This window comes from Pan paniscus, chromosome 14 (assembly GCF_029289425.2).
Source record: "Pan paniscus chromosome 14, NHGRI_mPanPan1-v2.0_pri, whole genome shotgun sequence".
NCBI classification, from domain to species: domain Eukaryota; kingdom Metazoa; phylum Chordata; class Mammalia; order Primates; family Hominidae; genus Pan; species Pan paniscus.
In genome coordinates this window covers 46,590,980-46,663,068 of record NC_073263.2, presented here as the reverse complement: position 1 = coordinate 46,663,068, position 72,089 = coordinate 46,590,980, and the positions used below count along the sequence as shown (strand labels likewise).

Sequence of the window (72,089 nt, the reverse complement as noted above, 5' to 3'; positions counted from 1 at the left end):
ATGTTTATACAGATGACAATGTAGATATTTCCATGTTTATAGAGATTACCGTGTAGATATTTCCATGTTTATCCATTTAGCTGTGTAGACATTTACATGTTTATAGAGGTACCGGTGTAGATATTTACATATTTATACAGAAAGCGGTGTAGATATTTCCATGTTTATACAGATAGCCGTGTAGATGTTTCCATGTTTACACAGATGACAGTGTAGATATTTCCATGTTTATACTGATGGAGGTGCAGATATTTCCATGTTTATACATATGAATGTGTAGATATTTCCATGTTTTTACCGATGGCGGTGTAGATATTTCCATGTTTATAGAGATGGCGGTGTAGATATTTCCAAGTTTATACAGATAGCGGTGTAGATTCCTTCATGTTAATACAGATAGCGGTGTAGATATTACCATGTTTACACATGTAGCGGTGTAGATATTTGCAGCTTTGCACAGATTGCGGTGTAGAAATTTCCATCTTTACACAGATAGAGGTTTTAGATATTTCCATCTTTACACAGATAGTTGTGTAGATATTTCCATGTTTACACAGATGGCAGTGTAGTTGTTTCCATGTTTATACAGATAGCGGTGGAGATATTTCCATGTTTATGGAGATAGCCGCGTAGATATTTCCATGTTTATACTGTTAACTGTGTAGACATTTCCATGTTTATAGAGATAGCTTTGTTGATATTTCCATATTTATACACATAGCGTTGTAGATATTTCCATGTTTATACAGATAGCCGTGTTGATGTTTCCATGTTTATACAGATAGCAGTGTAGATATTTCCATGTGTATACAGACCGTGGAGTAGATATTTCCATGTTTATACAGATAGCAGTTTAGATATTTCCATGTTTATAGAGATAGCGGTGTAGATATTTCCATATTTATACAGATACCAGTGTAGTTATTTCCTTGTTTATTCAGAGGGAGGTGTAGATATTTCCATGTTTATACAGATGGCCTTGTAGATATTTCCATGTTTATACAGATAGCGGTGTAGATATTTCCATGTTTATACAGATAGCGGTGTAGATATTACCATGATTACACAGATAGCGGTGTAGATATTTCCATCTTTGCACAGATTACGGTGTAGATATTACCATCTTTACACAGATAGAGGTGTAGATATTTCCATCTTTCCACAGATTGCGGGATAGATATTTCCATCTTTACACAGATAGCGGTGTAGATATTTCCATGTTTAAACAGAGAGTGGTGTAGATATTTCCAAATTTACACAGATAGCGTTGTAGATATTTGCGGGTTTATATGGATAGCGGTGTAGATATTTCCATGTTTATACAGATAGCGGTGTAGATGTTTCCCTGTTTATGCAGATAGCGGTGGAGATATTTCCATATTTATAGAGATAGCCATGTAGATATTTCCATGTTTATAATTATAGCTGTGTAGATATTTCCATGTTTATACAGGTAGCGGTGTAGATATTTCCATGTTTATAAAGATCTCGGTGTAGGCATTTCCATCTTTCTACAGATGGCATTGTAGATATTTATATGTTTATACAGATGGCGGTGTAGATATTTCCATGTTTAAACAGATGTGGGTGTAGGAATTTCTATGTCTATGCAGATGGCGGTGTAAATATTTCCAAGTTTATAGAGTTGGCGGTATAGATATTTCTATGTTTATAGAGATAGCAATGTAGGTAATTCCAAGTTTATAGAGATGGCCGTGTAGGTATTTCCATGTTTATATAGATACTGGTGTAGATATTTCCATGTTTATAGAGATGGCGGTGTAGATATTTCCATGTTTACACAGATGGTGGTGTAGATGTTTCCATGTTAATGGAGATGACGCTGTAGATACCTTCATGTTTACAGAGATGGCGGTGTGGATACTTCCATGTTTACAGAGATGGCGGTGTAGATATTTCCATGTTTATAGACATAGCGGTGTAGGTATTTCTATGTGTTTAGAGATACCGGTGTAGATATTTCCATGTTTATACAGATGGCTGTGTAGATACTTCCAGGTGAATACAGATGGCAGTGTAGACATTTCCATGTTCACAGAGATGGTGTTGTAGATATTTGCATGTTTATACAGATGACTGTGTGGATATTTCCATGTTTATACAGATGGCAGTGTAGATATTTCCATGTTTATAGAGATAGCGGTGTAGATATTTCCATGTTTATACAGATAGCGTTGTAGATATTTCCATCTTTACACAGGTAGCCGTGTAGATATTTCCATGTTTACACAGATAGCTGTGTAGATATTTCCATGTTTACACAGATAGCATTGTAGATATTTCCATATTTATACAGATAGCGGTGTAGATATTTCCATGTTTGTACAGATAGCAGTGTAAATATTTCCATGTTTATACAGATAGCGGTGGATATATTTCCATGTTTGTACAGTTAGCGATGTAGATATTTCCATGTTTACACACATAGCTGTGTAGATATTTCCAAGTTTATGCAGATAGCGGTGTAGATATTTCCATGCTTATACAGATAGCGGTGTAGATATTTCCATGCTTATACAGATAGTGCCGTAGTTATTTCCATCTTTATACAGATAGCTTTGTAGATATTTCCATGTTTATACACATAGCGGTGTTGCAATTTCTATGTTTACAGATAGCGGTGTAGACATTTCCATGTTTATACAGATGGTGGTGTAGATATTTCCATGTTTATACAGATGTTGGTGTAGTAGTTTCCATGTTTACACAGATAGCGGTGAAGATATTTCCATTTTTATAGAGATAGCCATGTAGATATTTCCATGTTTATACAGATAGCTGTGTAGACATTTCCATGTATATAGAGATAGCGGTGTAGATATTTCCATATTTATACAGATAGCGGTGTGGATATTTCTATGTTTATACAGATAGCCGTGTAGATGTTTCCATGTTTATATAGATAGCGGAGTAGATATTTCCATGTTTATACAGATCGTGGAGTAGTTATTTCCATGTTTATACCAATATCAGTGTAGATATTTCCATGTTTGTGCAGGTAGTGTTGTAGATAATTCCATGTTAATACAGATCGCGGTGTAGACCTTTCCATCTTTCTACAAATGGCAGTGTAGATATTTCTAAGTTTATACAGATGGCGGTGTGGATATTTCCAAGTTTATACAGATTGTGGTGTAGATATATCCAAGTTTATGCAGATGGCGGTGTAGATATTTCCTTGATTATAGAGATGGTGGTATAGATATTTCTATGTTTATAGAGATAGTAGTGTAGATAATTTCATGTTTGTAGAGATGGCAGTGTAGGAATTTCCATGTTTATAGAGATGGTTTTGTAGGTATTTCAATGTTTATAGAGGTACTGGTGTAGATATTTCCATGTTTATACAGATGGCGGTGTAGATATTTCCATGTTTATACAGATAGCGGTGTAGATATTTCCATCTTTATACAGATGGTGGTGTAGATATTTCCATGCTTATAGAGATAGCGGTGTAGATATTTCCATGTTTCCACAGATGGTGGTGTGGATAGTTCCATGTTAATGGAGAAGGCGCTCTAGATACTTTCATGTTTACAGAGATGGCGGTGAAGATATTTCCATGTTTATAGAGATAGAGGTTTAGGTATTTCCATGTGTATGGAGATAGTGGTGTAGATATTTCCATTTTTATACAGATGGCTGTGTAGATATTTCCATGTGTATACAGATGGCAGTGTAGACATTTCCAAGTTTAGAGAGATGGTGTTGTATATATTTCCAAGTTTATAGAGGTGACTGTGTAGATATTTCCATGTTTCTACAGATGGCGGTGTAGATATTTCCCTGTTTATACAGATATCGGTGTAGATATTTCCATCTTTATACAGATAGCGGTGTAGATATTTCCATGTTTCTACAGATGGCGGTGTAGATATTTCCCTGTTTATACAGATATCGGTGTAGATATTTCCATCTTTACACAGATAGCGGTGTAGATGTTTCCATGTTTATACAGATAGCGGTGTAGATATTTCCATGTTTATACAGACAGCGATGTAGATATTTCCATGTTTATACTGATAGCGGTGTAGATATTTCCATGTTTATACAGATAGCGGTGTAGATATTTCCATGCTTATACAGATAGTGGTGTGGATATTTCCATGTTTATACAGATAGCGCTGGAGATATTTCCATGTTTATACAGATGGCGGTGTAGATATTTTCAGGTATATACAGATTGCGGTGTAGATATTTCCAAGTTTATACAGATAGCAGTGTAGATATTTCCATGCTTATACAGATAGTGGTGTAGATATTTCCATGTTTATACAGATAGCGGTGGAGATATTTCCATGTATAAGCAGATAGCGGTGGAGATATTTCGTTGTTTATACAGATGGCGGTGTGGATATTTTCATGTTTATACAGATAACGGTGTAGATATTTCCAAGTTAATACAGATAGCCGTGTAGATATTTCCATCTTCATACAGATAGCGGTGAAGATATTTCCATGTTTATACAGATGGCTGTGTAGATATTTCCATGTGTATAGAGATGGCATTGTAGATACTTCCATGTTTATACTGATGGAAGTGTAGATATTTCCATGTTTACACAGATGACTGTTTACATATTTCCATGTTTTTACAGATGGCGGTGAAGATATTTCCATGTTTATACAGATATCGGTGTGGATATTTCCATGATTATACTTATGGTGCTGTTGATAATTCCATGTTCATACAGATAGCGTTGTAGATATTTCCATGTTTATACAGATAGTGGTGTTGTTATTTCCATGTTTATACAGATAGCGGTGTAGATACTTCCTTGTTTATAAAGATAGCGGTGTAGATATTTCCATGTTTATAGAGATAGCAGTGTAGATATTTCCATGTTTATACAGATAGCGGTGTAGATATTTCCATGTTTATACAGGTATCTTTGTAGATATTCCCAACTTTATACAGATAGCGGTGTAGATATTTCCATGTTTATAGAGACAGCAGTGAAGATATTTCCATCTTTATGCAGATAGTGGTGTAGATGTTTCCATGTTTATACAGATAGCAGTGTAGATACTTTCATGTTTATAGAGATAGCGGTGTAGATATTTCCCTGCTTTACAGACAGCAGTGTAGATATTTCCATGTTTATACAGATACAGGTGAAGGTATTTCAATGTTTATAGAGATAGATGGGTAGATATTTCCATGTGCATACAGAGAGCGGTGTACATATTTCCATGCTTATACAGATAGCGGTGTAGATATTTCCATGTTTATACAAATAGTGGTGTAGGTATTTCCATGTTTATAGAAATAGCATTGTAGATATTTACATGTTCCTGCACATGGTGGTGTAGATATTTCCATGTTTATAGAGATAGCGGTGTAAATATTTCCATGTTTATAGAGAGAGCGGTGTAAATCTTTCCATGTTTATATACATATCGGTGTAGACATTTCCTTGTTTATAAAGATACCGGTTTAGATATTTCCATGTTTAAACAGATAGCGGTGTAGATATTTCCATGTTTGTAGAGAGAGCGGTATAGATATTTCCATGTTTATATGGATAGCGGTGTAGATATTTCCATGTTTATAGAGATAGCGTTGTAGATATCTCCTTGTTTATACAGATAGCATCGTAGATATTTCCATGTTTATTCAGATAGCGTTGTAGACATTTCCAGGTTTATACAGATAGCGGTGTAAATATTTCCATGTTTATACAGATCACGGTGTAGATATTTCCGTCTTTCTGCTGATGGCAGTGTAGATATTTCCATGTTCATACAGATGGCGGTGTAGATATTTCCACATTCATATAGATGGCGGTGTATATATTTCCTTCTTTATGTAGATGGCGGTGTAGATATTTCCATGTTTTTAGAGATGGCGGTGTATATATTTCCATGTTTATACAGATAGAGTTGTAGATATTTCCATGTTTATAGAGGTAGCGGTGTAGACATTTCCATGTTTATACAGATGACGGTGTAGATATTTCCATGTTTATAGGGATGACGGTGTAAATATTTCCATGTTTATAGACATAGCGGTGTAGATAATTCCATGATTAAAGAGAAGGCGGTGAAGATATTTCCATGTTTATACAGATAGCAGTGTAGATATTTCCATGTTTATACAGTTGGCGGAGTAGATAATTTCATATTTTATAGATGGCAGGGTATATATTTCCATGTTTATACAGATAGCGGTGCAGATATTTTCATGTTTATACAGATAGCGGTGTAGACATTTCCATGTTTATACAGATAGCAGTGTAGATATCTTGTTTATAGAGATAGCGGTGTAGATATTTCCATGTTTAATCATATAGCGGTGTAGATATTTCCATGTTTATACAGATAGCAGTGTTGTTATTTCCATGTTTAAACAGATAGCGGTGTAGATATTTCCATGTTTATACAGCGCACGGTGTAGATATTTACATCTTCATACAGATGGCAGTGTATATATTTCCATGTTTATACAGATGGCGGTGTAGATATATCCATGTTTATACAGATGGTGGAGTAGATATTTCCATGTTTATGGAGTTGGCAGTGTAGATATTTCCATGTTTATAGAGATAGCGGTGTAGTTATTTCCATGTTTATAGAGCTACCGGTGTAGTTATTTCCATGTTTATACAGATGGCTGTGTAGATATTTCCATGTTTGTACAGATAGCGGTGTAGATATATACAAGTTTATAGAGGTAGCGGTGTAGATATTTCCATGTTTGTACAGATAGCGGTGTAGATATTTCCATGATTATAGTGATGGCGGTGTATATATTTCCTTGTTTATAGAGGGAGTGTTGTAGGTATTTTCATGTTTATAGAGATGGCAGTGTAGATATTTCCATGTTTATAGAGATACCGGTGTAGATATTTCCATGTTTATGCCGATCGCGGTGTAAATATTTCCATGTCTATAGAAATAGCAGTGTAGATGCTTCCAAGTTTACACAGATAACAGTGAATATATTTCCAAGTTTACAGACATAGCAGTGTAGATATTTCCATGTTTATACAGATAGCGGTGTAGTTATTTCCATGTTTATAGAGATGGCGCTGTAGATATTTCCATGTTTATATAGTTAGCGGTTTAGATATTTCCATGTTTATAGAGATGGTGGTGTAGATATTTCCATGTTTATAGAGATAGCGCTGTAGATATTTCCATGTTTATACAGATATCGGTGTAGATATTTCCATGTTTATAGAGATAGTGGTGTAGGTATTTCCATATTTATACAGATAGCTGTGCAGATATTTCCATGTTTATACAGATCCCAGTGTAGATATTTCCATGTTTATACAGATGGCGTTGAAGATATTTCCATCTATATACAGATAGCGGTGTAGATATTTCCAAGTTTACACAGATAGCTGTGTAGATATTTCCATGTTTACTCAGACTGTGTTTTAGATATTTCAAAGTTTACACAGATATCTGTGTAGATATTTCCATGTTTACACAGAGATCTGTGTAGTTATTTCCATGTGTACACAGATTGTGTTCTATATATTTCCATGTTTATGCAGATAGCGGTGCGGATATTTCCATGTTTATACAGATAGCAGTGTAGATATTTCCAGGTTTATACAGATAGCGGTGTAGATATTGCCACGTTTTACAGATAGCGGTGTAGATATTTCCATCGTTATACAGATAGCGGTGTGCATATTTCCATGTTTACACAGATAGCGGTGTAGGTATTTCCATGTTTACACAGATAGCGCTGCAGATATTTCCATGTTTATCTAGATAGCGGTGTAGAAATTTCCAAGTTTATACAGATGGCGGTGTAGATATTTCCATGTTTATGCAGATGGCGGTGTAGATATTTCCAAGTTTATAGAATGGCGGTGTAGATATTTCCATGTTTATAGAGATAGCGGTGTAGATATTTCCATGTTGATAGAGATCGCGGTGTACTTATTTCCATGTTTAGAGTGATAGCGGTGTAGATATTTCCATGTTTGTACAGATAGCGGCGTAGATAATTCCATGTTCATATGTATAGCGGTGTTGATATTTCCATGTTTATAGGGATGGCTGTGTAGATATTTCCATGTTTATACAGATGGCTGTGTAGATATTCCCATGTTTATTCAGATGGTGGTGTAGATATTTCCAGGTTTCTACAGATGACTGTGTAGGTATTTCCATGTTTATACAGATGTCAGTGTAGATATTTTCATGTTTATTGAGATAGCGATGTAGATATTTCCATGTTTATAGAGATAGTGGTGAAGGTATTTCCATGTTTATAGTGATAGCAGTGTAGATATATCCATTTTTATAAAAATAGCGGTGTAGATATTTACATGTTTATACATACAGCGGTGTTGATATTTCCATGTTTATAGGGATAGCGGTGAAGAAACTTCCATGTTTATAGAGATAGCAGTGTAGATATTTCCATGTTTATACAGATAGCGGTGTGGATATGTCCATGTTTATACAGATTGCTGTGTAGTTATTTCCATGTGTATACAGATGGCGGTGTAGATATTTCCATGTTTATACAGATAGTGTAGATATTTCCATGTTTATACAGATAGCGGTGTAGATATTTCCATGTTTACAGAGATAGCGGTGTAGATATTTCCAACTTTGCACAGATAGCGGTGTAGACATTTAAATGTTTACACAGATAGCAGTGTAGATGTTTCCAAGTTTACGCAGGTAGCACTGTAGGTGTTTCCATGTTTACACAGATATCGTTGTAGATATTTCCATGTTTATACGGATAGCGGTGTAGACATTTCCGTGTTTATAGACCTGGCGGTGTAGCTATTTCCATGTTTATACACATAGCGGTGTACATATTTCCATGTTTATACAGATAGCAGTGTTGGTATTTCCATGTTTATACAGATAGCGGTGTAGATATTTCCATGTTTATACAGCTCACCGTGTGGATATTTAGATCTTTATACAGATGCCAGTGTACATATTTCCATGTTTATACAGATAGTGGTGTAGATATTACCATGTTTATATAGATGGCGATGTAGATATTTCCATGTTTATAGAGATTACGGTGTAGATATTTCCATGTTTATAGAGATAGCGGTGTAGGTATTTCCATGTTTATAGAGATAGCGGTGTAGATATTTCCATGTTTAAACAGATGGATGTGTAGATATTTCCATGTGTATACAGATGGCATTGTTGATATTTCCATGTTTATAGAAATGCTGGTGTAGATATTTCCATGTTTACACAGATGACTGTGTAGATATTTGCATGTATATACAGCTGGCGGTGTAGATATTTCCATGTTTATAGAGATAACGATGTAGATATTTCCATGTTTATAGAGATATCGGTGTAGATATTTCGATGTTTATAGAGATCGTGGTGTAGATATTTCCATATTTATACAGATAGCGGAGTAGATATTTCCATGATTATACAGATCACGATGTAGATATTTCCATTTTTTACAGAGGGCGGTGTAGATATTTCCTTCTTTATACAGATAGCGGTGTAGATATTTCCACATATTTACAGGTTGCGGTGTAGATATTTCCACGTTTTACAGAGAGCAGTGTAGATATTTCCACCGTTATACAGATAAAAGTGTAAATATTTCCATGTTTACACAGATAGCGGTGTAGATATTTCCATGTTTATACAGATCGCGGTGTAGATGTTTCCAGGTTAATACTGATAGCGGTGTAGATATTTCCATGTTCATACATATAGCGGTGTAGATATTTCCATGTTTATACAGATCGCGGTGTAGATATTTCCATCTTTATACTGATGGCGGTGTAGATATTTCCATGTTTATGCAGATGGCGATGTAGATATTTCGATGAGTATGCAGATGGCGGTGTAGATATTTCCCAGTTTATGGAATGGCAGTGTAGATATTTCCATGTTTATACAGATAGCGGTGTAGATATTTCCATGTTTATAAAGATAGCGGAGTAGATATTTCCAAGTTTATACGGATAGCGGTGTTGCTATTTCCATGCTTATAGGGATTGCAATGTAGATATTTCCATGTTTATACAGATAGCGCTGTAGGTATTTCCGTGTTTATACAGATAGCGGTGTAGATATTTCCATGTTTATAGAGATGGCTGTGTAGCTATTTCCAATTTTATACAGATGGCAGTGTAGATATTTCCATGTTTATACAGATGGCGGTGTAGGTATTTCCATGTTTATACAGATGACTGTGTAGCTACTTCCAAGTTTATGCAGGTGACGGTGTATATATTTTCATGTTTATAGAGATAGCGGTGTAGTTACTTCCATGTTTATACAGATAGCGGTGTAGATACTTCCATGTTTATACAGATAGCGGTGGAGATATTTCCAGGTTTATAAAGATAGTGGTGTAGATATTTTCATGATACTACAGATGAGCGTGTAGATATTTCCATGTTGATAGAGATAGCGATGTAGATATTTCCATGTATATAGAGAGAGCGCTGTAGTTATTTCCATGTTTATAGAGATAGCGGTGTAGATACTTCCTTGTTTATAGAGATAGTGGTGTAGATATTTCCATGTTTATACATATAGCGTTGTAGATATTTCCATGTTTATACAGATAGCGGTGTAGATATTTCCGTGTTTATAGAGATAGCGGTGTTGATATTTCCATGTTTATACAAATAACGCTGTAGATATTCCCATGTTTATACAGATAGCGATGTAGATGTTTCCATGTTTATAGAGATAGCGGTGTAAATATTTCCATGTTTATACAGATTTTGGTGTAGATATTTCCATGTTTACAAAGTTAGCGGTGTAGTTATGTCCATGCTTATACAGATAGCGCTGTAGGTATTCCCATGTTTATACAAATGACGGTGTAGATATTTCCAAGTTTATAGAGATAGCGGTGAAGATATTTCCATGTTTACACATATATCGATGTATATATTTCCATGTTTATACAGATAGCGGTGTAGACATTTCCATGTTTATACATATAGCGGTGTAGGTATTTCCATATTTATACAGATATCCGTGTAAATATTTCCATGTTTATACAAATGACTGTGTAGGTATTTCCACGTTTATATAGATGGCGTTGTAGATATTTCCATGTTTTTACGGATAGCGATGATGATATTTCCATGTTTATACAGATAGCGATGTTGGTATTTCCATGTTTATACCGATAGCGGTGTAGATATTTCCGTGTTTATAGAGCTCACGATGTAGATATTTCCATCCTTATACAGATGGCAGTGTAGATATTTCCATGTTTATACAGACTGCTGTGTAATGTTTCCTTGTGTTTACAGATGGTAGTGTAGATATTTCCATGTTTAAAGAGATGGTGGTGTAAATATTTCCATGTTTATACAGATGACTGTGTAGATATTTGTATGTTTATACAGATGGTGGTGTAGATATTTCCATGTTTCCAGAGATAGCGGTGTAGATATTTCCATATTTATACAGATAGCGGTATAGATATTTCCATGTTTATACAGATCCCGGTGTAGATATTTCCATGATTATACAGATGGCGGTGTAGATATTTCCATCTTTCTACCGATAGCAGTGTAGATATTTCCAAGTTTACAGAGATAGCTGTGTAGATTTTTCGATGTTTACACAGATAGCGTTGTAGATATTTCCATGTTTATACAGATAGCGGTGTAGGTATTTCCATGTTTACACAGATAGCAATGCAGATATTTCCATGTTTATACAGATAGCGGTGGAGATATTTCCATGTTTATACAGATAGCGATGTAGATATTTCCATGTTTATACAGATGGCGGTGTAGATATTTCCATGTTTATAAAGATCACGGTGTAGTTATTTCCATCTTTCTGCAGATGGCAGTGTAGATGTTTCCTTGTTTATAGAGATAGTGGTTGAGATATTTCCATGTTTATACAGATAGCTGTGTGGACATTTCCATGTTTATAGAGATAGCGGTGTAGATATTGCCATGTTTATACAGATAGCGGTGTAGTTATTCCCATGTTTATACAGATAGGGTGTAGATATTTCCATGTTTATACAGATCTGGGTGTATATATTTCCATGTTTATACTGATAGCGTTGTACGTATTACCACGTTTATACTGGTTACGGTGTAGATATTTCCAAGTTTATACAGATCGCGGTGTAGATATTTCCATCTTTCTACAGATGTCAGTGTAGATATTTCCATGTTTATACAGATGGCGGTGTACATATTTCCATGTTTATACAGATGGCGGTGTAGATAGTTCCATGATTATGGAGATGGCAGTGTAGATATTTTCATGTTTATAGAGATGGCGGTGTAGGTATTTGCATGTTCATAGAGATAGCCGTGTAGATATTTCCATGCGTATATAGATAGTGTGGTAGGTATTTCCATGTTTATAGAGATAGCGGTGTAATTATTTCCATGTTTATACATATGGCTGTGTAGATATTTCCATGTTTATACAGATAGCACTGTAGATATTTCCATGTTTATACAGATGGTGGTGTAGATATTTAAATGTTTATACAGATCACTCTGTAGATATTTCCATGTTTTTACAGATGGCAGTGTGGATATTTCCATGTTTATACACATAGCATTGTAGATATTTCCATATTTATATATATGGCGGTGTAGATATTTCCTTGTTTATGTAGATGGCGTTGTAGATATTTCCATGTTTGTAGAGATGGCAGTGTATATATTTCCATGTTAATAGAGATAGCAGTGTAGATGTTTCCATGTTTGTAGCGATAGCGGTGAAGTTATTTCCATGTTTATAGAGATAGCTTTGTAGATATTTCCATGTTTATAGAGACAGCGGTGAAGATATTCCCATGTGTATACAGATGGCTGTGTAGATATTTCCGTGGGTATGCAGATGGAGGTGTAGATATTTCCATATTTATAGAGATGGTAGTGTAGGTATTCCCACGTTTATGCAGATGACTGTGTAGATATTTGCATGTTTATACAGATGGCGGTGTAGATATTTCCATGTTTATAGAGATAACGGTGTAGATATTTCCATGTTTATAAACATAGCGATGTAGATATTTCCAGGTTTACAGAGACAGCGGTGTAGATATTTCCATATTTATACAGATAGCGGTGTAGATATTTCCATATTTATACAGATAGCGGTGTAGGTATTTCCATGATTATATTGATAGCGGTGTAGATAATTCCATATTTATACAGATAGCGGTTTGGGTATTTCCATGTTTATACGGATAGCGGTGTGGGTATTTCCATGTTTTACAGTTAGCGGTGTAGATATATCCATGTTTATAGAGATGACTGTGTAGATATTTCCATGTTTATACAGATTTCAGTGTAGATACTTCCATGTTTCTAAAGATGGTGGTGTATATATTTCCATGTTTATACAGATGTCTGTGTAGGTATTTCCATATTCATACAGATGTCGGTGTAGATATTTCCATGTTTATACAGATAGCGGCGTAGATATTTCCATGTTTATACAGCTCGCGGTTCAGTTATTTTCAACTTTATACAGATGGCAGTGTAGATATTTCCATGTTTATACAGATAGCGGTTGAGATATTTCCATGTGTATACAGCCCACGGTGTAGATATTTCCATATTTATACTGATGGCAGTGTAGATATTTCCATTTTTACACAGACGCTGTTGTAGATATTTCCATCTTTATGGAGATGGAGGTTTAGATATTTTCATGTTTATAGAGATGGCGGTGTAGATATTTTCATGTTTATAGAGATGGCGGTGTAGATATTTCCATTTTATAGAGATTGCGGTCAAGTATTTCCATCTTTATACAGATAACAGTGTAGATATTTCCATTTTCACACAGATGCAGGTGTAGATAGTTCCATCTTTATGGATATGGCGGTGTAGATATTTTCATGTTTATAGAGATGGCGGTGTAGATAATTCCATGTTTATAGAGATGGCGGTGTAGATATTTCCATGTTTATAGAGATAGCGCTGTAGTTATTTCCATGTGTAGAGAGATAGCGGTGTAGATATTTCCATGTTTATACAGATGGCTTTGTAGATATTTCCATCTTTATACAGATGGCAGTGTAGATATTTCCATGTTTATAGAGATGGTGGTGTAGATATTTCCATGTTTATACAGATGACTGTGTATTTAATTCCATGTTTATACAGATCTCGGTGTAGATATTTCCATGTTTATAGAGATAGCTGTGTACATATTTCCATATTTATAGAGATAGCGGTGTAGATATTTCCATGTTTATACAGGTAGAGTTGTAGATATTTCCATGTGTATAGAGATAGCGGTGCAGATGTTTCCATATTTATACTGATGGCTGTGTAGATATTTCCAGGTGTATATTGATGACAGTGTACATATTTCCATGTTTATAGAGATGGTGGTGTAGATATTTCCATGTTTATTCAGACGGTGGTGAAGATATTTCCATGTTTATACAGATAGCGTTGCGGCTATTTCCATGTTTATACATATGGCAGTGTAGATATTTCCATGTTTACACAGACAGTGGTTTAGATATTTCCATGTTTATGAAGATAGCGGTGAAGATATTTACATGTTTATACAGATGGAATTTTAGATATTTCCATGTTTATGCAGGTGACTGTGTAGACATTTCCATGTTTTTACAGATGGCTGTGTAGATATTCCCAGGTTTAAACAGATAGAAGTGGGGCTATTTCCATTTTTATGCCGAAAGCGGTGTAGATATTTCCATGTTTTAATAGATGACTGTGTAGTTATTTCCATGTTTATACAGATGGCAGTGTAGATATTTCCACATTTATACAGATAGTGGTGTAGATATTTAGGGGTTTATACAGATGACTGTGTAGATATTTCAATGTTCAAACAGATGGCAGTGTAGATATTTCTATGTTTATAGAGATAGCCATCTAGATATTTCCATGTTTATACAGATAGCAGTGTAGGCTTTTCCATGTTTGTAGAGATAGCGGTGCAGATATTTCCATATTAATAAGAGAACTGTGCAGATATTTATATGTTTATACAGGTAGAGGTGTATGTATTTCCATGTGTATAGAGATAGCGATGCAGATATTCCATGTTTATAGAAATATCGATGAAGATATTTCCATCTTTGCACAGATTGCAGTGTTGATATTTCCATCTTTACACAGGTAGCGGTGTAGATATTTCCATGTTTCTACAGATGGCTGTGTAGATATTTCCATGTGTATACAGTTGGCCGTGTAGATACTTCCATGTTTATAGTGATGGTGGTGTAGATATTTCCATGTTTATAAAGATGACTGTGTAGATATTTCCATGTTTATACAGATGGCAGTGTAGATATTTACATGTTTATAGAGATGGCCATGTAGATATTTCTATGTTTATAGAGATAGCGGTGTAGATATTTCTATGTGTATAGAGATGGCGGTGTAGGTATTTACATGTTTATAGAGATAGTGTTGTAGATATTTCCATGTTTATACAGATAGCGGTGTAGATATTCCCATGTTTATACAGATAGCGGTGTTGGTATTTCCAAGTTTATTCAACTAGCGTTGTAGATATTTCCATGTTTATACAGATAGCGGTATAGATATTTCCATGGTTATAAAGATGGCGGTTTAGGTATTTCCATGTTTATAGAGATAGTGGTGTAGATGTTTTCATGTTTATACAGATAGCGGTGTAGATATTTCCATGTTTATAGAGATAGCGCTGTAGATATTTCCATGTTTATACAGATAGCGGTGTAGATGTTTCCAAGTTTATACAGATAGCGGTGGAGATATTTCCAAGTTCATACAGATAGCGGTGGACATATTTTCATGTTTATAGAGATGGCGGTGGAGATATTTCCAAGTTTATACAGATAGCGGTGTAGTCATTTCCCTGTTTATACAGATAGCGGTGTAGATATTTCCGTGTTTATACAGATAGCGGTGTTGTTTATTCCATGTTTACACAGATATTGGTGTAGATATTTCCATCTTTGCACAGATTGTGGTGTAGATATTTGCATTTTTACACAGATAGCGGTGTAGATATTTCCATGTTTACACACATAGCTGTGTAGATATTTCCATGTTTACACAGATAGCATTGTAGATATTTCCATATTTATACAGATAGCGGTGTAGATATTTCCATGTTTATACAGATATCACTTTAGATATTTCCATGTTTATACAGATAGCGGTGTAGTTATTTCCGTATTTATACAGATAGCGGTGTATATATTTCCATGTTTATACAGATAGCGGTGGAGATATTTCCATGTTTATACAGATAGTGGTGGAGATATTTCCATGTTTATAGAGATGGTGGTGTAGATATTTTCATGTTTATACAGATAGCGTTTTCCATATTTCCAAGTTTGTACGGATAGCCGTGTAGATATTTCCATGTTTAAACAGATAGCTGTGTAGATATTTCCATGTTTATAGACATAGCGGTGTATATATTTCCACGTTTACAGAGATTGCAGTGTAGATATTTCCATGTTTATACTGATGGCTGTGTAGATATTTCCATGTGTATACAGATGCCAGTGTAGTTATTTTCATGTTTATACTGATGGAGGTGTAGGTATTTCCTTTTTTATACAGATGACTGTGTACATATTTCCATGTTTTTACAGATGGCGGTGTAGATATTTCCATGTTTATACAGAGAGCGGTGTTTGTAATTCCATGTTTATACAGATTGCAGTGTAGATATTTCCATATTTATACAGCTCGCTATGTAGACATTTCCATCTTTATACAGATGGCAGTGTAGATATTTCCATGTTTATAGAGTTAGCGGTGTACATATTTCCATGTTTATACAGATAGCGTGGTAAATATTTCCATGTTTATAGAGATAGCGGTGTAAATATTTCCATGTTTTTACAGATAGCGGTTTAAATGTTTACACATTTACACAGATAGCGGTGTAGATATTTCCACGTTTATACAGAAAGTGGTGTAGATATTTCCACGTTTAAAGAGATAGCGGTGTAGATATTTCCACGTTTATACAAATAGCGGTGTAGATATTTCCACGTTTATACTAATAGCGGTGTAGATATTTCCACATTTATAGAGATAGTGGTGTAGATATTTCCACGTTTATTCAGATAGCGGTGTAGATATTTCCACGTTTGTACTGATATCGGTGTAGATATTTCCACATTTATAGAGATAGCGGTGTAGATATTTCCAAATTTATAGAGATAGCGGTGTAGATATTTCCATGTTTACAGAGACACCGTTGTAGATATTTCCACGTTTATAGAGATAGCGGTGTAGATACTTCCATGTTTATACAGACAGCGGTGTAGATATTTCCACGTTTATAGAGACAGCCGTGTAGATATTTCCAAGTTTATGGAGACAGCGGTGTAGATATTTGCATGTTTATAGAGACTGTTGTGTAGATATTTGCATGTTTTTAGAGACAGTGGTGTAGATATTTCCATGTTTATACAGATAGCGGTGTAGATATTTCCATGTTTATACAGACATCAATGTAGATATTTCTATGTTTATAGAGATAGCGGTGTAGATATTTTCATGTTCATACCCACAACAGTGTAGATATTTCCATGTTTATAGAGATAGCGTTGTAGATATTTCCATGTTTATAGAGATTGCGGTGTAAATATTTCCATGTTTATACACATAGCGGTGTAAATATTTCCATGTTTATACAGATAGCCGTGTAAATGTTTACACGTTTATAGAGATAGCGGTGTAGATATTCCCACGTTTATACAGATAGCGGTGTAGATATTTCCACGTTTACAGAGATAGCAGTGTAGGTATTTCGACGTTTATACAGTTAGCGGTGTAGATATTTCCAAGTTTATATACATAGCGGTGTAAATATTTCCATGTTTTTACACATACCGGTGTAGATATTTCCATGTTTATACAGATAGCGGTATAGATATTTCCAGGTTTGTAGACATAGCAATGTAGATATTTCCACGTCTATACAGATAGTGGTGTAGATATTTCCACGTTAATACAGGTAACGGTGTAGATATTTCCAGGTTTATAGAGACAGTGGTGTAGATATTTCCATGTTTATACAGATAGCGGTGTAGATATTTCCATGTTTATAGAGACAGCGGTGTAGTTATTTCCATGTTTATACAGATAGCGGTGTAGATATTTCCATGTTTATACAGTCAGTGGTGTAGATATTTCCATGTTGAAACGGATAGCCGTGTATATGTTTCCATGTTTATACAGACAGCGGTGTAGATATTTCCATGTTTTACACATAGTGGTGTAGATATTTCCATGTTTATAGAGATAGCGGTGTAGATATTTCCATGTTTATAGAGATAGCTTTGTAAATATTTCCATGTTTATACAGATTGCAGTTTAAGTATTTCCATGTTTATAGAGATAGCGGCGTAGATATTTCCATGTTTATACAGATAGCATTGTAGATATTTCCACATTTATACTTATAGCGGTGTAGATATTTCCAGGTTTGTAGAGATAGCGGTGTAGATGTTCCCACGTTTATAGAGATCGCGGTGTAGATATTTCCAGGTTTATATAGGTAGCGGTGTAGATATTTCCACGTTTATAGAGACAGTGATGTAGATATTTGCATATTTATAGAGATAGAGTTGTAGTTATTTCCATGTTTATAGAGACAGTGGTGTAGATATTTCCATGTTTATACAGATAGAGTGTAGATATTTCCATGTTTATAGAGACAGCGGTGTAGATATTTCCATGTTTATAGAGATAGATGTTTACATATTTCCATGTTTATATAGATAGTGTTGTAAATGTTTACACATTTACAGAGATAGCGGTGTAGATATTTCCACGTTTATACAGAAAGCGGTGTAGATGTTTCCACATTTACAGAGATTTTATGAAAAGTTATTTTATGAAGACGAAACAATTCATTGCGGTACCCACCTTATGGCATTTTTTACATTGAGAGTGTTAAAAATACCCCTCCCCTAACCAGAACCCTGACATATAGAGCCGTGGAAGGCCATGCAAAAAAGGTTTCTTGGGCTTGTATGCCTGATAACAAAAACTTATCACAGAAGACTGCAAAAAACACAATCTTGCACAAAGCCCATTGCAACTTTGCACACAACAATGCTTCTGAAGAATTTTGCCCAACAACTACCTGTCCAACCTGGGCCTGGCATCACCTTTGTTATTGATCTTTGTAGCCAAGGATAATCATTTCCAAATGATCATATAATCTTCCTCATTTTTTCTTTTGTCTTCCTTTACCTCCGTGAATATGCATATAGTTTACTCTGGCTTGCCTGTTTCTATTGCAAGGCTCTGTTTCCAAACGAATATCTTTTTCTTGTGGAGAGCCTCTCTCTGTTTGTTATTTAGGTTGATAAGGGAAATGTGAACATTTGAGAGCTCAGGTAAAAGGCCTTAGTCTACAGTGAAACTTTTTTGCTCCCTTAGATGCTTACTTCCACTACAACTTGCAGGTGGGCCTTGAAAAGTTCTTGGAATAAGTTTGAGCTTTGGTCTTCTCCGATTCATTTAGCATAGATTCTCAAAATGTGGTCCTTGGACCCACAGCATCAGCATCACCTGGAGATTGTTAGAAATGCAAATCATCGGGCTTCATTCCAGACCCTCAACTGGAAACTCTAGGGGCATGGCCAGACACTCTGTAGCTGAACAAGCCATCCAGGTGGTTTTGATGCAGCTAAAGTTCTGGAACAACTAATGTAGCCCCATTTGGAAAACTTGGCTCTACAGGCCTCCCTAGCTGGTAAGCTGCTAGCATTTTTTGTTTGTTTGTTTGTTTGTTTTGATACAGGGTCTTGCTCTGTTGACCAGACCGTGACCTCCTGGGTTCAAGCGAGGACACAGCCTCCTGAGTAGCCGGGACTACAGGTATGTGCCACCACCATGCCCAACTACTTTTTGTAGTTTTTTTTTTGTAGGGATGGGGTTTTAGCCCAGGCTAGTCTCAAACTCCTGGACTCAAGCAATCTGCCCACTTTGGCCTCACGAAGTTCTGGGATTATAGGCATGGGCCACCACTCCTGGCCCAAAGTTCATATTTTAACTACTAACCTAAATTATTTTAAAAACAAAAGTCTCCTTGGACTCAAACTAGGTCAGAGTGACATGATCATGTGCCTGTTTTGTGCAGTGTGAAGTGAGACTATTATCTAGGAAATAGCTGAAATGTCCTGAGGGTGACAAAGAGGAGCTGTGTTTTCAGCCAAATATCAGAACCAGGGCCACTGCCTGCCGCCGAACCCCAGCGGGGACCCCTACTTTGGGTTTATCTGTGGTGGCTACGCTTGCCCACCTGGGTGTGAACCCCGAGAATGACTCCGGACTTTTCCAGGGACTGCAAGCCAGGGTATTTTTACAATTTATGTGTAGAATTTGTTCGGGTGGAAAAGTTATTTTATGAAGACGAAACAAGCAATTGGGGTACCTACCTTATGGCATTTTTTACATTGAGAGTGTTAAAAATACCCCTCCCCTAACCAAAACCCTGACAAATAGAGCCAGGGAAGCCCATGCAAAAAAGGATTCTTGGGCTTGTATGCCTGATAACAAAAACTTATCACAGAAGACTGCAAAAAACACAATCTTGCACAAAGACCATAGCAACTTTGCACACATCAATGCTTCTGAAGGATATTTGCCCAACAACTGCCTGTCCAACCTGGGCCTGGCATCACCTTTGTTATTGATCTTTGTAGCCAAGGATAATCATTTCCAAATGATCATATAATCTTCCTCATTTTTTCTTTTGTCTTCCTTTACCGACGTGAATATGCATATAGTTTACTCTGGCTTGCCTATTTCTATTGCAAGGCTCTGTTTCCAAACGAATATCTTTTTCTTGTGGAGAGCCTCTCTCTGTTTGTTATTTAGGTTGATAAGAGAAATGTGAACATTTGAGAGCTCAGGGAAAAAGCCTTAGTCTACAGTGAAACGTTTTTGCTCCCTTAGATGCTTACTTCCACTACAACTTGCAGGTGGGCCTTGAAAAGTTCTTGGAATAAGTTTGAGCTTTGGTCTTCTCCGATTCATTTAGCATAGATTCTCAAAATGTGGTCCCTGAACCCACAGCATCAGCATCACCTGGAGATTGTTAGAAATGCAAATCATTGGGCCTCATTCCAGACCCTCAACTGGAAACTCTAGGGTCATGGCCAGACCCTCTGTAGCTGAACAAGCCATCCAGGTGGTTTTGATGCAGCTAAAGTTCTGGAACAACTAATGTAGCCCCATTTGGAAAACTTGGCTCTACAGGCCTCCCTAGCTGGTAAGCTGCTAGCATTTTTTGCTTGTTTGTTTGTTTGTTTGTTTTGATACAGGGTCTTGCTCTGTTGACCAGACCGTGACCTCCTGGGTTCAAGCGAGGACTCAGCCTCCTGAGTAGCTGGGACTACAGGTATGTGCCACCACCATGCCCAACTACTTTTTGTATTTTATTTTTTGTAGGGATGGGGTTTTAGCCCAGGCTAGTCTCAAACTCCTGGACTCAAGCAATCTGCCCACTTTGGCCTCACGAAGTGCTGGGATTATAGGAATGAGCAACTGTGACCGGCCCTGCCAGCTTTGTATAAGCTGAGGAGATTTTAAAAATACCTAGACTCAGGGCAAACCCCAGACACTTAAGTCAGATTCTCTGGGAGGTGAAGCCCAGGCACTGGTATTTTTAAAGTCTCTACAGATGGTTCTAATGTGCTGCTAAGTTAGAGAACCGCTGATCTAGACCAGGCCTTTTCAAACTTAATGTTCATGTGAATTACCTGGACCTTGTTAAAATGCAGATTCAGTCTGCATAGGCCTGGGGTGGAGCCTGAGCTTCTGCATTTTTAACAAGTCTCTAGAGGATGCTGCTGCATCTGGGCTGCTAACTACACTTTGAGATAGGAGGTTCTGGAGAGCAGAGGAAAGAGCATGTACCATAACCTAGGGGCTGTAGTCCTGACTTCCGAGCCAAGGTTTGCCTTTATGTGGCTGGCAACTTGCTTGGACTCCTACCTCAATTCTTTGGGCCCAAGGTTTGTCCTGCCTCAGAAGGATGTCAAGAAAATTGAGTGAGTAATGCAGAATTGTTTCTTAAAGTGTGTGCAGATGCTCCATGAATTTAGAGAGTATGTGGATGCACATTAGTAAATTTTAATAGTTGTGACCATGTTGTTATGAGTACTTAGAACAAGTAATAATGGCTTTTGATGTATAGTAGTAAGAAAGCTTCCTTTTAAAAGGCATGTATTTAAGTTTCAAAAGCGGGGCTATTTAAAAATATATGAAATAAATAATAGTAGAGGTAATTGACAGAGCAAAATTAGGAAGGCAGGATGAGAATGACTCAAGTTTGGGAAATGCTGAGAAAGCAGATGCCCAAGGGCTATGAAAACTTAAAAAAAATAGGTAGCACTTGATTTTGATTGGCTGAATGAGATGATGTATTTGATCATTTATGGGGTTGGCATTTGGCAACATGCACTGGGTGGCTGGGATCAATGTTTATTAAAAAATATTTGAGTCTCTACTTTGCACTAGATACTCTTTTAGTCTCTTGGAAAAGGGATTGGGGGGCAGGCAGGATAAAAACAAATCATTTATGCCCACAAGAAAATTGCAGGAAGATAAAAGTCATGAAATAAACTCTATGCTTCTAATTTAATATTTTTTTATAGATTATGAGAAAATAGTTTGGCTCACTATCAGCTAGGAAAGCTGTCTTAGCACAACCATTCATTCTTGCACAAATCAAAATCAAGATGAGCCAGATTTAATTTAATATTTTTTCACAGATTATGAGAAAAAAGTTCTAATTTAATTTTTTTATAGATTATGAGAAAAAAGTTTTGCTCTCTATCAGCTAGGAAAGCTGTCTTAGCACAACCATTCATTCTTGCACAAATCAAAATCAAGATGAGCCAGAAGGCTCCATTCTGACAGCTTCTAATGGAGAAGCTACATTTACTGGACATGGGGAAAGTTGCTGGGCTCTAAGGACTGTGCTCATTTCTTGAACTAGATAAATGGTCTTGGTGTAGCATAATACTAAAACTTCTTGTCGCAGCCCGTAAGGACAGAACTCAATCAGCCTGAAAAGGAAGTCAGTGACTCCAACTCAACACAGGAATGTTCTGTGATTCCTAAAGAAGGATGTAGGAGTGTGGCACAATTCAACCACAGTCTGTGGCCCTGTGCCTCTGCCTTGACATGAGTGGGATTTCCCAGCTGGTCATTTTCTTCTTATCTAAGACATTGGGAACAAATTACTTGACCTCCTCTGGGCTTCAGTACTCCCACTCATCAAATTAGAGGACTGGGCAGTCGCTAGGCTCTCTTTAGGCATCATACTTTAGTTTCTGTGATTTTAAATTTGAGAAGGTGTGTCTAAGGGAGAATACATAGGGGAGGGGGAAAGGCTTATTAAAAGTGTAGTTAGACACTGAATGTTTAAGAATTGCATTTTGTTATAATACCTTTACCTAATCAGGACTGACAATCTTACCTGATGACAGCACCTGGAGGAATGGCTGCATTCAGAAATAAAAATGAAATAAAACAAGACCTTATTTGAACTTAGCAATAATGCTGATTCCTCTTTTTGATTTGAGGAGGTTATAGCTGTTGTAAATGCTTGAATTGGGTCTGCCCAGGCAAAACGGAGTCAAGAGTCCATGTCGGATGAATTTTAACAATGTAGACAATAGAAAGGGTTGCTTAAACTGCCCCTCTTTTACCAAAACACATTTACAAATGAAAGAACAACACTTCCATTTTTTGAAAACATTTTTTGAGGTGAAGTCTTCCTTTGTCACCCAGAGTGGAGTGCAGTGGTGCGATCTTGGCTCACTGCAAACTTTGCCTCCCGGGTTCAAGTGATTCTCCTGCCTCATCCTCCCGAGTAGCTGGGACTACAGGCGCCCACCACCATTCCTAGCTAATTTTTGTATTTTTAGTAGAGACAGGGTTTCACCATGTTGGCCAGGCTGGTCTCGAACTCCTGACCCCAGGTGATCCGCCAACCTCGGTCTCTGAAAGTGCTGGGATTACAGGCGTGAGCCAACAGGCGTGGCCAAAAAATTTCCATTTTTAATTGCAGGGTCTGGGGAATTAAAATGCATCCGTAATTTCTTGCATCTCTCCGCTCGGGCTTGCATGAATGCAGAGGGATGGGGAGGACTTCTTGAGGCAAGCATCCCCCTCTTGTCGCCTGCCATCTGGAGAGAGAGGGCTGTGATTTATCTCACTTTAATCAGGAAGGACCCGATGGGTGGATGGAGAGGTCTGACGGCTTTGTTGCTCCATGTGGGAAAGAAACGGACAGAGTGAATTTGTGTATGATCCCTAAGGAGAAAGCGTCTTTGTGCTCTATTTCTTTTTGACCTGGAGCCCCTGAAAGCAAGCTAGTTACAAGTTGAAATAGGCTGTTTCTAAAGTGTGATTTTGTTTGTGTATGAGCCTTGATTACAAAGGGGAAAAAAACCCGCTTAATTTACATACACTACATGTAGTGCAGGATCCCCTGGGCTGTCTTTTCAGGTATCAGGAAACTTTGATGAAAGTCGCTTGTCTCATCTAGGAGTCATTTCATATTGTTTAGCAGAGCCTGGTATTAACATTTCCTTCTAACTGTTTACTGGAATCTGTGTGTTCCCTTCAAGTGATGCATACTAGGTGCACAGGTTTCCTGCCACTGTCATCCTAATCTTTCCGTGCAGACAGGAGCAGAGGGGAGAGCGCTGAGCCAGGCCCCAGCTTGCTTTTCCTTCCTGACACAGCCCGGCTCCGCTGCACTTCTCAGCTCTTGCTCTAGGTGGTGCTGTTTGACCATTTTCTTCATGTGACCCTCCACTCGGTAATATAAATTCATTCGGAGGATGACCTGATATCAAAAAAAATTCCTTTTGATTAGTAGAATCAACTTGTTTCTTCACACGATACTCTTCCCACTGAGACACATGGAGACAATTCTGACTCCAGGTTTGCAACCTTGAGATTTCTCTCAGATGCAATAAAAAAAACAAAAAAGCATTTTGAGTGGCACAGTGATGCCTAGTGCATGATCATGTTTGTCTGCTCAAACATTAAAGGGAAACTTGTGGGTTTGAGGATGCCCAGCAGCACGACAGCTGCCAATGTAAATGAGCCGTATAGAGAGAGAGGGGGCGGGAGGGGACTACAAACTTCAGAATATGAGCTGATCGTTTATAAGTTAAAAAAAAAAAAAAAAACAAGTCAAAAGGGAGCCCGGGATGGTGCAAGAAAGAGGAGAAAGGAAGATTTTCCTTGCAGCTAATCAGGAGAGTTCATAAGGGCTGATTACATGAGTGGAAGCCTTAAGTTCTTTTTTTTAAAAAATGTGAAAATTTGCATGTATGTATGTATGTATGTATGTATAGCTTCGTGTATTACCATTATTATTGCAATCAGCAAATGGATTTACTTCCTTTATCTCATGGGCTCCTTCCCACTCACTTCTGACAGCACATTTTCCTTTCTCCTTCATCCCAGAACACCAAAGAACAGATGCGCTTCCTAACCCTGGCTCCAGGGGACTTTATACAATGTAAACAGTGCACCTCTAATGTGGTTCACCGCTTAGAGAACGTGTGTCCCATTTTAAAAGTGTGACTCCTTTATATTTTGCAGTGCTTATTTTAATAAGAGACATTGGACTTGTGACATATTTTTCATGGAGGAGTGAGCTTAATTGTTGAAAGTAATCGATAAACTTGTTTTTCCTCTGATGCCATCAGCCAAGATCCTATGGCAATAGTAAGAGGATGACACTGGGCTGGCACCCCCTCCATAACATATTTGGACCATGTTTTTCCCCCAGAATGCACATGCAATAGCTTTGGTTTGGTAAGAGAGAGATGGTGTACTTGGTTTCCTTCTGTCACACTTTTGGTGAAATGAATTAGACTTTTAAATCAGGAATTTCAGCGAGTGGAGTTAGATTTTTACACAAGAGCAGTGGAGGACTTCCAGCTGGTTGGGGGAATGATACGGAAATATCTTGCTAAATCAGGGTCTGGTGGAATGCTGCTCCCCTTGCAGGCTCCTCTTCACAGGGAGCAATCTGTGGGTTGCTTATAGAACAGAGCGAGCAGGAGGCATAGCATGGTCTTGCTCAGGGGAAGACCCGGTGTTCAGATGTTTGTCATTAGGAACTGGGTGTGGGCTTTTTCAAGTTAAACTGAAGCAGCAGTTCTATTAGGAAGAGCCTCCCAGATCAGCATCTTCTGTTTCTGGATACTCTCCCTTTGAAAAGCCAGATTTCAGCAAAAAGCTTTGCTAATGGTGAAATTGCACAACTGAAACCCTATGGGAGCAATGGGAAAGATGGAGAAAGAGGTGGTTATATCATGTACTTCAACAGTTTATTTAGAGGCTGTTGACGTTAGAATAACAAGCCAAGACAAACAAAAATACTCATTTTGGATGAAAATATTGTCTTTTCATGTTATTATAGATAGCTGAGTCCTAAGACTTATACAGAAACACATTTTCCTAATGAGTGGCTGATTTTTCTGGTTGTGCAAGTAATATCCAAATTATTGTACAAATTTTTGGCTCAGGAGCAAACATTGTATTGCATATTGAGCTAATCACTTGCCCTTTCTAAGGTAAGCCCTCACCTCTGCTTTCCCTTCATCTTGTCATTTCTGTTTGTTGGGTACAGGTTTCCTGTTGGTTCTTTCTGTTGGCTCTGATGTAACATGAATGAAGTTCTTAACATCCTTTCAGACATAAACACAACTTAGCTCATTGTTTCTGAGTTCATATAGAGGTTTTCTTGCCCCTGAGACTTTCGTGTCAGACAGCTGGATGTTGCTGTGTTCAAGGCTCTATATGTTGATTTTGTATCCTACAACTTTACTGATTTCACCTATCAGTTCAGTTCTAACAGTTTTCAAATTGTATTTATTTGTTTTTGTTTTTTAAATATTGTATGTTTCATTTTAGAGTCAGGAGGGTAGATGTACAGGTTTCTTAAACAGGTATATTGCATGGTGCTGAGGTTTGGGCTTCTAATGATCCCACCACCCAAGCAGTGAGCATAGTAATCGATAGGTAGTTTTTCAACCCTTGCTCCCACCATCCTTCCCTCCCACCTTTGGAGTCCCCCAGTGTCTATTGTTCCCTTCTTTGTGTTGAGTTCTAACCTTTTTTTAGTGAAGTTTGTAGGGTTTTCTATATATAACAAGATCATGCCGTCAGTAGAGACAGTTTCACTTCTTCCTTTCCTATTAGGATGCCTTTTATTTCTTTCTTTTTCCTAATTACCCTGAGAAGTGGTGTCTGTGGGCATCCTTGTCTTGTTCCTGATGGTAGAGGAAAAGTTTCAACTTTTCACCATTGATTATGGTGTTAGCTATGGGTTTGTCATATATGGCCTTTATTTTCTTGGGATGCAGTCCCTCAATACGTGATCTGTTGGGTGTTTTTTTTTCACCATGAAAGGGTTTCGAATTTTGTCAAAAGCTTTTTCTATATCTATTGTGATGGCCATATAGTTTCTATCCTTTATTTTTCTAATATGGTATATTATATGTATTGATTTGCTTATGTTGAACCATGACATGATCATGGTGAATGATTCTTTCAATATGCTATTGAATTTGGTTTGCTAGGATTTTGTTGAGGATTTTTGCATCTATGTAGATCAAGGATATTGGCCTGTCATTTTCCTTTCTTGTAGTGTTCTTGTCTGGCTTTGGAATCAGGGTAATGCTGGCCCTGTAAGATGAGTTTGGAAGTATTCCCTCCACTTCAGCTTTTTGGAAGAGTTTGAGAAAGACTGGTATTAGTTCTTCTTAAAATATTTGGTAGAATTAATCTGGGAAGCCATCTGGTTTTGGGTTTTTCATTGATAGGAGACATTTTCTTACTGATTCAACCTCCTTGCTTGCTATTAGTCTGTTCAGATTTTTAAATTTCTTCATGAGTCAATCTTGGTAGGTTTTATGTGTCTGGGAATTTATCCATTTCTTCTAGATGATCCAATTAGTTAGTGTGTAATTATACCTAGCAGTTTCTTAGGATCCTTTGTATTTCTGTGATATTGGCTATGATGTTTCATCTTTCATTTCTGATTTTATGCTCTATTGAAAACATGAGGCATAGCAGGTAGGGGGCACTGGTCAGGACTTGGGGTATAAACTGGCAGATGTTAAGGTGGGTGATTCTGGTTAACTCAGAAACTCCGAAGTCCCGTGTGGAAGAATTAACTGCCTGTACTCACCTAGCAATATATATCCTTGGTCAAAAAGATCCAGCTGAGAATATTGGATGAAGGGACCAAATCAATATTCGTCATTATATTGAAAACAAGTCAGATTGGCTGTGGTCTTTTGACAGCAGGTCAGTGGCTAAGTCTATTTGAACAAAGTTAGGGCAGGTTCAAGGGAGAATCCTGAGATCGGTATTCTTTGTTCCATACAAACTTGCCTTTCAGTTTCTTCTCCCCATGCCTCCAGGATGTCCCTGCACAGCCCGTAGGGCCCCCTCCTTCAGTACCTTGCCTTACGAACGGGAGAAAATGAGTTTTCCAATGTTAGCATATATTTAGCCTTCCAAAATTTTCTATTTCTATTTTAGGGGAGCTCTAGGAAAACAGCAGATTACTCTAAATCCCCAGGTAAAAATCTGAAATGGTGGAATTTCATATGACCAGGAGACATATTTTGGGGCAAGTGGGCTTTTTACAATCATTTGGACATGAAGGCATCTGCTTCTTCTATGCCTAAAATAGTCCTTCAATTTAGTAGTTTAATTCCTCTTCCTCTTTTTCAAATTTCAAGACAATACATGTAGTGACTGAACAATTTGGATCCAAGTTTCACTATTTAACTGCCAGTGTGACCTTGGGCGAGTCACTTAATCTTTTCAAGGCTCAATTTCATCATGTAAAGTAGAAGTACAAACAATCCCTGACTTAGAATATTTTGACTTATGATTTTTCAACTTTAAGCTAGTTTGAAAGCAATACACATTCAGCAGAAGCTGTACTTTGAGTACTCATACAACCATTCTGTTTTCCACTTTCAGTACAGTATTCATTATATTACATGAGATAATCAAAGCCCACTTTATTATAAAATGGGCTTTCTGTTAGATGATTTTGCCTAACTGTAGGTTAATGTGAGTGTTTAAGGTAGGCCGAGCTAAGCTATGATGTTTAGTAGGTTAAGTGTATTAAATGCATTTTCAGCTTACAATATTTTCATAAGTTTATTGGAATATAACCCCATTGTAAATTGAGGGGTATTTGTAATAATGATATCTCTTCAAGGAGACTTTGTGAGCCTCTCATAGGAAAATGCATACACAGATGCATATAAATATATAATCTTTCTTTTCCATACATATGATATTCTTTAAGGATATTCAAAAATCTGGAAACAGTTGCCTCCAGGGAGATAATTGGTAGTGGGTTGGGAAACTTTTAACGGTATACGCTTTTGTACCTTTTGCATTTTGAATCGGATGAATGTATAATCTACATAAAATATTAAGATTAAAACATCACCGAATAACTTATCAGGAGTTTGGTGAACATAAGGGAAGGCCACCTATGGTGGCTGTATTTTATTCAGTGTTGGTCACTGTTGGGCACTTCATAGAGCTTATTTCATTTCATCCTCACAAGCGCCGTAGGAGGAAGGGGCCCCAGAGGGATTCATGGTTAGAACAGCAGAGTAGGAGCATTTGGCAGCTATGTTCTGTGTAGGTGATAACTTTAAAGATATTTTTGTTATAAAATGTTTCAAACATACAAAAAATATAGAGAAGCAGTTTTCTATAGTTATTAAATATTCTTAATGGGTAGTCACAGAAATTATCATCCAAAGTGGGATATTCTTGAGAGAAAAAGGAGGTTCTATTTATAATTATGGTGGGATAACAAACTTAAGATGAACAGCTCTGGACAAACTGGGTTGTATGCTCCCTGGAAAACAAGGATTACTGTAAATGTGAGTCCCGCCTTGTGCTTCTCTCTGTCCCACCAAGAAAATATGATCTTGATACAGATGTTCATTGTGTCAAGGCAACCATGGCAACCATGATCTAGATACACTGTTCAAGTTTTATGCTGATCCTACCTATATATGTCTCAGGAACTTTCCAGAGTTTCCTTTGAGTGCTTCTAAATTTTGCATAAATGGTATGTTGTCCCTTGTCTCTTTTTAAAACCAGTAAGCCATTTTCCCTTCTTTTCCTGGAAAATTAAAGGAACAAAGACCAGGAAATAACAACGTATTAGCTAAGGTTCTGTTGATTGAAAGCAACAGAACCTAATTCTGGCTAGCTTAAACCATGCTAGGATTTAATGAAGAATACTGCAGAATCTTAGATATCTTATGACTGGGAAAGAGGAGGTTCAGGCAGTTCCTGGGATGTCAGCAACAGGGAGCTGTCAATTAACTGCCCCCACACCACCCACTGCTGCCGTCATCAATATAGCACACCACGATGGCTCCCAGCCTCTGTACGTCTGGGTTCCAGTGTTCAAATTCTAGTGACAGCAAGAGAAATCCCATTGAGTCAGGGATCCTTCCCTGGGTCACACTCCCTGCATATGGTCAGAAATGCAGGATTATGTACTAAAGACACAGCTAAAGAGGACCCACTTCACTGTTTTGGAACCATTTGCAGGGGAGGCAAAATTGTGAGCTACTCACTTAAAGAGGTGATAACCATAAGTTTGCAGGAAAAAAAAAATTGGAGAAGAGAAGGATAACACTATCCTACGGTTTCTTCTGAAAATGGACTAAGGGAACAGCATTTCCATTTGGAAATTCTCTCCTGGCATTTCAATATTTATGGATTCTGAATTCTGAGAAAAATCAGTTGAGAAATTAGGAAAATGGGAAGGAACATTCTAATTTTCCTGTGAAAATTACAGCTTAATAGTCAGTATAGAGAACTTACTGGCTTGAAGAAATGCACTGACTTCAAGTCAAGCAAGATGAGGAAGCACTGACATGTGGAGATGAAAGTTAAGGTGAACAGGACAGGAGCAGTAAAGGAGCATCAGTCAGAATTTCTTGTATCTGTTGCTGTGTTACAAGTGTGTGTTCATGGCCTTGTCCACTGCTAACAGTGAACCATTTCTGCAAATAAATATTAATGTGTTCATAGGCATAGTATATGTTTTACAAATCCTATGAGAGGTTTTCTAAGCAATGCCAAGTTTTAGAAACAAAATATGCCCTTAAATCGGCAATTTTGACAGTTGCTTCTTTCTAGTGCTATTCATCTTGCCAGGAGATCAGAATGTTATGTTATTTAAATGGTATTGGAGGGGATGATTGATGCCTTGTTTAACAATGTCATGTAAACAATGATTAAAGCATTAAGTATTTGTGGTGTTACCTTTCAATCTTTAAAGGACTTTTCTTTAGCATTTATTTTGTGATAATATTCATTTCTTTTTAATGTTTTCTCTATTAATGCTATTGGATTTTATAATCTTGTTACAATATGTTGGCTCATAATAATAATAAATCATCATTTGTTATCATATCTTTTTAAAACAGAAGGCTACTAAAACTTTTCATATAATCCTGTTACAGAAAAAAACGACTATTTGCTTGTTATTATAGTCACTTATTATTTTTCAAAAACTTGTAAGTGAAGTGTTATGAAAATCATATGAATTTGGCAATTCCCAAGCATTCTCAGAAATTCTATTTCCTTGTTCCCAAATCCCAATGATTAATATCTGCCAGGAGTCGGAAAACAGTGAAAGGAAGTAACATCCTATGTTGGATACCTGGTAGGGTTAGTGAAGAAACGTTATTGCTGAGCTCTGTGTTACGCTCACGAATGATGCCATTGAGGAAATCATGCTTGTTGAAAGGAATGCAGATACACAAAGAGTTTTGCTGCTGTCTGTTGGATAAGAACCCCCTGGTCGATTTCAGCTCCTACTGCAAGTTACAAAAATCAATCCAATGATAAATGAAAAGTGACCAGTGTGCTGGGAAATAACTTATTTTTTGGCTTCAGAGGAAATTTTAGAAACAGTGCCAAGTGAAACGTAAAAACAAACTACGAAGACGTTCATGAATTTCCCTCTGAAGCTGACAGCCGTATTTTAGCAGATGGAACTCCTACTATTAGCCCAACTCTTGGGTTGAAACAGTGTGTCCAGGAAACCCTATGTTAAAATGCAATGTGTTGGGGATATTGTTCCTCTATTTGCTTGAGTTAATTTTCAAATTAGTGTACTCTTGCTTAGCTGTGCTCTGAGGGAATGAACAAAAGATTGGTAAACTCTGATGGAGAACACTGGTCAGGCAGGGCAAATAGAATCCCTAGGGATGGTGGTTCCTGACAAATGGGGGAGGAGGACCTGAGCCAGGCTTGGGCTGGGCTGGAGGAACATGAAGATGGGATCTACTCACAACCCCCAAAACTGACGGGTCCTGGTAACACATTATTTCACCCTCAGCCATGCAAATTCATTATTTTTATGGATAAAATAGCTTTAAAAAACTAATTTACATTGAAATGTTAAAATATTTATATAGAGATTAGAAATATTTATATAGAGATTATTGGGAATCCCCTCCTAAAGCCCAAACATAAAAACTACCAAAAAAAAAAAAAATTCCGTGTAGGCTAAGATTGCAAATGACTGATGGAATGTAATTTAAATTAAACATGGAAAATATATTTCCTCTTTAATAAAGATCTAAATTCTATTCTTTTTAGGAGCCTTCAGAAATGAAATTCAACTATTAAAAAAAGTATAGAGAAGCCTTTAGAAAAGAAACTTTTCTTTTGCTGTATTATATATTAAAGAACTTTGAAGAGAATAGTTCTAAAGTGTTTAATAATCGATTCCACTGATGTTTCTAGGTATTGTGGGGAACACCTAGAAATTAAATCTTCATCTTTGGCAGATCAGAGGCCTATTATTTTTAGGTAAAACAATTAAAATCTGCTTTTAATAAATCACAAATTTTGCAAGTTAGCCATTAATAGTAAGTGCTTTTCAAAGTTTGGCCCAATACATGGAAAAGCCAGAAAAACATACCTGCATTAGTTTTGCCCATCACCTTCTTATGCTGGCCTCAGGAGATTTATTAACAGCATTCAATATTTTAGGTAGGCTGGATGTGGTGGCTCATGCATGTAATCCCAGCACTTTGGGAGGCTGAGGTGGGAGGATGGCTTGAGACCAGGAGTTCAAGACCAGCCTGGTCAACCTAGTGAGCCCCTCGGTCTCTCTGAAAAGAAAAAACATTTAGGTATCCTGTGGCTACCTCCAAACCAAACTCCAGAGGAACTGAATTTTTTTTTTTATTTCATGTGTTGGGATAATGGCTTCTTTTGCAGTTACTTACGAAGAATTTAAGGGTCAGTAAAAATATTTTTTCATCCTTAATAACATGAACTCTCTAATTTGTGTGTGATATAATGCTAGATATTGTGCCAAAAGTGTTACATAGACATAATCCATGCCCATTTTCAAAGATAATACTAATATAGAGAATAAGAATCATTATTATTGTAGTAATTATTATTTTAGTAATAGTAGTAATAATCAAAACAATTACATCAAACACTTATTATACCCTTATTATGTGATAGGTACTGTGTAAGCAATTTCCACATATTAGCTCCTTAAATGTGATCACTAACCCCATGAGGTAGGTAGCATTATGTCCATTTTATAGATGCAGAAACTGAGCTTTGAAGAGGGAAAGCAACTTGCCCAAGGCCATGCAGGCAGTCATTGATAAGGGTGGGGAGCGAGAAGTTGAAGTCTGAGATGTAAGTTCACAGACACAAGTACACAAACACGTACAAGATACTCGTATGACATGTGGGCTTGCTTGAAATATGTAATTGACTTTCCCCAGCACAAGAAAGTGTTTGGACAGATTTCAAAGGGATCTAACACTTCCTCAGAGGACTGCCGTACGACATTTTTCCGTGTGCTTTTCTGCCTCTTGTCCTATACTTTTGGCATTTCTTCTGCTCTTAGAGGCAATGAGTCAACAGCATATTTTTAGCACCTCCTGTGTGCATAGAAGTGGCCCCTGACTCAATGGGAGTGTATAACTACCATGGGCCAAATCAGTCTGCTTTCCTGTTAGCCAGGGGATTATAGAAGAACACGCTCCCCTGATTCCAACAGAACTTGCTGCAACTCTGATGTCCTCATTGTAGGGCCTCTAAATGAATGTTCAAGAAATTCATGTTAAAGGCACGTGTCATATGTGTGACATGTAAACATTTGTGTACTTGTCTCTGTGTCCTTACACCTCAGGCTTCAACTCTTGTTTTTACCTTTATCAATGACTACCTGTGTGCTGTGTGGCTTTGGACCAATTGCTCACCCCTTCTAAAGCTCAGTTTCTGCATCTGTAAAATGGATATAATGCCATATATACATGGATAAACATACACCAATATATATACACACATATATATGTGTATATACATATATATAAAATATACAAACTGAAATATATAGTTATATAAATATTTCAGTTTAAGTTTCAAAAATCACTGGAGGGTATTTTTATAATACCCTTCAGCAATTTTACCTGCTGCCTTTGCACATTCTGGTGAATTTCTAAATGGAAGTCTGATAGAGATTAATCTTTTAATGCATCATAAATAAAAAAGAAAGTCACAGAATGATGTAGCTGGAGAGGACCCTGGGGATCTAGTGTTTCATGAAAGATTAATGTCCTTGATCTGTTTGTAAGTGTTTTGGAAAAATCTTCCATGGTCAAATAAAACTTGGCAATGTTGGATTAAAGTTAAATAGGTTTTTTTTTTCCTGCAGAACTTCATAGTCTTTAATATGCTAATATGTTTTGTGAATCTACAAGGAATGAAGTGTTTCAATGCTTATTTTACCCAGATTCTCATTTTGGGACAGGCTGGTCAAGCTGAGTCAGATAATATATTCTCTAGATGGAGATGATGGCTGATGCCTTTTTGAGAGCAAGAGAGTCCCCAGGGGAAGCAAGGGTATATCAGTTGCTCCATTTCATGCCAAGGATCCTCAGTCTTTAGAGGCTCAGAGAAGGCTGAAAGGCTACTCTAGGCTATCAGTGCTACCATTCATTGTGACCCATGCTACAGAGAAGCTTTGAGCTCAGTGCAAAGGAGTGACCAGCCCTTGAGAATCAGGAAAATTTATTTATTCCTGACCTAGTCCACTGAGGACATACAAGGAATGGGGCAGGGGAGTGTCACCAGCTATGGTTACAAGCTAGTCTGATTCTCTTTCATTAAGAAAACTGGTCCCTGTGAGTTTAGATTGGGAAGCACCAGGTTAAAAAAATTTTAGGCAAGGAGTGGTGGCCACTGTACTCCAGTCTGGGTGACAGAGTGAGAATCTGTCTTAAAAAAAAAAAAAAAAAGTTAAGTGATGTCTTCTGTTGAGGACCTCTCAGAACTTTTAATATGAAAGTGTGCATTGTGAAGAATGGGAGTAGATTGTACAGGAGTTTTAAAAGCTACTTGGTCATGAAACTCTTGCTTTGTGCAGGATTCGAGGGGCACTAACATTCTGAGGAAAATATTTTGGGAAACATTGATCTAATCCAAACTTCTCATTTTACCAGCAAACAACTGTGGGGCCCTCTAAGTTTCCTTTCTCTGTCATTGTGACAAATTCATTGGAATTAATTCAATTAAACCTGGGGTCAGCTTTGAAGAGATTTATTTAGCAGGTAAATCTGTTTTGTACATTTTGAGGGAGTTCTGAGTTTCCATAATCAAAAACCAGAGATCAATTTAACCAACCTTTATGGAATATCACCTATGGCCCAAAGACCCTTTAGCTACAGTGATGGTCTACAAAAATATAAACTGTAATTCTTGCAATACAGGAGATTAGTAATAATGGTAAATATAATGATGATGACACCATGAATAGCTAACATTTATTGAATGCCTTTCTATTAGTCAGGCACTTTACTAAGTATTTTAATCCTCCCAACAATTTATGAGGTAGGGATTATAATAATTCCCATCTTATAGTGAGGACACTGAGGTTAGGAAATTATCCTAGCCTAAATGTTAAGTATAAGCATGAATAGAAAGGTGTTATCAGCCTATAAGACATTCCTTTATGAGTGATACAAAGTCCTATATAAATTCAGAGAAAAGAAAAGTGGTTTTAGAAATCCTTGATCAGTGAGTGTGAAGCATGTGGTGGCCCGGTTACTGTTTGGTTGCCCATCTGTCCTCCCTCTGGGGATCAGCACCCCCTTACTTTGGAAGAATTGTTTTCCTTTTCACTGTAAGGTTCTTTCTGGCTATGCGATGGGGCACATTGCCTCAAACTAGCCCTGTTCCAGTCTTTGAGAACCTTGAAATTGGAAACAAGGGAAGAGGATTGCCTCTTGAATGGTAATTCTCTAAAATCTAGTCTGAGGTGCTGGTGCCTAATCCCTGGGTCTGTGGAAGGAGCTGGGCTGTGAGAGGGGAGAATGATGTTGATGTCAAGAGAGAGGCAGGTGCTAGGAGCAGAGAGATGGAGGCCTGGAGGGTTTCTGGGCTTCTCTGAGGCTTAGGGTTTGGATCATTGTCTTCGTTACTGGAACAAAGGATTTACCATACCTGCTCTTCTGGGAATGAAACTGTCCTGCTTTGCAAAATAAAGTGTCATTAGAAAGAGATCTTAAAAACCCCACACCATAGACAGGTGCACAGATCCGTAGAAGTGTTAAAGTTCTGTCTGTTGGATGCTAAGCCAAGACTCTTAAGTATGTTCTAAAGAGAAACTGGTGTGTGTAGGCTGTGCACTCCCAGGGAGATAAAAAGTTAGGAACTTTATGGGTTGGGCTTGGTGGCTCCCACCTGTAATCCCAGCACTGTGGGAGGCTAAAGTGGGCAGATTGATTGAGCTGAGGAGTTCGAGACCAGCCTAGGCAACATGGTGAATCCCCATGTCTACAAAAACTACAAAAATTAGCTGGGCGTGGTGGCATGTACCTGTAGGCGGGAGGATCGCTTGAGCCCAAGAGGGAGAGGGTGCAGTGAGCCATGATTGTGCCACTGCACTCCACCTGGGTGACAGGAACTTTATGGGGAATGGGATCTTGGAGACTGAGTAGAGACTAGAGGAAAAAAAAAAAAAAAACTACCTCCCCAACTGGCCACACTATTCTTTTAAAAAAAAGTTAATTGACAAATTAAAATTGTATGTATTTACGGAGGTATAATGTGATGTTATGATATATGTATACATTGTGGAATAATTAAATCCAGAGAATTAATAGATTCATCACCTCAAAACCTATCTTTTTTGTGGTGAGAACATTTGAAATTTATTGTCTTGGCAATTTTGAAATACACAATACTTCATTGTTAACTACAGTCACCATGCTGTGCTGTAGATCTCAACAAAATGTATTCTTCCTGTCTCAACTAAAACATTGTACTCTTTGACAACATTTCCCCATTCCTATCACCCCCTCCAAAAACACCCATTCTTTATGTTGAAGAGAATGGCTAAAAAGTCCCAGTAGGTTTCAACTGACGGCTTCAGTGGTTATCCCATCACACTTCAATGTTATTAATAGAAAGGGGAGGGGCAATACATAATTCGGACAGGCGGAAAGTACCATTGTAACCACTTTCCTGACTTCACAGAAAAAGTCCTCTTGTTTTCATCTGTAAAATGGGAACTGCGTGAATACCATTCTTCTTTTCTTCAGCCTCCAAAGAAAAAACAGATGCAAAGCCTTTTATCAATTGCAAAACAGTATACAATGTGTGTTATTACTCACAGTTGTCTTACTGTGACCAAACACTTTATAAGCCTGTGGCAAGTCAGCCTTACTCTCAGGAAGTGGACAATATTTGGGGAAGGAGAGGCAGCAGGATCTTTCAGGACAGTAGCCTTGGTGGGTCCAAAAATTCCTTGAGCGAAATGGGAGACAAAACTTTCTTCCTGCTTTGGGGTTTATCCTGTTAGTCTTTTCTCTCTTCACTCCTATTTTCTATGGAGAATTTCCTGGTTTTGGAGTTTGGGTGCGTTTTATGGAGAGGAGGCAGAACATCTTTAGCTCCAGCAGAATGAAAGGATACATGCAAAGGAACCTAGCACAGTATGTGGTACCCAGTTCCCCTTTAACTTGGCTTTATTCATTCACTCCTGGTAGGGCATTAATAAGGGATTTAGCCCCCTCCTATTGAAAACGATTAATTCAGGGAAGAGTTCAGGCAGTGTGGACAGATACAGTGTAGGCCAAGCCTGTTTCTAAGGCAGGAGCTGGGTAGGGAGGGTGAGAAGGGCGAGAAGAATAGGGAAATATGTGTCGTCTGTGTTGCTGCTGTTGGAACCACCACAACAAACAAACAAGCGAAAAAAAAAAAAAAAAGAATTGTCCATACCGGAAAGTGTGCTGTTTTGGAGGAGGCTGGGGAAAGTGTGGATGGCTCGAGTGGGTCCTGTTGGATTGAAGTCTGACAGTGGTGATTCCCTTCAACAAATGGTCGGGGTGGGAGGGTACACACACACATACACACACACACACACCCCACACGTAGCGCCCAGCCTCCTATCTCAGCGATGGCAGGAGATAACCATTCTTAGCTCGCCTTTCCAGGGTTATTTTTGGCTGAGGCTGTTCGCTGATGGCAAAAGGTTTCAGCCCCCTCCCAAATCCCTCCCCGTGCTTGTTCTAAAGAGAAACTGGTGCGTGTAGGCTGCGCACTCCCAGGGAGACAGGGAGACGGGCCTGGCGCCGGAGAGGAACCCGGACTCTGCCCAAAGTCTCGCCACCCGCCGGCTGTTTTCTGGCGGAGGGTGTGCCCCGGAGGGCTGCGATCGCGCGTGAAGGCTGGGGCCAGGCGCGGGTGCAGGCGTCACCGGGGTCGGGCTAGCAGGCCCTGGAATCAGGCTTTTGGGACACCCCGAAAGTGAGTCCAACTTGGGGAGAAACTGAGGGCACCTCGGGCGGTCTGGCAGCGGAGAAGGTGGGCGGGAGAAAACTTTACAGGAAGGCAGAAGCAATCTCCGCCGAGGGAGTCAGCGAGCGGCCACGTGGAGAGGAGGGGCGGGCGGTCCCCAGGCAGGCGGGCGCAGTGCACAGGGTCCCGACCTGCCGGAGAGGGGGCCCGGGCGCGAGGCGGAGTCCCGGCACGGGGCCAGGCTGGTGGAGGCCCCCGGCAGGCTGCAGATTCCCTCCGGCTCCGGGAGCCACAGCAGGACCGGCCAGGAGGCACCACGGAGGGGAGCCCCATCCCGGTTCTGACAGTGCCCACCGTGCCCTACGAGGACTCGTGGCCGGCCGGCGGCGGGGGTCTGCGGCGACCTACTGGCCTCTTCGAGGGCCAGCGCAACTACCTGCCCAAATTCATCCAGAGCGTGCTGTCGTCCATCGACCTGCGCGACCGTCGGGGCTGCACCACGGTGGTGGGCAGCGACGGCAGGTACTTTAGCAGGACGGCCATCGAGATCGTGGTGCAGATGGCCGCGGCCAACGGGGTGAGTGTCTGGATGCCCCTCGCTTCCCGCCACGCTGCCGCCATGCCCTCTCCTAGCCCTTGTCCCCCTGCTGCCTCTGGGCCCAGCTGGGAGGCCCGTGCCCGGCCCCGGCTTTGCTTCCTCACTCCCGCATCCTCACCCTCCAGCGCCCCACTCCCGCCGTGCTTGAAGCCTCCCCGGCGCACCCCGGACACTGGGTTCTATTAGTACCCACCGCCCCCAAAAGCCTTGAGCGGTGTCCGTCGTTCCTGGAGCCACTCCGGGCGCCCTGGACTCTTCTCCGACTCTGCACCCATCCCGCACCTGCTTATTTTTCTTTCTGACATTCTCTTACCCGGCCCTGTAGATTCCAAGGCAGCTCCCAGTTTTCCATATTGTTCCCAACGCGTTCACTGCCCACAGTCCCCACACAAACTTCTTTCCCAGGCTCACAACATAGTCCCTCTGCCCCGTGCCCTTTTTGCAATAATCTGCCAGTCCCCTAAGTCTTTGCTCTGCCTATTTAACAGTAGTGGTGTCTCAGAACACACACACACACACACACACACACACACACACACACACACACACACACACACACACACACGATCCCTGACATATTTGGCAAGAGTAGGCCCTGAAGGTTTTTAATATTTTGGTTCTTTAACCCAGTGGAATTACTGAATGATTTATTTAATTAGGGTAGGGATGGAGTGGATCCATTTGTTTGATGCTAAATAGCCTGAGCTCGTAGTTCCCAGGGGGCATATCTCTAAATGGTCTGAAATGAGATTTGCAGTGGTTTTCTTAATGCAATTCCCAACTTCCCTCCAAATGCCTTTTGACATTTGACAACATTTCATGCCTCTTCCCCTTTCGTTTTTCATCCTTGTTTTCTCTCCCTTCTCCCACGACCTCGGTAGTCTTCTGCAATCCAGATTCTCAGACTTCGGGTTTTTCTCCCTCTGCCCCTTTCCTCTCTGTCCTATAACTAGAAGCACCTTTTGGCATAGACCCGTATCCCAGTTTCCTCTTTCCCAGGTCCAGCAGCATCTCAAGGACATCTACAAGAGGGATACCTAACTTCAGGGGTCTCTGAATGATATGTGGGAAACATCGTCTAAAAAAGTAATTTTATCCTTATTCATGCAACCAGACCCACACTCATAGAACTTTTCTTTAAGGGGAGTGTCTTGCAGATGTATAAATGAGTGTTAACATGTTTAAAAGCGAAACTGAACAATTCTCTGGCATTTGAATTCCCTCCTTCCTTCCCAACCCTCTCCTTTTCATTTTCTCATTTATTATTAAAAACATTTTTAAAGGATCTCCATGCTTCATATTTATCTACTATAATTCCTCCTTCTCGGTGTTGCAGGGATGGGGAAAGAGGATTTTTTAAAAAACACAATAAAAAGCAATTGGGAGAGACAGGGCCAGTGGTGTTGGGGTGGGTAGTGGAATTGTGATTTTTGACTCCAGTAGACAATGATGCTGGATATATGGGGTTTGATTTCTCTCTGGCTCCTCACTTGAGATTGATGAAGTTTGGCTAGAATCAGGGAGTTGAAGAGAGGTTGACAAATGGTCTTTCACTCTTCTCTGACAGGCTGTTCCTGTGGAGTGATGGAGAATAATGAGCCTTGGGAGAGCTATGGGAGCTCTCATACTCCTTCCCTAGCCAATTTTTTAGGGAGTGAGAGAAACATGGCCTGTCCAATACTTGTTGTGGGTCAAGATATTTTTGAAGCTACGGTTGTTGATTTGCATGGGAAAATTATTATGTCTTATTATTTCTTGTCCCACTTTACCATAAGGGCTCCTCAGCTTCTTACTTCAATGGGTCTTCCATGACAAACACACTTTATTAACTCTAAGAGTGGAATTTATTTTAACAGATAATTAGCATAGGTCAATATATGCTTAAAATAGAGTCAAATTAAACCTACTAGCTGTTATAAAGGACAGATGACAAAATCCACATAGAAGCATCGACTCTTAAATAATCTGAAAGTACTACTTCTAAGAGGGGCGGGCATGGGTGAAGGGAATGGTGGACATGTTTCAGAATTTCAAATGCCAACTTTAACCAATCCTTTCCTCATTTTGTTCACCTTCTTGGGGGCTTATGCTAAAGTGAAGTGAATAGCCATAAGGCTGGCTTCAGGAGAAAGGTGGTCTAAAAGAACTGGATAATTATAAGCAAAATCGGTCTCGAATGATTGAAAATTGATGAGAATGTGCTTGTCTCCTGATTTGGCATCCTGAGTTAGACTCAGGAATACTGAACATGGATCCCAAAGGCTTTGGTCTTTTTTGATATCCTATTGGATAATCATAAGCAGGCTAGAAAAATAGGAAACTAGAATTTTTTCTCTTTGAACTGACAAATCTGACCAGTGGGCTGCATTCTCTATATCTGAAAAATCTTGGTTTTCATTGAAAAAGTTAATTTTACAAAGCAATTTTCTTTTTTTAAATTAAATTTCATTTTTTTTTTGACACAGGGTCTCACTTTGTTGCCCAGGCTGGAGTGCAATGGTACAGTCTTGGCTCACTGTAGCCTTGACCTCCCCAGATTCAGGTGATCTTCCCACCTCAGCCTCCTGAGTAGCTGCGGCTATAGGTGCACGCCACTACGCACAGCTGATTTTTGTGTTTTTACTACTCATAGGGCTTCTCTGTGTTGCCCAGTCTAGTCTCAAACTCCTGATCTCAAGAGATCTGTCTGCCTTGGCCTCCTAAAGTGTCATGAACCACCATGCCCAGCCTACAAAGCAATGTTCTAGGAAAAACTACAGTTACTCTTTGATTATGTAATTGCTGGAGAAGAAAAGCATGGCATTTCTAAAATGATGAACTATATTACTTATATTTTAATATCTCATAAAGTTTGAAATAGACATTTCAAACATAAACATGTATAAAATTTTTTATAAATTATAAAATCAAAAACATTTTACAATTATTTTATTATAAAATTATTATAGAATCAAAAACATTATAAATTTAAACAACTTTTTAAAAAATTTATTTTGGGATTTCCCATGGAGTGATGGAGAATAATGAGCCTTGGGAGAGCTATGGCAGCTCTCATACTCCTTCCTGGGCCAACTTTTTTAGGAAATGGGAGAAATATACCCTGTTCAATGTTTATTGTGGGTCAGGATATTTTTGAAGCTATAGTTGTTGATTTGCTTCAAACTTTACAAAATTTATTATAAAATTATGGGATGTAAAAAATTTATTATAAAACTTTGAAATTTTCAAAGTTTCAGAAAAGCAGAGAGATGAGATTAATGGCACTCACAGGCTAGCATAGAACATAGATTGTAAACATTTTGCTATATTTGTGTCATGACTATTTTTTGCTTGTGTTTGAAAGTATATTAAAGAAAATGATATTTTACCCCTAAATTCTTTAGTACAGATTTCTAAAAAAATAAGAACATTTTCCTGTACAGTTACAAAATCATCTTTTCAAACAAAATAAAAAATGGCTTTTTAATATCATTTATTACCCAGTCCACATTCAGATTTCCTCAATTATTATGAAATGTCCTTTTATTTTTTGAGAGAAAGTCTTGCTCTTTCACACAGCCTGAAGTGCAGTGAAACAATCATAACTCATTGCAGCCTCAAACTCCTGGGCTCAAGTGATCTTCCTGCCTCAGCTTCCTGAGTAGCTAGGACTATAGGTGCACACCACCATGCCCAGCTAATTTATTGTTTTTGTAGGGATGGAGGTCTTACTACGTTGCCCAGGCTGGTCTCAAACTCCTGGCCTCAAGTGATCCTTCCAGCTTGGTCTCCCTGAAATATCTTTTGTGGCTGGTTTGTTCAAATTAGTTTCTTCTAATCAAGGGACACACATTGCATTTGATTATTTAGCTCAAGACTTTTTTAACCTGGAAAATACCCATACTCTTTGTTTATGTATTTATTTAGTGAAATTGACTTGTTGAAAAACTAGTCAGTTGTCCTGTAGAATATTTCCCCTTCTGGAATTTTCTGGTTGCTTTTTATGGTGTCATTTAACTTTTCACTCTGCTTTTTCCTGGTTAACTGGAAGTTAGTTCTGAAGGCTTTTAGGCCTGCTATAACAAAATACCAAAAACTGGATGACTTATAAAGAACAGAAATTTATTTCTCACAGTCCTAGAGGCTAGCAAGCTTAAAATCAAGGAGCATGTGGTTTTGATATCTGGTTAGGACCAACTTTCTGGTTCATAGATTGGCCTTCTTGCTGGGCCCTCACATAGTGGGAGAGACTAGCTAGCTCACTGGGGCCTCTTTTATAAGGGCACTAATTCCAATCATGAAGCCTCTGTCCTTATGATCTAATGACCCCCTAAAGGCCCCACCTTTTAATACCAGCACCTTTGGGGTTAGGATGTCAACATATTAATTTTGGGAAGACATACACGTTCAGCCCATTGCAAGGTTTAGTTAGATTCAGGTTCAACTTCTTTTTTTAAAGACTATTTCATAGGCAATAATGTGTATTCACATCCCATCATTAGTGATGGTGAGATGATCACAAGGTTAGGGTGATCACTGCCTATCTCCTCTGCTATATTCCCCCTTGGGTCAAGCCAGTAGTCTGTGACGTGAACTTTGTACCATGTGTATATACAGTTATATTCTGTATCAATAGTTACTTGATTGTTTTAGCATTTATTAATGATCCTTGCTTGAGTTGATTATTTCATTAGGGGTTTCAAAATGGTGAATTTCTAATTCTCTAATTCTATCTACATGTTTTAGCTGGCATTTTTCTATAAGCAGACCATTTTCTTCACAACTGGGTTATTTGGCTACCCTGAAACATAGTTCCTTCCGGGAAGGCAGAACATATGTTTATTTCTGTCTTTTAAAAATTACTGGTGTTTGGAGTGAAGATTAGGTGAGTTAACTACCTCCACAGGTGACAAATGAATTTTGTTTTGTCTCACTTTTGCTTTTTTGAATATCACTGTGGCTGCTTGGATTTTTATATTTAATTTGAATGGATTAGGGAATAAATGAGAAGATAGGTTTTATCTGTTTCTGTAGTTTTTATGTGGCTGTGTGAACTTACTTTTAAAAATTCCCAGAAATATTTTAATTCCCCTTTAAAGATATAAACTATGTCATACTATAAAGCAAAAGAAAAACCAATCATGTGAAGAGTGAATAGTATCGTTTAAACGAATTGTGGTTAAGCTTAGTTTGTAACTAATTAGTTTTTAATTTTCTTTCTACTTTTATCTGCTTCAGAGCCTCTTCAGTGGTTTAGATCTTCTATGTGTCAAATTATTCTAATCTCTTAAAAAGTTTAAGAGCTAAAATACAACACAATGACTACAAGAATGCCCTTGTCCTTTTCTGGGTAGGTACACCTAAGGCAACTTCTTTTTCTCTTCTTTGTTCTCTTCTTCTTTCTTATTCTTAAATCATCTTCAATATTGGACAGATGACAGCACTATGCCTGCCTCAAGATGTTTCTGACTTTTTCTTTTTCTTTTTTTTTTTTTTTTTTTTGAGATGGAGTCTTGCTCTGTCACCCAGGCTAGAGTGCAGTGGCACAATCTTGGCTCACTACAACTTCTGCCTCCTGGGTTCCAGTGATTCTCCCAACTCAGCCTCCTGAGTAGCTGGGGTTACAGGCATGCACCACCATGCCTAGCTAATTTTTTGTATTTTTACTAGACGGGGTTTCACCATGTCGGCCAGGCTGGTCTTGAACTCCTGACCTCAAGGGATCTGCCTGCCTTGGCCTCCCAAAGTGCTGGGATTACATGTGTGAGCCACTGCGCCCGGCCTTTTCTGACTTTTTCTAAAGTCTTCTTTCTCTGCAGATGACATTATACAATAGCACTGTTCAATAGAAGTTTCTTTGATGATGGAACTGTTCTATAATCTGCATTGTCCCAGCCACTAGCCATATGTGACTACTGTAACACTTGAAATGTGGCTAGAGCAACTGAAGAACTGAATTTTGCATTTTACTGAATTTTAGTTAATTAAAATAGAAATGCAAATAACCATAAGTGGTTAGTAGCTACCATACTGGACAGCAAAGATCTATAATTCAGCATTTAAAATCGATTTTGTTTTGTTTTCAAAAATGGAGTCAGACTGTTACAACCCAAAAGAACTGTAGGTTAAATTAAGGTAAATCACCAAATACTACATACACATTTGGGAAATCCAAACCAGATTTTTTCATGTGATAACCACACCCTCTTTTGACTTTAGCCTTGGAGGTAATGGAGTATGGCAGAAAAAACCCTGTATCAGCAGCTGGAAGACTCACCTTCTTTTCCTAGCTCTGCCATATATTGACCAAAAGAGTCAAAGTCCATTCAGATGGTTGAGGGGCCTTGGAATTTTGTTTTTGGTTTTCACATACAAGTTGGAGGGCAGATGCGTTAGCCTCTTGAAATACCCAGAAACCACTTGTTTCCTCATCTAAAAATCAGGTATGACAGGATCATTTAATTAACCTGGAAATCAGATGAAGCACTGCATATGAAAGCACTTTGTAACATCGATAGCACTGGGAAATGTAAAGACCTTTTACTGAAATATAAAGGTGTACGGTCAACTGAATATATCTCAGATAGTTATGCTTTGACTGTATATATTGAATATAACCAGTAGTGGGCCCCTTGGTAAACAGCTTACAGTTTTGTTGCAAGTTTTAGCCAAGAGAAAATTTACTTGTTGACTAGTCATGCCCTTTATTGGCCACATGATGAGCAGCAAAGATATTAACACACAGTGCACCTTGCAGAATTCAAGAATGTCTCAGTGTCTTGTGAACTAGGAAGCTGAAATGCAGTGGTATGCAGAAGGCTGGCTCAGTAGGAGCCTTGGGAGTGTCCTCCAGATAGATGTTTGTGCAGGTTGTATTTGATTCCAGTTGGCCATGAAAAGCTGGTTGCTCTAAAGAATGAGAATACACTTGGTTTTGCATTTACTAGAACTATCTGGGGAACAAATCTTGGGGTGGAACAAAGAAGGGAGGGAGGGAAAGCTGTGCTTCAATACCTAGGGCTTCTTTCCTGGAATGGATCTGAGAATCTGGGATTGGGTGGCTAATATCTCATCTCTAGAAGGGAGAAAGAACTGGGTGGTGATGGCTTTGTAGTTTCTATTGGAGTCCACTACAGAATAGGTGAATGGAATGGGCTGTTATGATCCAGACATTAGGGAGGATAGGTTTGTGATACATTAGAAAACTTGAATGAGCCCTTCTATGATTCTCTCTTCCCTCTTTCTGCATCCCGTTCTTAATCACCATCCGCAGGTTGTGGAATTAGCAAATCTATTATGTGAGCAATAGCAAACTTACAGGAGCTCTTGGCTCCATCTATCTCCCTGTTTGTGTCAGATCCTTCTGGATGCTTTTAGTCTGTGGTCTTCATTCACTCTTTTTATGGGGAAGTAAAAGGAGTGGGACAGATTATGAGAACAGCTGGGTCCTCCCAGTTGCTGGGGTGGTTATTTTAAGCTTTGTTTAATGTGTCCAGAGACCCAGATGGCATTTTTAACTAAGCTGCTTTATTAAATCTTGTGATAAAGCATAGTGATGTTTATTGAAAAGGCAGACACGCATCAGCAACATTATGCGTGAAAGTTGCTCTAAGAATTTTCTATAAAACATCTGTTCTCTTTGAGCCTTTTGTGAACTCTGGAAGTTTGCTAGTTTCTATACAGACTTGAGGACAAGAAGTTGGAACCCACTTTCGGAGATGTCCAAGCATAGGTATTGGAATCATTAATCCTAACCCTCTCAGTTTTAAGGCCCCGGATACCCTTCTGTTAGACAACAGTAACATGAGCAAGCACTGTAATAACCTTTAAACAGGATTATTTGGAAATAATGGACAAGAAAACTTAGTATACATTGTTTGGGGATTTTAAAATTAAAGATAAAAAGCTAGGGCTTCAATGACCTTTGCCAGCCTATAGCCTTAAAAGTCAATTTGCAAACACTCAAGATTTGGCCAATATGCCTCTACTACTTCTACTTAACACAGTCAAAGGGAAATTTTTAGATTCTTTCATCTGATTTGACTCTCTTAGTTACAATTAAGAGGATATCTAGAATATATATGTGACTTGTTAAAATGAAAATCCACCTTCTCTGAGTTTTCAAATATCTTTCATATCTTACATTTTTAGTCACATCAACTTTTGAAGTCATGTCCGTAGTTGTATGAAAAGAAAAATTTCAGGAACATTCAACCTCAAAAGTTCTTTTTCTTAGTCTGAAGTCGTAGAAGCATTTGACTTTTACTTTCTCTTTTTAAGTTTGTACTAGTAGGTATTTTGTATAAATATAATATTTAATTATTGCCTTTGTATTCTTTTTCTCTAGTAAACATCCTGGTTTTAGCTATCAATATGTAGTTTTACATTTAGGGATTTCTAATGGAAAGAGAAAGGAATCTGAAATCAGAGGACGAGAGTTTATTCTACTTGACCAAACACATACACAATACTGGAAGGAGAGTTTTACAACAAATATTTAATATCTATGACATATAAAACGTTTTTTGAAATCAAGAAAATTCAAACAATTCAATACAAATATCATCAATAATAACACATGAACAGGTGGCCAACCTTATTAATAACCAGAGAAATATAAATTAAAACAATCCATCAACTTGTAAAAAAGATGAAATTACCCAGAGTTGGTGTAGGTGATGGAAAATTATCATGTTTGTATACTGTTCATAGAAGTTAAATTGACATAACTTTTTGGTCAGGCAATTTGGAAGTATATATCTAAATTAATAGAGTAGTTTTCTAATAACCTGGGAATCTCTTAATCTAAGAATCTTTACTGTAGATTTTTTTAGAACAAATGTACAAACATCTGTGTACAAGGGTACTCACTGCAGCATTTTGCTAAGGAAAAACTCAGAAAAAATCGATATGTTCAACAGAGAACAGGTACATAATTTATGACACGACTGCACAATATACACCACTAAAATAAAGGATATAAATTTATATGTAGTATGAAAAAGATGTGAATGATAGCTTGTTGGTGAAAAACAGCAATGACTGGAATACTGTGTGTAACATAATCCTGCTATTCTGTATATAATGTAGGCATAGAAAATAGGATTGAAAGGACATACTCTAGTCAACAGTGTATATAGCTTGGGTGGAGGGGGTGTATAATGGGGAAGGAGAGTCCCTTTTCCTATCTATTCCATATACATCTCTGGATTTAAAAGATCATACATGCATATGCATTACCTTCAAAATTAAAATGATAAAGACAAAAGGAGAAGCTTTGGATTTGAATCATGATACTACTCTTTGCAACTTCTATGACCGTGGGGAAGTCGCCTAGCCTCCTGGGGTTTATTTCCTCCTTTATAAACATAGGGAAAGTAATAATACTTGTCTACATATCTTCTAGGGTTGTTGGGAGGATTGAATGTAATAATGGGTTACAGCATTATGAATTATTTATTCATATAACACAATTATTATAAAAAGATTTTGCTCTGATTAAAATAAAAAAAGGACGAGATCGTGTGTGTTTTTCAGTCCCAGTAGCTTTACTAACCAGAAAGCGCCTGCTGATGTGGTGATCACAGTTGCTTTGGTGCAGCTTCCTCTTGACTTTTGGCATTTCTCCATGCTGCTAGCTAAGGCTGAGGTGGCGACTGTGGAAGTTGTGATCTCCTCCCCCTCCGAGCACACATTTGTGTGCATACTCACACTCATGCACACACAAACACACACATGCACACTCTATCACAGTACATGAGGTGGCAGCAGCTGCTCCGGCATAGACTTTCACACAACATAAAGGGCTTTTTTGGTGTGGTCTGTGCATTATTTCCTGTTAAGCATGAGCTGAGTCAGTGCCATGCTTTTCCATCTGAAAGCTTTCTGAGGCTCAGTCTGTGTTAAGAGCAAACCCTCTCCCCTCCATGCCCACCCCATGGCCCTCTACTGAAGCCAGATCACAATCTGCTCATTTCATGAGGATTTTGAAACCGAATGGACTGGGCCATGTGAGAGATCACTGAAAGGAACAGACCAAGCAGAGGCTAAGAGACTCCACGCTAATCTGCTGAGTCATCTGAAAATGCACAGCTGTGGGAGCTCACGGTGCTTTAAAGTACTTTGGCAGGATGTTTGTTCAGGGGGCCTGTTCCTGCAGCCCTGCTGAATGTTTGGTTAGGAGGCATAATCATTTTTTGGACAGGATCTCCCAAATGTAAAGTGATAGATGCTAATGTGGAATACAATACAGAAGATCCAGCTTGGATGTCATAAATAACAATAAATTGTTTAATCTTGCTGAGTTGTAAATCTATGATTGCCAGAGGTCTTTAGTTCACTGGAACATAGTATGGGGGCAGGGGCACGTAGCAAATAGGCAGTTATTATTTTCCAACCAGACAGAAACTGGTCTGATGGAATTTATCTAAAAAGGCATACACATGTATTTTAATTAATTGTGACAATTACTCAGAGAAAACACATGCCCCTAAAGAGGCTGAGGGGTTTTTTGTTCTACCTATAAATGTATATGTATATTCACCTATATTCTACCTATGTATAAGTAAGAGAATGAATTTTTGTTTTGGGGATATATATTTATAAATATCTATACAGATAGATATACACATACTTAATTTCTGTCTACCTATTAAGGTGCGGTGCCAGATGGAAAGTATTTTTAAACATTTAGATAGCTTATTCTATAGCATATGTGTGCATATAGCCCCCCCATAAAGCTTTGTCTCTTTTCTGGATATATTTAACAAGAGGCTAGAATAGAGTCCAAAACGTCAGAAATGTTTGAACATTCCATAGAAATGAAGGAGGTGTTTCCAAATGACCTATGTTTCTATGGCAATAAATAGAACTTGTGCTGCGTTGGATGGGTCAGGAGTAAGGAATATAAACAGTGTAATATGACTATTCCAGGCAGAAATCTACCTTGTAAGAACAGTTTTGTGCAGTGAGCTCAACAACATTGATCAGTTAGCAGTCCGGTTCAGTACAACATTGATCAGGTAGCAAGCTGGTTCGGCAGTGCCAGTCGGAGACACAGATGGGGACAATCAAAGAAGATGCAGGTCAGGACAAGGATGCAGACATGTACCTGTCACTACCATGGACTTCAGCAGCTTCTTAGTGAGCAGGTTTATGATCAAAGAAGAAAGACATCATTGATATGTAAGCAGGTTACAATTAATTTGCTGTTTAGTTAATAGCAAACTACATCCAGTTTTCAGTTGTTAGGTTTTTTTCTTTTTTCTTTTTTGAAACAGGTCCTTGTTCTGTCATCCAGGATGGAGTGCAGACGTTATCCAAGCTCACTGCAGCCTTAAATTTCTGGGCTCCGTGGATCCTCCCACCTCAGCCTCCCAAGAAGCTGGGACTACAGGTGCACGCCACCATGGCCAGCTAATTTTTCTTATTTTTTTGTAGAGATGAGGTCTTGCTGTATTGCCCAGGCTGCTTTTGAGCTCCTGGCAGTGTAGATATTTCCATGTTTATACAGATGGTGGTGTAGATATTTCCATGTTTATACAGATGAGTGTGTAGATATTTCCATGTTTTTAAGGAAGGCGGTGTAGACATTTCCATGTTTATAGAGATAGCGGTATAGATATTTCCATGTTTATAGAGATAGCGGTGTAGACATTTCCAAGTTTATAGAGATAGCGGTGTAGATATTTCCATATTTACACAGAGAGAGGTGTAGTTATTTCCATGTTTATACAGATAGCAGTGTAGATTTTTTCCATGTTCATACAGATCGCAGTGTAGATATCTCCAAGTTTATATAGATCGCGGTGTAGATATTTCCATGTATAAACAGATTGTGGTGGAGATATTTCCAAGTTTATACAGATGGCGGTGTAGATATTTCCAAGTTTATACAGAAGGCGGTGTAGATATTCCCATGTTTATACAGATGGCGGTGTAGATATTTCCATGTTTACACAGATGGCGGTGTAGATATTTCCATGTTTATAGAGATGGCGGTGTAGACATTTCCATGTCTATAGAGATGGCGGTGCAGATATTTCCATGTTTATACAGATGGCGGTGTAGATATTTCCAAGTTTATACAGAAAGTGGAGTAGATATTTCCACGTTTATATAGATAGCGGTGTAGATATTTCCATGTTTACACAGATAGCGGTGTAGATATTTCCATCTTTACACAGATAGTGGCGTAGATATTTCCATGTTTATGCAGATCATGGTGTACATATTTCCATGTTTATACAGATAGCGTTGTAGATATTTCCGTGTTTATACAGATAGCAGTGTAGATATTTCTATGTTTATACAGATCACGGTGTAGATATTTCCCTCTTTCAACAGATGGCAGTATAGACATTTGCATGTTTATACAGATTGCTGTATAGATATTTCCATGTTTATATAGATGGCGGTGTAGATATTTCCTTGTTTATGCAGAAGGCGGTGTAGATATCTCAATGTTTATAGAGATGGCGGTGTATATATCTCCATGTTTATAGAGATAGCGGTGTAGATATTTCCATGTTTATAGAGATAGCGGTGTAGATATTTCCATGTTTATACAGATAGCGGTGTAGGTACTTCCATGTTTATACAGCGCGCAGTGTAGATTTTTCCATCTTTATACAGATGGCATTGTAGATATTTCCATGTTTATACAGATGACGGTTTAGATATTTCCATTTTATACAGATGGCGGTGTAGATATTTCCATGTTTATACAGATGGCGGTGTAGATATTTCCATATTTATGCAGATGGTGGTGTAGATATTTCCATGTTTATTCAGATGGCGGTGAAGATATTTCCAAGTTTATAGAGATGGTGGTGAAGATATTTCCATGTTTATAAAGATAGCGGTGGAAATATTTCCACGTTTATAGAGATAGCGCTTTAGGTATTTCCATGTTTATAGTGATAGCGGTGTAGATATTTCCATGTTTATACAGATATCGGTGTAGATATTTCCATGTTTATACAGATGGCGGTGTAGATATTTCCGTATTTATACAGAAGGCAGTGTTGATACATCCATGTTTATACAGATAGAGGTGTTCATATTTCCATGTTTATACAGATGGAAGTGCAGATATTTCCATGTTTATACAGATGGCGGTGTAGGTATTTCCATGTTTATACAGATGGCAGTATAGATATTTCCATGTTTATAGAGATGGTGTAGATATTTCCATGTATATACAGACGGCGGTGTATATATTTCCATGTTTGCACAGATAGCGGTGTAGATATTTCCATGTTTTCACAGATAGCGGTGTAGGTATTTCCATGTTTATATAGATAGCGGTGTAGATATTTCCATGTTTACTCAGAGAGCGGTGTAGATATTTCCATCTTTACACTTACAGCGGTGTAGATATTTCCATCTTTACATCGATAGCGGTGTAGATATTTCCATCTTTACACAGAAAGCGGTGTGCATATTTCCATGTTTATACAGATGGCAGTGTAGATATTTTCATGTTTATACAGATGACAGTGTAGACATATCCATGTTAATACTGATAGCAGTGTAAAAATTTCTATGTTTATTCAGATAGCGGTGAAGTTATTTCCATGTTTATAGAGATAAAGGTGTAGATATTTCCATATTTATTCACATAGCTGTTTAGATAATTCCATGTTTATACAGATAGCGGTGTAGATATTTCCATGTTTATAAGATCGTGGTGTAGATATTTCCATGTTTATACAGATTGCAGTGTAGATATTTCCATGTTTATAATGATAGCGGTGTAGATAATTCCATGTTTATACATATCGCTGTGTAGATATTTCCATGTATATGGAGATGGCAGTGTAGATATTTTCATGTTTATAGAGATGGCGGTGTAGATATTTCCATGTTTATAGATATAGCGGTGTAGATATTTCCATGTTTATAGAAATAGCGGTGTAGATATTTCCATGTTTATACAGATAGTGGTGTAGATATTTCCATGTTTATACACATGGCGGTGTTGATATTTCCATGTTTATACAGATGGCAGTGTTGATACTTCCATGTTTATACAGATAGCAGAGTTGATATTTCCATGTTTATACAGATGGCGGTGTAGGTATTTCCATGTTTATTCAGATGGCAATGTAGATATTTTCATGTTTATAGAGATGGCGGTGTATATATTTCCATGTTTATACAGATGGCGGTGTAGATATTTCCATGTTTACACAGATAGCGGTGTAGATATTTCCATATTTACACAGATAGGGGTGTAGGTATTTCCATGTTTATATAGATAGCGGTGTAGATATTTCCATGTTTACACAGAGAGCGGTGTAGATATTTCCGTCTTTACACTTATAGCTGTGTAGATATTTCCATCTTTACCCTGATAGCGGTGAAGATATTTCCATGTTTATACAGATGGCAGTGTAGATATTTTCATGTTTATGCAGATGACAGTGTAGATGTTTCCAAGTTAATACTGATAGCAGTGTAGATATTTCCATGTTTATACAGATAGCGGTGTAGTTATTTCCATGTTTATTGAGAAAACGGTGTAGATATTTCCATATTTATACAGATAGCTGTGTAGATAATTCCATGTTTATACAGATAGCGTTGTAGATATTTCCATGTTTATACAGATCGTGGTGTAGCTATTTCCATGTTTATACAGATCACGGTGTAGATATTTCCATGTTTACACTGATAGCGTTGTACATATTTCCATGTTTACACAGATAACGCTGTAGGTATTTCCATGATTATACAGATAGCGGTGTAGATGTTTCCATGTTTATACAGAGAGTAGTGGAGATACTTCCATGTTTATACAGATAACGGTGTAGATATTTCCATGTTTATAGAGATAGCGGTGTAGATATTTCCATATTTATACAGATAGCGGTGTAGATATTTCCATGTTTATAATGATAGCGCTGCAGATATTTTCATGATTATAAACATAGCGGTGTAGATATTTCCATGTTTATACAGATCGTGGTGTAGACATTTCCATGTTTATACAGATACCGGTGTAGATATTTCCATGTTTATACTGATAGCGGTGTAGATATTTCCATTTTTATACATATAGCGGTGTAGATAATTCCATGTTTATTCAGATCGTGGTGTAGATATTTCCATGTTTATACAGATAACGGTGTTGATATTTCCATGTTTATACAGACAGCGGTGTAGATATTTCCATGTTTACAGAGATAGCTGTGTAGATATTTCCATATTTGCACAGATTGCGGTGTAGATATTTCCATCTTTACACTGATAGCAGTGTACATATTTCCATGTTTAAACAGAAAGCTGTGTAGATATTTCCATGTGTACACAAATAGTGTTATATATATTTCCATGTTTTTACTGATAGCGGTGTAGATATTAACATGTTTATACAGATTGCGGTGTAAGTATTTCCAAGTTTATAGAGATAGCGGTGTAGATGTTTCCATATTTATACAGATAGCTCTGTAGACATTTCCATGTTTATTCACATGGCGGTGTAGATATTTCCATGTTTATACAGATGGTGGTGTAGATATTTCCATGTTTATACAGAGGAATGTGTATGTACTTCTACATTTATAAAGATGGCGGTGTAGATATTTCCATGTTTATAGAGATAGGCCTGTAGATATTTCCATGTTTATACAGATAGCGGTGTAGATATTTCCATGTTTATACAGATCGTGGTGTAGACATTTCCATGTTTATACAGATACCGGTGAAGATATTTCCATGTTTATACTGATAGCGGTGTAGATATTTCCATGTTTATACATATAGCGGTGTAGATATTTCCATGTTTATTCAGATCGTGGTGTAGATATTTCCATGTTTATACAGATAACGGTGTTGATATTTCCATGTTTATACAGACAGCGGTGTAGATATTTCCATGTTTACAGAGATAGCTGTGTAGATATTTCCATATTTGTACAGATTGCGGTGTAGATATTTCCATCTTTACACTGATAGCAGTGTACATATTTCCATGTTTCAACAGACAGCTGTGTAGATATTTCCATGTGTACACAGATAGTGTTTTATATATTTCCATGTTTTTACTGATAGCGGTGTAGATATTTCCATGTTTATACAGATAGCGGTGTAGATATTTCCATGTTTATAGTGATAGCGGAGTAGATATGTCCATATTTACACTGATAGGCGTGGAGATATTTACATGTGTATAGAGATAGCGGTGTAGATATTTCCATTTTTATACAGATTGGTGTGTAGTTAATTCCATGTTTACAGAGATGACTGTGTATATATTTCCATGTTCATACAGATGGTGGTGTAGATATTTCTGTGTTTATAGAGAGAGTGGTGCAGATATTTCCGTGTTCATATAGATAGCTGTGTAGATATTTCCATATTTATAGACATAGCGGTGCAGATATTTCCATATTTATACAGATTGCCGTGTAGATATTTCCATGTTTATTCAGATGGCGGTGTAGATATTTCCACGTTTATACAGATAGCGGTGTGGCTATTTCCATGTTTATACTGATGGCGATGTAGATATTTCCAAGTTCATACAGATGGCAGTGTAGATATTTCCATGTTTATACTGATAGCGTTGTGGATATTTCAATGTTTATACATATAGTGGTGTAGGTATTTCCATGTTTATAGAGATAGCGGTGTAGACATTTCCATGTTTATATACATGGCTGTGTAGATATTTCCACGTGTATACAGATGGCAGTGTAGATATTTCCATGTTTATACAGATGGCTGTGTGGATATTTCCATGTGTATACAGACGGCAGTGTAGACATTTCCATGTTTACTCAGACGGAGGTGTAGATATTTCCATGTTTATACAGATGACTGGGTAGATATTTCCATGTTTTTACAGATGGCGGTGTGGATATTCCCATGTTTCTAAAGAGAGCGGTGTGGGTATTTCCATGTTTATACAGATAGTGATGTAGATATTTCCATGTTTATAGAGATTGCTGTGAAGATATTTCCATGTAAATACAGATGGCAGTGTAGATATTTCAATGTTTATACAGATAGTGGTGTAGATATTTCCATGTTTATATAGATGACTGTGTAGGTCTTTCCATGTTTATACAGATGGTGGTGTAGATATTTCCATGTTTATAGAGATAGCCATGTAGATATTTCCATGTTTATACAGATAGAGGTGTAGACATTTCCATGTTTATAGTGATAGCGGTGTAGATATTTCCATGTGTATACAGATAGCGGTGTAGATATTTCTTTGTTTATACAGATAGCGGTGGAGATATTTCCATGTTTATACAGATAGTGGTAGAGATATTTCCATGTTTATAGAGATGGCGGTGTAGATATTTCCATGCTTATAGAGATAGCGTTGTAGGTATTTCCATGTTTATAGAGATAGCGGTGTAGATATTTCCATGTTTATACAGATGGCTGGTTAGATATTCCCATGTTTATACAGATGGCAGTGTAGGTAATTCCATGTTTATACATATAGCGGTAATGCTACTTCCATGTTTATACAGATAGCGATGTAGATATTTCCATGTTTATAGAGATGACAGTGTAGATATTTCCATGTTTATACAGATAGTGGTGCAGATATTTCCATGTTTATACTGATGACAGTGTAGTTATTTCCATGTGTATACAGATGGCGGTGTAGATGTTTACATTTTTATAGAGATAGCCATGTAGATATTTCCTTGTTTATACAGATAGCGGGGTAGACATTTCCATGTTTATGGAGATAGCGGTGTAGATATTTCAATATTTATACAGATAGCAGTGTAGATATTTCCATGTTTATACAGATAGCGGTGTAGATATTTCCATGTTTATACAGATAGCGGTGTAGTTATTTCCATGTTTATACAGATGACTATGTGTATATATGTATGTTTATACAGATGGCAGTGTAGATATTTCCATGTTTATAGAGATACCGGTGCAGATATTTCCATGTTTATACAGATAACTGTGTAGATAGTTCCATGTTTATAGAGATAGCGTTGTAGATATTTCCATATTTATATAGATAGCCGTGTGGATATTTCCATGTTTATTCAGATGTCAGTGAAGATATTTCCATGTTTATAGAGATAGCGGTGTGGCTATTTCCATGTTTATATAGATGACAGTGTAGATATTTCCGTGTTTATGCAGATAGTGGTGTAGATATTTCCAAGTTTATACAGCTCACGGTGTAGATATTTCCATCTTTATACAGATGGCAAGGTAGATATTTCCATGTTTACACAGATAGGGGTGTATATATTTCCATATTTACACAAATGGTGGTGTAGATAGTTCCATTTTTATGGAGATGGTGGTGTAGATATTTTCATGTTTATAAAGAAAGCTGTGTAGATATTTCCATGTTGATAGAGATAGCGGTGTAGATATTTCCATGATTATAGTGAGTGCGTTGTATATATTTCCATATGTACACAGATAGCTGTGTAGATATTTCCATGTTCATACAGATGGCATTATGGATATTTCCATATTAATACCGATAGCGGTGTGGCTATTTCCATGTTTATACAGATGTCTGTGTAGATATTTCAATGATTATACAGATGGCAGTGTAGATATTTCCATGTTTACTCAGATAGTGGTGTAGATATTTACATGTTTATACAGATGTTACTGTGTAAGTATTTCCATCTTTGTACAGATGGATGTGTAGATATTTCCATGTTTATACTAATTCCCATGTAGATATTTCCATGTTTATACAGATAGCGATGAAGACATTTCCATGTTTTTAGAGATAGCGGTGCAGATATTTCCATATTTATAAACATAGCGGTGTAGATATTTCCATGTGTATACAGATATCTGTGTAGATATTATAATGTTTATACATATAGCCGTGTAGATATTTACATGTTTATACAGATCCCGGTGTAGATGTTTCCATGTTTATACAGATAGCATTGTAGATATTTCCATGTTTATACTGATAACGTTGTAGATATTTCCATGTTTATACAGATTGTGCTGTAGTTATTTCCATGTTTCTAGAGATAGCGGTGCAGATATTTCCATGTTTTTACAGATGGCTGTGTAGATATTTCCTTGTGTATACAAATGGTAGAGTTGATATTTCCATATTTATACAGATGACGGTGTGGATATTTCCATGTTTATACAGATGACTGTGTAGATATTTCCATGTTTTAACAGGTGGCGGTGTAGATGTCTCCATGTTTATACAGATAGCGGTGTGGCTATTTCCATGTTTATACAGATAGCGGTGTAGACATTTCCACGTTTATAGAGATAGCAGTGTAAATATTTCCATATTTATTCAGATAGCGGTGTAAATATTTCCATGTTTATACAGATATCGGTGTAGATATTTCCATGTTTATAAAAAGAGTGATGTAGTTATTTCCATGTTTATAAAGATCGTGGTGTAGATATTTCCATGTTTATACAGATAGCGGTGTAGATATTTTCATGTTTTACAGATGGCAGTGTAGATATTTCCATGTTTATACAGATGACTGTGTACATATTTCCATGTTTTTACAGATGGCGGTGTAGATATTTGCATGTTTAGACAGATAGCGGTGTGGCTATTTTCATGTTTATACAGATAGCGATGTAGATATTTCCATGTTTATAGAGTTGGCTGTGTAGATATTTCCATGTTTATACAGATGGCAGTGTAGATATTTCCATGTTTATACAGATAGTGGTGCACATATTTCCATGTTTATACAGATGACTGTTTAGGTATTTCCATGTTTATACAAACGACAGTGTAGACATTTCCATGTTTATAGAGATAGCGGTGTAGTCATTTCCATGTTTATAGGGATAGTGGTGTAGCTATTTCCATATTTATACAGATAGCGGTGCAGATATTTCCAAGTTTTTACAGATAGCAGTGTAGGTATTTCCATATTTATACAGATAGCGGTGTAGTTATTTCCATATTTATACAGATAGCCGTGTAGATATTTCCATGTTTATTCAGATGGCGGTGTAGATATTTCCACGTTTATACAGATAGCGGTGCTGGTATTTCCATGTTTATTTAGATTGCGGTGAAGATATTTCCATGTTTACACAGCTCACGGTGTAGATATTTCCATGTTTGTACATAGTGCAGTGTAGATATTTCCATGTTTATAAAGACGGCCGTGTAGATATTCACATGTTTATTAGAGATAGCGGTGTAGATATTTCCATGTTTATATAGATGCTTGTGTAGATATTTCCATGTTTACACAAATAGCGTTGTAGATATTTCCATGTTTACACCGAGAGAAGTGTAGATATTTCCATGTTTTTACAGATAGCGGTATAGATATGTCCATCTTTACACAGATAGCGGTGGAGATATTTCCATGTTTATACAGATAGCGTTGTAGATATTTCCATGTTTATACAGATAGCTGTGTATATATTTTCATGTTCATAGAGATGGATGTGTAGATATTTCCATGTGTATACAGATGGCAGTGTAGGTATTTCCATGTTTATAGAGATGGTTGTGTAGACATTTCAATGTTTATAGAGATAACTGTATAGATATTTCCATGTTTATACAGATAGCTGTGTAGATGTTTCCATGTGAATACAGATGGCGGTATAGATATTTCCATGTTTATACAGATGGTGGTGTAGATATTTCCATGTTTATACAGATGACTGTGTAGATATTTGCATGTTTATACAGATGGCGGTGTAGTTATTTCTATCTTTATAGAGATGGCGGTGTAGATATTTCCATGTTTATACAGATGGCGGTGCAGATATTTCCATGTTAATAGACATAGCGGTGTAGATATTTCCATATTTATACAGATAGCGGTGTAGATATGTCCAAGTTTATACAGATGGTGGTGTAGATATTTCTATGTTCATACAGTTGGCGGTGTAGATATTTACATGTTTATACAGATAGCGGTGAAGATATTTCCATGTTTACAGAGATAACGGTGTAGATATTTCCATCTTTGCACAATTTGCGGTGTAGATATTTCCATGTTTACACGGATAGCGGTGTAGATATTTCCAAGTTTACACAGATAGCTGTGTACATATTTCCATGTTTACACAGATAGTGTTGTAGATATTTCCATATTTATACAGATAGCGGTGTAGATATTTCCATGTTTATACAGATATCGTTGTAGATATTTCCACGTTTATGCAGAAAACGGTGTAGATATTTCCACTTTCATACAGATAGCGGTGTAGATATTTCCATTTTTATACAGATAGCGTTGTAGATATTTCCATGTTTACACAGATAGTGGTGTAGATATTTCCACGTTTACACGGAGAGCATTGCAGATATTTCCATGTTTATACAGTTATCCGTGTAGATATTTCCATGTTTATGCAGATGGCGGTGTCGATATTTCCATGTTTATGCAGATGGCGGTATAGATATTTCCTATTTTGTAGAGATGGTGGTGTAGATATTTCCATCTTTATAGAGATAGCGGTGTAGATATTTCCATGTTTATAGAGACAGCGGTGTAGTTATTTCCATGTTTATAGTGACAGCGCTGCAGATATGTCCCTGTTTATACACATAACGGTGCAGATATTTCCATGTTTATACGGATAGCGGTATTGATATTTCCATGTTTACAGGGATAGCGGTGTAGATATTTCCATGTTTATAATGATAGCGGTGTAGGTATTTCCATGTTTATACAGATAGCGGTGTAGATATTTCCATGTCTATACAGATGGCGGTGAAAATATTTCCACGTTTATACAGATAGCGATGTAGATATTTCCATGTTTATACAGATAGCGGTGTAGATATTTCCATGTCTATACAGATGGCGGTGAAAATATTTCCAGGTTTATGCAGATGGTGGTGTAGCTATTTCCATGTTTATGCAGGTTGCAGTGTAGATATTTCTAACTTTATATAATGGCTGTGTAGATATTTCCATGTTTATAGAGATAGCGGTGTAGATATTTCCATGTTTATAGAGATATCGGTTTAGGTATTTCCAAGTTTATAGAGATAGCGGTGTAGAGATTTCCATGTTTATACTGATAGCGGTGTAGGCATTTCCATGTTTATACGGATAGTGGTGTTGATATTTCCAAGTTTATAGGGACAGCGGTGTAGATATTTCCATGTTTATACAGATAGCGTAGTAGGTATTTTCATGTTTATACAGCTAGCGGTGTAGATATTTCCATGTTTATAGAGATGGCTGTGTAGGTATTTCCATATTAATACAGATGGCGTTTTAGATACTTCCATGTTTATACAGATAGCGGTGTAGGTATTTCCATGTTTATAAAGATAGCGGTGTTGATATTTCCATGTTTATACAGATAGCGCTGTAGATATTTCCATGTTTATACAGATGAGTGGGTAGGATTTTCCATGTTTATACAGATGTCACTGTAGATATTTTCATGTTTATAGAGATAGCGGTGTAGATATTACGATGTTTATACAGATAGCCGTTTAGATATTTCCATGTTTATACAGATAGAGGTGTAGATATTTCAATGTTTATACAGACCGTGGTGTAGATATTTCCATGTTTATACAGATAGCGGTGTGGATATTTCCATGTTTATATGGATAGCGGTGAAGATATTTCCATTTTTACAGATAGCAGTGTAGATATTTCCATGTTTATACAGATAGCAGTGGAGATATTTCCATGTTTATAGAGATAGCGACGGAGATATTTTCATGTTCCCACAGATGGGGGTGTAGATATTTCCATGTTTATAGAGATAGCGGTGTAGTCATTTCCATGTTTATAGGGATAGTGGTGTAGCTATTTCCATATTTATACAGATAGCGGTGCAGATATTTCCAAGTTTTTACAGATAGCAGTGTAGGTATTTCCATATTTATACAGATAGCGGTGTAGTTATTTCCATATTTATACAGATAGCCGTGTAGATATTTCCATGTTTATTCAGATGGCGGTGTAGATATTTCCACGTTTATACAGATAGCGGTGCTGGTATTTCCATGTTTATTTAGATTGCGGTGAAGATATTTCCATGTTTACACAGCTCACGGTGTAGATATTTCCATGTTTGTACATAGTGCAGTGTAGATATTTCCATGTTTATAAAGACGGCCGTGTAGATATTCACATGTTTATTAGAGATAGCGGTGTAGATATTTCCATGTTTATATAGATACTTGTGTAGATATTTCCATGTTTACACAAATAGCGTTGTAGATATTTCCATGTTTACACCGAGAGAAGTGTAGATATTTCCATGTTTTTACAGATAGCGGTATAGATATGTCCATCTTTACACAGATAGCGGTGGAGATATTTCCATGTTTATACAGATAGCGTTGTAGATATTTCCATGTTTATACAGATAGCTGTGTATATATTTTCATGTTCATAGAGATGGATGTGTAGATATTTCCATGTGTATACAGATGGCAGTGTAGGTATTTCCATGTTTATAGAGATGGTTGTGTAGACATTTCAATGTTTATAGAGATAACTGTATAGATATTTCCATGTTTATACAGATAGCTGTGTAGATGTTTCCATGTGAATACAGATGGCGGTATAGATATTTCCATGTTTATACAGATGGTGGTGTAGATATTTCCATGTTTATACAGATGACTGTGTAGATATTTGCATGTTTATACAGATGGCGGTGTAGTTATTTCTATCTTTATAGAGATGGCGGTGTAGATATTTCCATGTTTATACAGATGGCGGTGCAGATATTTCCATGTTAATAGACATAGCGGTGTAGATATTTCCATATTTATACAGATAGCGGTGTAGATATGTCCAAGTTTATACAGATGGTGGTGTAGATATTTCTATGTTCATACAGTTGGCGGTGTAGATATTTACATGTTTATACAGATAGCGGTGAAGATATTTCCATGTTTACAGAGATAACGGTGTAGATATTTCCATCTTTGCACAATTTGCGGTGTAGATATTTCCATGTTTACACGGATAGCGGTGTAGATATTTCCAAGTTTACACAGATAGCTGTGTACATATTTCCATGTTTACACAGATAGTGTTGTAGATATTTCCATATTTATACAGATAGCGGTGTAGATATTTCCATGTTTATACAGATATCGTTGTAGATATTTCCACGTTTATGCAGAAAACGGTGTAGATATTTCCACTTTCATACAGATAGCGGTGTAGATATTTCCATTTTTATACAGATAGCGTTGTAGATATTTCCATGTTTACACAGATAGTGGTGTAGATATTTCCACGTTTACACGGAGAGCATTGCAGATATTTCCATGTTTATACAGTTATCCGTGTAGATATTTCCATGTTTATGCAGATGGCGGTGTCGATATTTCCATGTTTATGCAGATGGCGGTATAGATATTTCCTATTTTGTAGAGATGGTGGTGTAGATATTTCCATCTTTATAGAGATAGCGGTGTAGATATTTCCATGTTTATAGAGACAGCGGTGTAGTTATTTCCATGTTTATAGTGACAGCGCTGCAGATATGTCCCTGTTTATACACATAACGGTGCAGATATTTCCATGTTTATACGGATAGCGGTATTGATATTTCCATGTTTACAGGGATAGCGGTGTAGATATTTCCATGTTTATAATGATAGCGGTGTAGGTATTTCCATGTTTATACAGATAGCGGTGTAGATATTTCCATGTCTATACAGATGGCGGTGAAAATATTTCCACGTTTATACAGATAGCGATGTAGATATTTCCATGTTTATACAGATAGCGGTGTAGATATTTCCATGTCTATACAGATGGCGGTGAAAATATTTCCAGGTTTATGCAGATGGTGGTGTAGCTATTTCCATGTTTATGCAGGTTGCAGTGTAGATATTTCTAACTTTATATAATGGCTGTGTAGATATTTCCATGTTTATAGAGATAGCGGTGTAGATATTTCCATGTTTATAGAGATATCGGTTTAGGTATTTCCAAGTTTATAGAGATAGCGGTGTAGAGATTTCCATGTTTATACTGATAGCGGTGTAGGCATTTCCATGTTTATACGGATAGTGGTGTTGATATTTCCAAGTTTATAGGGACAGCGGTGTAGATATTTCCATGTTTATACAGATAGCGTAGTAGGTATTTTCATGTTTATACAGCTAGCGGTGTAGATATTTCCATGTTTATAGAGATGGCTGTGTAGGTATTTCCATATTAATACAGATGGCGTTTTAGATACTTCCATGTTTATACAGATAGCGGTGTAGGTATTTCCATGTTTATAAAGATAGCGGTGTTGATATTTCCATGTTTATACAGATAGCGCTGTAGATATTTCCATGTTTATACAGATGAGTGGGTAGGATTTTCCATGTTTATACAGATGTCACTGTAGATATTTTCATGTTTATAGAGATAGCGGTGTAGATATTACGATGTTTATACAGATAGCCGTTTAGATATTTCCATGTTTATACAGATAGAGGTGTAGATATTTCAATGTTTATACAGACCGTGGTGTAGATATTTCCATGTTTATACAGATAGCGGTGTGGATATTTCCATGTTTATATGGATAGCGGTGAAGATATTTCCATTTTTACAGATAGCAGTGTAGATATTTCCATGTTTATACAGATAGCAGTGGAGATATTTCCATGTTTATAGAGATAGCGACGGAGATATTTTCATGTTCCCACAGATGGGGGTGTAGATATTTCCATGTTTATAGAGATAGCAAAGTAGATATTTCCATGTATATAGAGATAGGGCTGTAGATATTTCCATGTTTATACAGATGGCTGTGTAGGTATTTCCCTGTGTATACAGATGGCCGTGTAGATATTTCCATGTTTAAAGTGATGGTGGTGTAGATATTTCCATGTTTATACAGATGACGGTGTAGATATTTCTATGTTAATACAGATGGCGTTGTAGATATTTCCATGTTTATACAGATAGCGGTGTAGATATTTCCATGTGTATAAAGATAGCGGTGTTATTTCCATGTTTATAGAAATGGCGGTGTAGCTATTTCCATGTTTATGGAGATATTGGTGTGGCTATTTCCATGTTTATACAGATGGCGGTGAAGATATTTCCGTGTTTATAGAGATAACGGTTTAGATATTTCCATGTTTATGCAGATGGCAGTGTAGATATTTCCGTGTTTATACAGATTGCGGTGTAAACATTTCCATGTTTATACAGATGTCGGTGTAGATATTTTCATGTTTATAGAGATAGCGCTATAGATATTTCCATGTTTATACACATTACGGTGTAGACATTTCCATGTTTACAGAGATTGTGGTGTAGATATTTCCATGTTTATACACATAGCGGTGCAGATATTTCCATGTTTATACTTATAGCGGTGTAGATATTTCCATGTTTATACAGATAGCACTGTAGATATTTCCATGTTTAAAGAAATGGCGGTGTAGCTAGTTCCATGTTTATGGAGATACTGGAGTGGCTATTTAAATGTTTACACAGATAGCGGTGTAGATTTTTCCATGTTTATACAGATAGTGGTGTCGTTATTTCCATGTTTATACAGGTAGTGGTGTAGACATTTCCATGTTTATACAGCTTGCGGTGTAGATATTTCAATCTTTATACAGATGGCAATGCAGCTATTTCCATGTTTATACTGATAGTGGTGTAGATATTTTCATGTTTATACAGATGGCGGTGTAGAGATTTCCAGGTTTATACAGATTGTGGTGTAGATATTTCCATGTTTATATGGATAGCGGTGGAGAAATTTCCATGTTTATGCAGATGGCTGTGTAGGTAATTCCATCTGTGTACAGATTTCCGTGTAGATATTTCCATGTTTATAGATATGGTGGTGTAGTTATTTCCATATTTATACAGATGACTGTGTAGATAATTGCATGTTTATACAGATGGCGGTGAAGATATTTCCGTGTTTATGGAGATAACGGTGTAGATATTTCCATGTTTATAAAGATAGCGGTGTAGATATTTCCATGTTTATAGACATAGCGGTGGAGATATTTCCATGTTTATACAAATAGCGGTGTAGATATTTCCATGTTTATACAGATAGTGGTGTAGATATTTCCATGTTTATACAGATAGCAGTGGAGATATTTCCTTGTTTATACAGATTTTCGTGTAGATATTTCCATGTTTATACAGACAGCGGTGTAGACATTTCCATGTTTATGCAGGTAGCGGTGTAGATATTTCCATGTCTATACAGATGGCGGTGTAGTTATTTCCATGTTTATTCAGATGGTGGTGTAGATATTTCCATGTTTCTGCAGTTGGCAGTGTAGATATTTCCAAGTCTATATAATGGCTGTGTAGATATTTCCATGTTTACAGAGATAGCGGTGTAGATATTTCCATGTTTATGGAGATAGCGGTTTAGGTATTTCCATGTTTATAGAGATAGCAGTGTAGATATTTCAATGTTTATACTGATAGCGGTGTAGGTATTTCCATGTTTATACAGATATCGGTGTTGTTATTTCTAAGTCTATAGGGACAGCGGTGTAGATATTTCCATGTTTATACAGATATTGGTGTAGATATTTCCATGTTTATAGAGATGGCTGTGTAGATATTTCAATTTTTATACAGATGGCAGTGTAGTTATTTCCATGTTTATACACATGGTGGTGTAGATATTTCCATGTTTATACAGATGACTGTGTAGGTATTTCCTTGTTTATACAGATGTCACTGTAGATATTTCCATGTTTATTCAGGTAGCGTTGTAGATATTTTCATGTTTATGCAGATAGCGGTGTAGATATTTCCATGTTTATACAGATAGCGGTGTAGATGTCTCCATGTTTATACAGATAGCGGTGTAGATATTTCCACGTTTATATGGATAGCGGTGTTGATATTTCCATGTTTATACAGATAGCAGTGTAGATATTTCCATGTTTATACAGATAGCAGTGGAGATATTTCCATGTTTATAGAGATAGCGACGGAGATATTTTCATGTTCCCACAGATGGGGGTGTAGATATTTCCATGTTTATAGAGTTAGCGAAGTCGATATTTCCATGTATATAGAGATAGGGCTGTAGATATTTCCATGTTTATACAGATGGCTGTGTAGATATTTCCTTGTGTATACAGATGTCTGTGCAGATATTTCCATGTTTAAAGTGATGGTGGTGTAGATATTTCCATGTTTATACAGATGACGGTGTAGATATTTCTATGTTACTACAGATGGCGTTGTAGATATTTCCATGTTTATTCAGATAGCGGTGTAGATATTTCCATGTTTATACAGATAGCGGTGGAGATATTTCCTTGTTTATACAGATTTTCTTGTAGATATTTCCATGTTTATACAGACAGCGGTGTAGATATTTCCATGTTTATACAGGTAGCGGTGTAGATATTTCCATCTTTATACAGATAGAGTTGTAGACATTTCCAAGTTTTACAGATACCAGTGTAGATATTTCCATGTTTACACAGATATCGGTGTAGATATTTCCATGTTTACACAGATAACTTTGCAGGTATTTCCATGTTTATACAGATAGCGGTGTAGATATTTCCATGTCTATACAGATGGCGGTGTTGTTATTTCCATGTTTATTCAGATGGTGGTGTAGATATTTCCATGTTTCTGCAGATGGCAGTGTAGATATTTCCAAGTCTATATAAAGGCTGTGTAGATATTTCCATGTTTACAGAGATAGCGGTGTAGATATTTCCATGTTTATAGAGATAGCGGTTTAGGTGTTTCCATGTATATAGAGATAGCAGTGTAGGTATTTCAATGTTTATACTGATAGCGGTGTAGGTATTTCCATGTTTATACGGATATCGGTGTTGTTATTTCTAAGTTTATAGGGACAGCGGTGTAGATATTTCCATGTTTATACAGATAGCGGTGTAGATATTTCCATGTTTACACAGATAACGTTGTAGACATTACCATGTTTATACAGATAGCGGTGTAGATATTTCAATGTTGATACAGATAGCGTTGTAGATATTTCCAGGTTTATACAGATAGCGGTGGAGATATTTCCGAAGTTTATATAGATAGCGATGTAGATATTTCCACGTTTATACAGATAGCGTTGTAGATATTTCCACGTTTATACAGATAGCGGTGGAGATATTTCCAAAATTTATGTAGATAGCGATGTAGATATTTCCACGTTTATACAGATAGCGTTGTAGATATTTCCACGTATATACAGATAGCGGTGTAGATATTTCCACGTTTATACAGATAGCGGTGTAGATATTTCCATGTTTATACAGATAGCGGTGTAGATATTTCCATGTTTATATAGATAGTGGTGTCGATATTTCCGTGTTTATAGAGATAGCGGTGTTGATATTTCCATGTTCTTAAAGATTGCGGTGTAGGCATTTCCAAAGTTATAGTGATGGCGGTGTAGACATTTCCATATTTATACAGATAGCGGTGTAGATATTTCCATCTTTGCCCAGATTGCGGTGTAGATATTTCCATGTGTATTCAGATAACTCTGTAGATATTTCCATGTTTACACAGAAAGCTTTTTTGATATTTCCATGTTAATACAGACAGCGGTGTAGATATTTCCATGTGTATACAGATAGCTATGTTGTTATTTCCATTTTTATACAGATAGCGGTGTAAATATTTACGTGCTTTTACAGCTTGCGGTGTAGATATTTCCATGTTTATACAGATGGCGGTGTAGATATTTCCAAGTTTATACAGATAGCAGTGCAGATATTTCCATGTTTATACAGATAGTGGTTTAGATATTTCCATGTTTATACAGATAGCGGTGTAGATATTTCCATGTTTATACAGATCGTGTTGTAGATATTTCCATCTTTCCACAGATGGCAGTGTAGATATTTCCATGTTTATACAGATGGCGCTGTAGATATTTCCATGTTTATACAGATAGCGGTGTAGATATTTCCATGTTCATGCAGATGGCGGTGAAGATATATTCATGTTTATAGAGATGGCGGTGTAGATATTTCCATGTTTATACAGATGGCAGTGTAGATATTTCCATGTTTATGCAGATGGCTGTGTTATTTCCATGTTTATAGAGATTGAGGTGTAGATATTTCTATGTCTATAGAGATAGCGGTGGAGATGTTTCCATGTTTATACAGATGGAGGTGTAGATATTTCCATGTTTATAGAGATAGCGGTGTATATATTTCCAAGTATATACAGATAGTTTTGTAGGTATTTCCATGTTTATACAGATAGCGGTGAAGATATTTCCATGCATATACAGATGGCGTTGTGGATATTTCCAAGATTATACAGATGGCGATGTTGGTATTTCCATGTTTCTACGGATTGCTGTGTAGATATTTAGATGTCTATGCAGATGGCGGTGTAGTTATTTCCATGTTTATAGAGATGGCGGTGTAGATATTTCCATATTTATATAGAAAGCGTTGTAGATATTTCCATGTATATACAGATGACTCTTTAGGCATTCCCACGTTTATACAGATGGCAGTGTAGGTATTTTAACGTTTATAGAAATAGCGGGGTAGATATATCCATGTTTATACTGATAGCGGTGTAGATGTTTCCATGTTTATACAGATAGCGGTCTAGATATTTCCATGTTTATACAGATCGCGGTTTAGGTATTTCCATGTTTATTCAGATAGCATTGTAGATATTTCCATGTTTATGAAGATAACGGTGTAGATATTTCCATGTTTATAGAGCTCGCAGTGTAGTTATTTCCAGCTTTATACAGATGGCATTGTAGATATTTCCATGTTAATACAGATATCGGTGTAGATATTTCCAGGTTTATACAGATGGTGGTGTAGATAGTTCCATGTTTATGGAAATGGCAGTGTAGATATTTTGATGTTTATACAGATGGCGGTGTAGATATATCCAAGTTTTTGGAGATAGCGGTGTAGATATTTCCATGTTTACACAGATAGCGGTGTAGGTATTTCCACGTTTATACATATAACGGTGTAGATATTTCCGTTTTACAGACAGTGGTGTAGGTATTTCCATCGTTATACAGATAGCGGTGTAGATATTTCAATTTTTACACATATAGCAGTGTAGAGATTTCCATGTTTACACAGATAGCGTTGCAGATATTTCCATGTTTATAAAGACAGGGTTGTAGATATTTCCATCTTTATACAGATGGCGGTGTAGATATTTCCATGTTTATGCAGATGGTGGTGTAGATATTTCAATGTTTATTCAGATGGTGGTGTAGATATTTCAGAGTTTATAGAATGGCTGTGTGGATATTTCCAAGTTTATAGAGATAGCGGTGTAGATTTTTCCATGTTCATAGAGATCGCGGTGCAGGTATTTCCATGTTTATAGTGATATCGGTGTAGATATTTCCATGTGTATAGAGATGACGGTGCAGGTATTTGCATGTTTACAGAGATAGTGGTGTAGATATTTCCATGTTTATACAGATCGTGGAGTAGATATTTCCATGTTTATACAGATAGCGTTGTAGTTATTTCCGTGTTTATACAGATAGCGGTGTAGATATTTCCATGTTTACAGAGATAGCGGTGTAGATATTTCCATATTTGCACAGATTGCGGTGTAGATATTTCCATCTTTACACAGATAGCGGTGTAGATATTTCCAGGTTTATTGAAATAGCGTTGTAGGTATTTCCATGTTTATAGAGATAGCGTTGTAGTTATTTCCGTGTTTATACAGATAGCGGTGTAGATATTTCCATGTTTATACAGATGGTGGTGTAAATATTTCCATGTTTATACAGATAGCGGTGTAGATATTTCCATGTTTACACAATTAGCGTTGTAGATATTTCCATGTTTATAGAGATACCGGTCTAGATATTTCCATGCTTACACGGATAGCGTTGTAGATATTTCCATGTTTATAGAGATAGCGGTTTAGATATTTCCATGTTTATACAGATAGCGTTGTAGTCATTTCCATGTTTATAGAGATAGCAGTGTAGATATTTTCATATTTAAAGAGATAGCGGTGTAGATATTTCCATGTTTATTCAGATAGCGTTGTAGATGTTTCCATGTTCATACAGACAGCGGGGTTGTTATTTCCATATTTCCACAGATGGCAGTGTAGATATTTCCTTGTTTATACGGATGGTGCTGTAGAAATTTCCATGTTTGTACAGATATCGGTGTAGATATTTCCATGTTCATGCAGATGGCGGTGAAGATATTTCCATATTTATAGAGATGGCGGTGTAGGTATTTCTATGTTTATAGAGATAGTGGTGTAGTTATTTCCATGTGAATAGAGATGACGGTGAAGATATTTGCATGTTTACAGAGATTGTGGTGTAGTTATTTCCATGTTTATACAGATAGCGTTGTAGATGTTTCCATGTTCATACAGATAGCGTGGTTGTTATTTCCATGTTTATGCAGATAGCGGTGTAGATATTTCCATGTTTATACAGCTCGTGGTGTAGATATTTCCATCTTTATAGAGATGGCAGTGTAGATATTTCCCTGTTTATACAGATAGCCGTGTAGATATTTCCGTGTTTATACAGATGGCGGTGTAGATAGTTCCATGTTTATGGAGATGGCAGTGTATATGTTTTCATGTTTATCGAGATGGCGGTGTACATATTTACATGTGTATAGAGATGGCGGTGTAGGTATTTCCATGTTTATAGAGATGGCGGTGTAGGTATTTGCATGTTTATACAGATGGCGGTGTAGATAGTTCCTTTTTTATGCAGATGGCGGTGTAGATATTTCCATGTTTATAGAAGTAGCAGTGTAG

The 72,089-nt window shown here is 37.3% G+C and overlaps 1 long non-coding RNA gene across 1 annotated transcript; it reads left to right on the top strand.

Moving 5' to 3' along the window:
• The first annotated feature begins 19,608 nt into the window (after positions 1-19,608).
• LOC134728863 (uncharacterized) lies at positions 19,609-51,419 on the top strand. The gene is made up of 3 exons (XR_010109734.1): positions 19,609-19,817; positions 21,266-21,342; positions 50,679-51,419. It is a non-coding gene; the product is annotated as an uncharacterized LOC134728863 (long non-coding RNA).
• Positions 51,420-72,089: the final 20,670 nt, after the last annotated feature.